General features: G+C 51.6%; 1 protein-coding gene, 1 long non-coding RNA gene and 1 pseudogene across 5 annotated transcripts; 1 reads left to right on the top strand and 2 right to left on the bottom strand.

Annotated features, from left to right (window-relative positions):
• Positions 1-5,518: 5,518 nt before the first annotated feature.
• LOC109251483 (tRNA N(3)-methylcytidine methyltransferase METTL2A-like) lies at positions 5,519-6,466 on the bottom strand (annotated as a pseudogene).
• Positions 6,467-23,103: 16,637 nt separating this feature from the next.
• Positions 23,104-33,319, bottom strand: LOC109251514 (uncharacterized). Its single transcript, XR_002073551.2, has 3 exons — positions 32,915-33,319; positions 32,632-32,781; positions 23,104-24,316 (listed from the first exon to the last, which is right to left on the bottom strand). It is a non-coding gene; the product is annotated as an uncharacterized LOC109251514 (long non-coding RNA).
• On the top strand, positions 32,742-54,407 carry GRAMD1A (GRAM domain containing 1A). Of its 4 annotated transcripts, none has more exons than XM_019422971.2 (19): positions 32,742-32,986; positions 40,085-40,295; positions 40,384-40,404; positions 40,878-40,962; positions 41,102-41,205; positions 41,283-41,378; positions 42,126-42,206; positions 45,397-45,509; positions 45,680-45,830; positions 46,368-46,566; positions 47,447-47,590; positions 49,188-49,306; positions 49,388-49,530; positions 50,237-50,340; positions 50,426-50,599; positions 50,697-50,784; positions 51,938-52,045; positions 52,129-52,249; positions 53,950-54,407. In XM_019422971.2, the coding sequence occupies exons 1-19, from the start codon at positions 32,757-32,759 to the stop codon at positions 54,040-54,042; spliced, it is 2,385 nt and encodes a 794-aa protein (XP_019278516.2). In that variant the 5' UTR covers positions 32,742-32,756; the 3' UTR covers positions 54,043-54,407. The 4 variants fall into 4 exon arrangements, with proteins under 4 accessions (XP_019278516.2, XP_053762303.1, XP_053762304.1 ...); XM_053906328.1 differs by lacking the exon at positions 32,742-32,986 and adding an exon at positions 33,531-33,664; XM_053906329.1 differs by lacking the exon at positions 32,742-32,986 and adding an exon at positions 34,149-34,254.
• Positions 54,408-55,509: the final 1,102 nt, after the last annotated feature.

Here is a 55,509-nt window from a genome sequence, read left to right as displayed (position 1 = left end):
TCCTTTAGGCGACAGTGAGTCAGGAAAGTGAATGAGCGTGTCCCTGCATGCAGCCCTTATCAAGGGCTTGGGGAGCTCTTAGGGGTCAAGAAAACCTTAGGAATCTATCAGAGCTGTCAGAGGGCACAGTGCATGAGGTTGGAGTCTGGAACTTCAAAGGTGAGTCCCTTGGATGAACGTTAAATATTAACATTACAATGAGAAATCAAGTCTCTGCCTCGTAGCTTAAAAGAGGTTGGGGGGCTTAAGAGAAAAGCTTTGTTGGGCATCATGGGGTCCAAGAGACAAAGAAAGGATATTTTTGTTTGTTTATTTGTTTGTTTTTTTAAGGGATGGATCATGTGACTGATTATCCAATCATGCGAGGGATTATCTAACCTCACTACAGAGGTGAGTTGTGTACCCTGAGGAATTATAGTAGGGCCATCTGAGGTGTTGAGGGTAGAGTATGTGACCCCACCAGAAAGGTGGCAGTGTCCCCATTGACTGAGGTGATCATCTCACCCCGTGTATTCAAGGGTGTCTGGGGAAAGACAGGAACAGATTCCTTAAAGGGAGGTCATTGGGAGTAACAATTACAGAGGGGAGGTGAACTCTGAGAGGTTACATGGCCTCAGGTAAGGTACGAAGAGACTGTTGAACGACCCGATGAGGGTTGTACTAAAAAGGCCATTTTCCTTTTCTTTTTAAAAATTTTTAATGTTTATTTTGGAGAGAGGGAGAGAGAGAGTGTGAGCAGGGTAGGACACAGAATGTGAAGCAGGCTCCAGGCTCTGAGCTGTCAGCACAGAGCCCCGATGCGGGGCTCAAATCCACAAACCGCGAGATCATGACCTGAGCTGAAGTTGGACGCTTAATCAACGGAGCCACCCAGGTGCCCCTAAAACGGCCATTTTTCAATTTCATACTAGGAGAAACTAGCAGACCACTTTTGAAAAACGTTTATTTATTTTTGAGAGAGAGGGAGAGAGACAGAAAGAAACAGGATCCCAAGCAGGCTCCATGCTATCAGTGCAGGGCCCGACGTGGGGCTTGAACTCATGAACCATAAGATCATGACCCGAGCCAAAATCAAGAGTTGGACACTTAACCAACTGAGCCACACAGGCGCCCCCGAGGACCATTTTCTAGAGGGGATTTGGGATCCTGAGGATTCAAGGTCCCCTGGAGATAAACCAATTTGGGGAGACCCCAAGAACTCCAGAGAGATGATTGTAGTTCCAAATTATCCTTAGTGAAATTCTACCTTTTTCTGGAATGTCGGACTGAGTTAGTGCTATCGAGGCAGAGCGTGTAATCAAGAACAGAGGAGGAAAGGGGGGATCCAGGGGAGCGAGAATTTCCCATGGGATTAGACACGTATTCAAATAAACAAAAGAGGTTTCCCCCAAGAGCTGGGAAGATTCTCACCCGTCCCAAAACTTGCAAGATTCCTGTTCAACGGGCAGATCGGATGCCCACTCAAGAGCCAAAGAAAAAAGTTTTCATTCAAAGAGAATCAAAGTAACTCCTTGCTTGTGCTACAACGGCACATGTCTGGAGCACTGGATTAGGGGTTGTGATTGACAGTGTGGAGCCAGATCTCCCCAATGTGGAAAGGACACAAGGGGTACGAGAGGCTGACATGAACACCTGGGTGACGGTAGAAGGACCTGAGCCAGCACTCCCTCTGAGTCACGGCACCAGAATACTGTAAAAAAAATAATAATAATAAAAATCCAAACTTGCCTAGAGAAAGGCTATCCAGAAGTCTGGACAGACCATCAGATCTGTAAGCACCTGAGGAGGCTGTGGGGAAATGGCATTTCTTTTACAGGGAGGCACAGACGAGGCTGGAAAGAGCCAGGTGTGGGGTAGGGAGGTAAGCAAGTGGTGTCGTCAAGCACCCGAACAGGAAATGTCTTTCTCTGCCGTCAGCCGATCCTCGATCCTCGGGAGGTGCCGTTGAGGTTGTCCTGCCTTCTTATGCTCGCTTCAGCTCAAGGGTGGGCTGAAGTTCAAGGGCCTGTGGAGAGGAGAGAAGCCTGACCAGTTTGGTCAGAACGAGTTAGCAGGGATTTTGTCCAGATTGGTCATTTGCATTTACGAAAATTATAAATAGACAGAATTGTACGGTAGGCACCCTGGCTTCTCAGTATAATTGAGATTTGTACCGCCTCGGTGACCCTCTGAACTACCTTCAACTTTTCATATTTTGTCCAGCTTTCCGAGTGTTCTTCTGTGGCAAGGTTGATCTGAAGTGACCCAGTCAACCACCGTGGGAAGTGCAAGTCGACTTGGTTGTTTTGATGGCAGACCCTCATTCTACTTTTAAAATATTTATGGGAACGCTCTGGGACCTATGGTGAAGGCGCCTTCCTCCAGAGGAGTCATGTGTTTGTTTAGTATTTGAGTTTAGCAGATCCTTTCTGTTTCTTTTTTTTTAAGTTTTACTTATTGATTTTTTTAGTAGTCTCTTCGCCCAGCGTGGGGCTCGAACTCATGACCCCTGAGATCAAGAGTCGCACACTCTTCCTACTGAGCCAGCCAGGAGTCAGCAGATGCTTTCAAGCTGAGAATTTGGATCATTGTTCAATCTAGAAAATAGGTTTTTGGAAAAACTTTCCTCTCCTACATACGTTCTTCTTTGTTCCTGGATCTTTAATTTTTTAAATGTATTTTATTTTTTTAAGTTTATATATTTATTTTGAGAGAGACAGAGAGAGACGGCGTGACTGGGGGAGGGGGTGAGAGAGGGAGAGAGAATCCCAAACAGGCTCCTCACTGTGAGCGCAGAGCCTGATGTGGGGCTCGAACCCGAGAACCGTGAGATCATGACCTGAGCGGAAATCAAGAGTTAGACGCTCAACCGGGTGAGCCCCCCGGGTGCCCCCTTTGTTCCTGGATCTTTAATTAGATGGAATCTCTGCCAGTCTTCCAAAAGTCATCCCTGTCCCCAACCAGAAAATAAATAAATGGATGTTCTTTGGATTTTCTTCTAATACTTGAATGCTTTATTTCTTTGAATTACATATTCATATATAATGCAAGTCCATTCTTTTTAAATTACCATAGCTTCCTAATTTATATGCTAGGAACAGTAAGCACCTCTTCATTACTTTATTATTATTGTTGTTATTATTTTATTTTAATTCCAGTGTAGTTCACGTATAGTGTTATATTAGTTTCAGGTGCCCAATATAGTGATTCGACAATTCTGGGCATTCCTTAGCGCTCATCAAGATAAGTGCTCTCCTGGGGCGCCTGGGTGGCTCAGTCGGTTGGGCGTCCGACTTCGGCTCAGGTCATGATCTCGCGGTCCGTGAGTTTGAGCCCCGCGTCGGGCTCTGTGCTGACAGCTCAGAGCCTGGAGCCTGTTTCAGATTCTGTGTGTCTCCCTCTCTCTCTGCCCCTCCCCCGTTCATGCTCTGTCTCTCTCTGTCTCAAAAATAAATAAACGTTAAAAAAAAATTAAAAAAAAAAAAGATAAGTGCTCTCCTTAATCCCCATCACCTGTTTCACCCATCCCCCCCCACCCGCCTTCCCTTTGGGAATCGTCAGTTTGTTCTCTATAGTAGAGAGTCTATTTCTTGGTTTGTCTCTTTTTTTATCTTTGTTCATTTGTTTTGTTTCTCAAATTCCACGTACGAGGAGTGGTCCTGGATGTCTCAGTCAGGTGAGCGTCCGACTCTCGGTTTCAGCTCAGGTTATGTCCTCACAGCTCATGGGATTAAGCCCTACATAGGGCTCTGCACTGACAGCCTGGAGCCTGCTTGGGATTCTCTCTCTCCCTCTCTCTCTGCCCCTCACCTGATTGCCCTCTCTCTCTCTCTCTCAAAATAAATAAACATTAAAAACGATTCCACATATGAATGAAATCATATGGTATTTCTCTTTCTCTAACTGACTTACTTTGCTTAACATTATACTCTCTAGATCCATCATGTTGCAAATGGCAAGATTTCATTCTTGTATATAAGTACCACATCTTCAGGGTGCCTGGGTGGCTCAGTCGGTTAAGAGTCTGACTTGATTTTGACTGAGGTCGTGATCTCACAGTCATGGGATCAAGCCCTGAGCTGAGCTCTGTGCGGTTAGCGGAGCCTGCTTAAGATTCTCTCTCCTTCTTCTGCCCCTCCCCTGTTTGTACATGCTCTCTTTCTTTCTCTAAAAAAAAATTTTTTTTAAATAAATACCACATTTTTTTTAGTTGAAAATCCAAAACGTAAGAAGAATTGAAAATTCTTTATTTGGGGGGCACCTGGGTGGCTCAGTCAGTTATGCGTCTGACTTTTGGTTTCAGCTCAGGTCATGATGTCACATTTCGTGGGTTTGAGCCCCACATCGGGCTCAGTGCTGGCAGTGTGGAGCCTCTTTGGGATGCTCTCTCTCTCCTTCTTTCTCTGCCCCTCCCCTGCACACCCCCCCCCCCACACTCTGTCTCAACATAAATAAATAAACTTTAAAAAAAAGAAAGAAAATTCTTTATTTGGTAAAATTAAGAATATGTTGTATAACTCATGGACCACCAAGAGGGAAACATGTGAAAGTGGTAACTGGAAAAAAAAAACAGAACATGAAGTGATACTGATGATGCTCACATTCAGTTGTGCCGTCATGTGGCTAAAATAAAGTTCTTCTGGTTCCTTTTGTGTCAAACATTTAAGGGCACACTAAAAAAAAAATAAGGCAATTTTGCTAAAAGGGAAGATCCTTTAAATTCTTTAGGAAGGGGTTACCTAGAGGGGGAAGAGTGCTTGAAATTCTATAGCACTAAGGTTAAGTGGAGGCCATGACCAAATAAATGTGTAACCAAGGCATGTTTTATGCTCTTTAAAGCAGTACTTTTGAGCCGGGAAAGTATCCAGAGAAAGATGATTCTTCCTGATGTGCTTCTCGCTGAACAACACCTTTATTCACCCTTGTATGTATCAGCTGTCTAGCGCAAGTACTCGAACTCTGAAATATCTCAATGCAACTCACAAATGATACTTTATCATACATAATACCCTCACCTGGAAATAAATTCTTCATGCCTTGTACATTCATGATTCCCAGGAACATTTCAGTTATGGTAAATTACAGGATGGCAAGAAAAGTTCTTAGAGATCTTGAAGTAAGAAAAAACTTGAGGTGGGGCGCCTGGGTGGCTTAGTCGGTTAAGCGTCCAACTTCGGCTCAGGTCGTGATCTCGTGGTTCGTGAATCTGAGCCCCGCATCAGGCTCTGTGCTGACAGCTCGGAGCCTGGAGCCTGCTTCGGATTCTGTGTCTCCTTCTCTCTCTCTGCCCCTCCCTCACTCACGCTCTGTCTCTCTCTCTCAAAAATGAATAAAACATTTTAAAAAGTTAAAAAAAAATTAAAAACTTGAGGAAAGGATATGGTAAAGGGCGTCACAAATATGAAGCACAATAAAAGGCAGTTTTTCCTAGATCCAAGGCTCAAGTCTGAATCCTTAAACTTCCCACCATCAAGACACCATTTGTGAATGTTCTTTTTGGAAAGCTCCAGTGAGCTCCCGTGTCAGAAACAGGTGCCTCTCAGCCAGCGCTGGACAGAAGAGCCTTGTGATACTTGCACCGAATCCAAACTCAGTACATTGTTGGCTCTTTCTGTCGGGTCGCTTATAATCGGCAATCCACCATGTTCTGAACCTTCTCCGGTCCAGCAGTAGTGAAAAGTGTATCCAGTTCACCTTGTGTGAAGAACTAAACTCTAGTACGATCGCCTGTCACATGGAAATTTCAGACAGACACTGATCGTTTCTTTTTAATGTTTATTTATTTATTTGTTTATTTTTAATGTTTACTTTTGAGAGAGAGAGAGACAGAGTGTGAGCAAGGGGAGGGACAGAGAGAGGGAGACAAAGAAGCCGAAGCAGGCTCCAGGCTCCGAGCTGTCAGCAGAGAGCCCGACGCGGGGCTTGAACTCACGAGCTGTGAGATCGTGACCTGAGCCGAAGTCGGTCGCTCAACCGACCGAGCCACCCGGGTGCCCCGACACTGACCTTTTTTAAACCCAGGCTAAGCCGTGTCATAGCGGCCATAATCTCGAAGAGGCATCATCCCTCCGGGCTCCAGAAGCCTGCTCAGCCTGTTGAGAGCCTCCTGCATCTTGTCTTGAGGGTGACAATCTCGAGACTAGCCGTGGGCGCTGGGTAACTCTGATCTTCATCACATGGATTGTGAACAAAGGGAAAACACCGGCAAGGATCCTGTGCTAAATTTGTCTGAACCAGTTCTACAGCCGTGGAGGAAAACTCACAGCAGTAAACAGAGTTCCGGATCCCGGTCAGTCTGTAAAATCAGAAAGACTGTGTCTCTCACGCCACAGCCGACCTCGAGTGTTCGGGAGCTGGCTGAGGAGCCAGAGAAGTCATCAGCACAGATCTGCAGGTGATTGAGTTTCTGAGTTACATTTTCTTCCACGGGAGCCGCCTGTGTTTTATGTCCAAGACTATCTGAATTGTTCTTCTATTTTAAAACCATTCTCGGGGCACCTGGGTGCCTCAGTTAGTTGGGGGACCAACTTCGGCTCGGGTCATGATCTCACGGTTTGTGAGTTCGAGCCCCGCGTCGGGCTCTGTGCTGACAGCTCAGAGCCCGGAGCCTGCTTTGGATTCTGTGTCTCCCTCTCTCTCGGCCCCTCCCTCACTCATTCTCTGTCTCAAAAGTAAACATTAAAAAAAAAATTTTTTTTTAAATATCGAGGTGTCTGAACTCAGGCACCAGTTGGATTCCTGGCTCAGCTGGTTGTTGGCTTATCTCAGCCTCTGCAGGCCTCTCCCACAAACAGCCTACAGGTGAGCTTTAAGAAGAAGATGTATATAAAGCCATCAAGTGACTAGTAATCCAGGTGTCTGTTTTAGGCGAGGAGTGTTTCTGATGTTGGTCCTTTCAAAATATGGATCCCTCCTTTACAAGTGCTCTCGACCACAACTCCCTCAAATGACAGCCGCATCAGTTCTGACTCTACACGTATGACAGGTGCCCCAGGCTTGAAAACCCCAAGGGACATACAAGCATCGTGTGGCTTCTTGCTGTCCTCTCCAGAAGCTCAGCCAAGCCATCCCACCATCACCAGGACTGCTCTTCTGGGTTCCAGCCACCGAGGATTAAATGGAGCCACCAAGCTATTCACCAATATTCTGTATCTTACTCTTCCCTCTCGTACAACTCAGCCACAGCACATGCATATCCCCGGAGTCAACTAGCTGTTTTCTTATGACCTCTGAGACGCCTTTCCCTTAACGTGACACCATGCAAAGCTGGGGATTCGATTTGTATTGCAATTCAGCCATCCAAAGGATTAGACTGTGGGTTTAGTTTTCAGAAATCTCAACTCGGGAGCTAAGGGAGATAAGGATTTCTCTTAGGATGGTCATTAATAGCTTTCTATCCCTTACCTTGACTTTGAGCTGAGAATTTAAAGCCCTGAGCTCATTTTCTTTCTGCACTTAAAAGCAACCAACCGGGGGCACCTGGGTGGCTCAGTCGGTTAAACATCTCTTTTTTTTGTTTTTTTTTAATGTGTTTATTTTTGAGATAGAGAGAGAGAAAGAGAGAGAGCACGAGTGGGGGAGGGGCAGAGAGAGAGGGAGGCACAGAATCCAAAGCAGGCTCCGGGCTCTGAGCTGTCAGCACAGAGCCTGACGCGAGGCTCCAACTCATGAATCTTGAGATCATGACCTGAGCTGAAGTTGGACGCTTAACCGACTGAACCACCCAGGCGCCCCAAGCACCCGACTCTTGATTTCAAAGGTGATATTCCCAGCTGGGAATACCTGAGGCACTCGCCAGACCCATATCACAGACGTTCCCCCCAGCAGGGCCCGTGTTGTGACTGGACTGGATCTCGTGGCTCCTGTTACGACTGCAGGATGTGCGTCAGTGAAAACCATCAGGGAACTTTGACGAACAAGAGTAATTACTCCCAAGTCCTGGCATGCCGGGGCCACCGAGTGAGGTCACAGGCAGACAGAACGCAGACCTGGGGCTCTGCCTTCATTAGCGTCTGAGGGTGGGGGGTTCCTGGGGGTTCATGAGGTCACTCTGTATTGACTAATTTGAAGCCTGAGAGTGGGATTCAGGGCACGGGAGACCGAAGGCAGGGCCACTCAAGGCGTGTCCGTTTTCATGGTCGTCCAGGGTTTTCTGACAGGACAACTTCGTGGGCGTGGGGGTGCCTACTGCCTTATCTGGTTGTGCCGATCTGGAGCAGACGGCTTTTGAAATGGATGCCTTGCCAATCAATGCTTAATTCAGGCATTACACCACGACACTTCCTTCCACCACGACAGGCGGTCGTTGTTGTCACGATTCTGCTACTGTTGCACGCCACAGACAACCAGCGTCTCCTTTACCGTCAGAAAACGGGGTCATGAATCCGGTGGAGTCTGGCCAGAGAACCCGGTCCAGATTCCTAGCCTCGAGTTTCTGTTCCCTGGAACCGCTCACAGCACCATCACTGTCTACCCGTCTGCATTCAGCCAGGGAGGCAGAACTTCTCCGGGGATTCTGGGGTAAGGGATTGCTTGTGAGAACTGGACCTTCCGTGATCTCACGGTTCACGAGATCGAGCCCCACGTTGGGCTCTGCGCTAATGGTGTGGAGCCTGCTTGGGATGCTCTCTCTCTCCCTCTCTCTCTGCCCCCACCCCCCCCCCCCCCCCCGGTCTCTCTCAAAATAAATAAATAAACATTAAAAAAAAAAGAAAAGAAAAGTAGACCTTATACAACTGCTTCACTTTCACCAACCAAATCTCATAAAAGTGCTTTCCTGGCCAACTGTAACCCAGAAGCATGCAGGGCAAGGGCTTCTGAGGAAGATGGCTTGAGTGTAATCGGAACGACATGGTAGAACCCACAACGATATCCAGGCAGTGGATTTTATTTTTTTATTTATTTATTTTTTTAACGTTTATTTATTTTTGACAGAGAGAGAGAGAGAGAGAGAGAGCGCGAGCATGAGCAGGGGAGGGGCAGAGAGAGAGGGAGACAGAATCGGAAGGAGGCTCCAGGCTCTGAGTGGTCAGCACAGAGCCCGACGCGGGGCTCGAACTCACGGACCACGAGATGGTGACCTGAGCCGAAGTCGGACGCTCAACCGACTGAGCCACCCAGGTGCCCCAATTTTATTTATTTTTGAGAGAGAGAGAGAGAGAGAGAGTGCAGGGGAGGGGCAGAGAGAGGGGGAGACACAGAATCCGAAGCAGGCTCCAGGCTCTGAGCTGTCAGCACAGAGCCTGACGCGGGGCTTGTGACCTGAGCTGAAGTCAGATGCTTAACCCACTGAGCCACCCAGGTGCCCCGCCCACAACGTATTTTAAAGGATGTTACAGAACTTGATCTTCCCACTCACCTTCAGAATTATGTCCATTTTATAGTCCAAGAGACTAAGTGATAAATTAAGAGAGTTGCCCGATGGCGCTTAGTTCATAAGGTGGAATTGGTCCGAGGTCTAGCTCACCTGCTTCCAAACGCTATGTTCTTTTCTGGGCAGTGAGCACTCCTGGCCTCCCTTCCTTATCAGTATAGATGAGTCTCTGAGGACTTTGTCTTAACTCTCTCTTTTACAATTTCAATCTCATCGCTCCCTCCCATCATTTCATAGATACGTCTTGATATTGCCTCCCTCTGTACTTACTTTTTCATTCTCTCTCCCATAAAATGTCTACTAACTTATAAGATTCCCCCTTTTCTACAGACCCCCTCACCCCTCTTTTCACACACCTTGCTGATCCCCCAACATCGTTCCCAAACCTTCTCTCTCCTACAGAACCTCTTCCATGGAAACCTGTAACTTTTGTTACAGAAAAGCCTCAAGATTTGAGTTCTAACTCTGGATTCCACTTTCACGCGGGCCATGACTCTTCCCTCCAAGCTTCAGGCTTCTCATGTTTCGGGTGTGGGTCGACTGGGATCCTATTGGTGAGACCACTTTGCAAATTCTAAAGCACTAGAGAAATGCCGTTAATTGTTATCATCTCTTATGTGATTCTCAAATTAAAAAGTCAATGCCAAATGATCCACCAAATAAAAAATATTGCTCGAGTTTATTGGCGGGAGCAACAGATTCCTCGAGTGCAATCAACCCAGAGCAGACCCAGAGGAAGTTATGCCTACAAAGGAGCATGGGCGGACAGCAGACTGGGTAGAAAGTGGGCGAGAGAAAACACCAGGGAATAATTCTCCCTGGCTGCCCGGTTTAGGCTCCCTGTGTGGGATGGCTTCTGTCCAGGCTTGGGTCCAGCCCTGGGGGTGCATGGATTGTCCAGAGTGAGTCAGGGCCAAATTTTAATCCATTATTGGCAAACACCGAAGAATAAGGGGTTTGGGGTCTCGTAGGTCTGATTCGAATCCCCATAAAAACTGTGAAATGGCCAGGTCCCCCAATTTCTCTGTGCTTCGGATTGCTAACTACAACATGGGGTGATGGGAAGGTGGAGGGTAATTTACAGCATTTGTGAAAACGTATACTTAAATCTAAAAGTTTTGACTCATGATGGGTGCTCAGTGAATGCTATCTGTGGTAAGAAGTATTTCATTATATTAGCTCATTCAGCATAAGGAACACATCTTATTCATCGACGTAACCCCAGATCTTGGCTCAAGGACAAGACACAATATGGCCACAAGAAAAATCTTCTGAATGAATAAATGAATGGATGCTATAGTAATTAAAGAAGTCACGAGGCTAACTGTGATACTGGAAGGAGACAAAAGTGCAAATGTAATCTGGGTTTGGGTGTGCAGTTGGTGAGTTGCGGTGTCCTGGCTTCTCCAAACCACAAGTTGTTGTGGAAAACATTACATGTGTGTAGAAGGCCATTGGCATTTCTCTCAAGATAAGGGAGGCTGAGTGAGTCTTCTTATGTTTAAGGGGCCTTAGATTTCCCTTTTTCTTTTCTATGAACTACCTCTTCATATTCTTTGCCCATTTTTAAACTAGATGGTTGCTTTTTTTTCTTATTGATTTTTAGGAGCTCTTTATATATATGTAACCCTTTGTTATGGGAAGAGCAAGCATTTTTAGCATTTTTTAAATGCCTATTTATTTTGAGAGACATAGGGTAGGTACATGTGCGAGTGGGACAGGGGCAGAGAGAGAGGGAGAGAGAATCCCAAGCAGGCTCTGTGCAGTCAGTGCAGAACCCAATGTGGGGCTGGATCTCACGAACCTTGAGATCGTGACCTGAGCAGAAATCAAGAGTTGGACACTTAACTGACTGAACCACCCAGAAACCCCTATTTTTAGCACTTGTGTTTTATTTATGGCTCTTTTAAATGTGGGAATGTTTCTCTTTATTTTTATTAAAAACATTTTTTTTAATGTTTATTCATTTTTGAGAGAGAGAGAGACAGAGCGTGAGCGGGGAAGGAGCAGAGAGAGAGAGGGAGACACAGAATCCGAAGCAGGCTCCAGGCTCCGAGCTGTCAGCACAGAGCCCGACGCAGGGCTCGAACCCACCAACAATGAGATCATGACCTGAGCCGAAGTCTGACGCTTGACCGACTGAGCCACCCAGGCGCCCCGACTCAAGGAATATTTATTGAGCGGATGAGCAAATTAACACTCAGGTCTGCCAACCCATCCTCTCCAGAAACCATTATTGTCTGCTGCCTGTGGTGCTTTGTGGCATCTCAGAGACCTTCCACACTGTGTGCTCCAACATGGCGGCCTGCATCATCAAAGTGTGCGAGCCAGGTACTGAAAGAGGCTGCTGGTAAGACAGAAGTCACAATCTCTTGTAACCTAATCACGGAAGTGACGTCCCTTCGTACTCGCTTATTCCATGGGTCAGAAGCAAGTCACAAGTCAGGCCCGAGTTCAGAAGAGGAAAATTACACAAGGGCACGCCTCCCATTTCCCTTATTTCTCACAGGAGAACTCAGAGCATTTCCTCGTAGAGCAACGTGCACGGACATTTGGAGACTTGTCTGCAGTCTCTCCTCAGGCTCCGATTGTGGCTGTCCACGCTACTGCTGTCTCCGTGGTGGTTACCTAACCAGCCTGGCTGAATTCCTTTTTGTAATGTGGGGCGGGAGTTAAAATATGCCTGGTTCCAGAGCATGGAACACCCCTTTTCGAGGTCTGGCACTGAAAACCACTGAAGACGTGAACCCAAAAGTCCTGGGAAAAGGCTGGTGTTCGAGAACCAGAACAGGTCTTTTTCTTCTCCGTGTGCAGTGTTTGGTTCCTGTTTATAGAATGCAAATTTAAAATGTAATGGGTGGGGGCGCCTGGGTGGCTCAGTCGGTTGAGTGTCGGCCTGCGGCTCAGGTCATGATCTCGCGGCCCCGTGCGTTCGAGCCCCGCGTCGGGCTCTGTGGCTGACAGCTCAGAGCCTGGAGCCTGCTTCGGATTCTGTGCCTCCCTCTCTCTCTGCCCCTCCCCCACTTTCTCTCGTTCTCAAAAATAGTAAACATTAAGGAAAAAAAAAAAGAAAACTTTAGAAAAATAAATAAAATGCAATGTGTGAAGACAGAAGGAAATATCAGGGGTACGAAGGCCACCTTTGTGGGGAAAACAGCTTATGTTGTTACATGATATAAGGGCGTGGATGTGGGGGCAGGGAGGGGAGGCAGAGAGGCCAGGCAGAAACACCCAAGTGGCCCCAGCTTCCACTGTTCTGCCTTAAAATATTCTTTTTCCAACAAAACTCAGCCCAGAAATCCACTTCCTCTCCTCCTGCCCTCCGGCTGCTCCAATCAATCAGTACGGGGCAAGACTTCTCAGGTTCCAACGCTAAGGAGCATAAACAGCTTCGGATCTGAGGATCCCGGGCCAGAAATGCCAGAGGAGAGGCAGGAGCTCAAATGAAAGAAAGCCCTTGACTTGGAGGAAATGATTCTTCCTGGTCACAGGAAGAGCCAGTACATCCTGAGGAAGCCACATATTTGCAGAGTCTGAGCTCAGCCTGGCCCAGGGGGAGAGAACGTGAATTTGCAGTACTCAGGGATGGAACATGTATCTGAGGCTCTGCCTTATTCAGACAGGATCCACCCAGGCTCCAGGGGAGAAGATTTACAGGGGTGAGGAAGACGGTCAGTGTTCTAAGACAGGCTCAGCAAACACAGGTACAGACACACAGGAAAGAAGCCACCTGGCCGGGGGGACCTGAAACACTTCCTTCACTTCGATGCAGGTCAGCACGCTTGGGTGAGAACCCTGGTCATGTGCCGTGAGTGTAGACACATGTTGTTAGCCTGAGAGTGATTGGGGATTCTGATAAAGAAATGACGCTCGGGCAGCCAGAGGAGGGGTGGTACGTTCGTTATCTGTCGCCGCGTAACAAATTATCCCAAGACTTAGTGGCTTAGAACAACACACATTTATTATCCCCCAGTTTCTGTGGGTCAGGAGTCCGGGCACAGTGTAGCTGGGGTCCCCTCCTCGGGGTCTCTCCTGTTGCTGCCATCGAGATGCCGGCCAGGGCTGGTGTCTCATCGCCTGGCTCAGCCAGGAAGGAGCCGCTTTCTAGTTCATTCCTTTCTCACGAGCTCTTGGACCGGGGGCCTCCGTTCCTCACTGGCTGTTGGCCAGAGGCCGCCATCGGGTGCTTTTCCCCAACGTGGAAGCTGTGATGTCAAAGCGTATGAGCCAAGAAGGCAATTGAGGGAGTTGGCTAGCAAGACAGAAGTCACAACGTCTGTCATCTAGTCATGGGAAAGACAGCCCATTACCTTTACCATATTCTATCCATTAGAAGCAAGTCACAAGGAAGGGAGTTACACAAGGGCACCAATGACAGATGGGGGAGGGGCACCGCAGGCCCCCTTAGAAGTTGGCCTCCCGCAGGTGGGGAAGAATCTGCAGAAAAATACTCTTGAGAAGTATTTAAGGAGACAAACTTTTAAGTGAATTAAATGGCAAAGAAGAAACGTTACACAAAATGCCAGGCTTTCTAACACACGCGAGGGGCTGATTTCCTAACAGTTTATAAGCCCTGAATTTCTAAGGAGATGGCCTTGTAAAAATAGTAAATAATGAAAAATAGGTAACTCACCTGTAATTAATTGAAACCAGAGTTTCCTCACCGCCACCCCCCACACCTGGCCAAATTCAGAGTCTTGTCCCTGGGAGAGCCTGAGAGGGTTCCAGTTACCTCTTGCCCCATAAAAATAAGCCAAAGTTTAGTAGCTTTAAACAACGTTTATATTGCTCACAGATCTGCAATCTGGACAGGGCTCGGTGCCTGCAGCTCGGGTCTGTTGTACTCAGCATCAGCTGGGGCGGCCTGAAGGCGGACCTGGAATCTTCTCAAGGCTCTCTCACTCACATGTCTGCAGTTGACGCTGCAGTGGATGGGGGGCTCTGGCCAGGACACCTACAGGTGGCCCTTCTATGTGGCTGCTAGGGTGTCCTCGCAGCATGGGGCCTGGGCTCCAAGGATGCGTGTCCTGAGAGAAACTGAGGCAGCGTGTACCGCCTTTTACGACTTAGCCTTGAAAGACACCTACTGTCACCCCCACCATGGTCTTGCGTCTGCTGGGCTCAAGGGGACGGAATGCAGATCCCACATCTTTTTTTTTTTTTTTTTAAGTAAGCTTCACGTCCAGCGTGGAGCGCAACATGGGGCTTGAACTCGTGACCCTCAGATCAAGACCTGAGCTGACATCGAGTCCAAAGCTTAACCCACTGAACCACCCAGGAGCCCCTCCCCCCTTTTTAATAGAACCCACATCTTGACGGAGGAGTGTCTCCACTGTAAGAAGGTCCTATTGTGAGAAGGGCACATAGGATGGGATTCATCTTTGGAAAATACAATCCGCCATCGAGAGCAGACCAGCCGCCACCCCGTCCTTGAGCTTTCACGAGTGTCAGTGACAACAGACCTCACAGGGTGAAAGGAGGTGTGTGGTCATGGGAAATAAGACAGCAGGCGTAATGCTGATAAATAAGAAATACAATCCTTTCTGCCTCTTCTCCCATTGAGTGGGAGGTTGGGAACAGATCCATCAGAGACAATCGTGCAGGGCCACTGAGCCAAGCCCGTGGGCTTGAGAGTTTCACTTGGCCTTTTATCGTAAAGCCTGTAAAACTCCCTGTGTTAGTTTTCGGTTGCAGCGTAACACAGTACCACAAATTCAGCAGCTTGAACGATACCCATTTATTACTTCACGGTTTCGTAGGTGAGGAGTCCAGGCAGGTTTGCATTCAGGTTATCGCAGCTCTGACATGAAGATGCCAGTGGCCAGTCTCTGGGGAAGAATCTGCAAACATTCTAGAAATTGAATCTATTGGAGAAGGCGTCTCGCATCATTCTCCGCTGGGTGACGCTAGGGAGATTTTTGACCACCAGAGGGCGCAAGAACCTTAATCCCTGTCGCCTGGGTTCCAGCTCCGGTCTTGGCCCACGTACCGGCAGCAACGCCCAGGAACTTGTTAGAAAAGTGGAATCTCGGGCCCCAAACCCAGAGCTGTTGAGTCAAAATCTAGGTTTTGTCAAGACCCCCAGGCAATTTGTGTGCACATGAAAGCTGGATGGGCACTGCAGCTCAGGAGTTCTCACCCTCGGCTGCATGGTTAGAATCACCTCGGGAGCTTTGAAAACTCCTGGGGCAAGGGCTCCCTTCCCCCCACAGATTCTGATTTTAACCGCCCTGAGGCCAGATTGTTAAAGGGCGCCCTGAAAATTGTAACGCGCTTCCGAGGATGAGATTCTCTGCAAGTCTGGCTCATTCCTGGCTTTAAGCACCTGGTGTAGGAACCGAGCTGGGCCAGAACCGGGGTTCACCACCTTGGGTGTAGACACAGGAGAAGGACGCAAAGCCCCATGGTCAGGGGTCTCCTGGGATGCAAGACCAAGTCGGGACAAATGTGGAAGTGTGAAACGCTGAGGAAGTGTTCTCTCATACTCAAAGTGCGTCTGAAACCCGGGTCAAACACCAATTCCTCCGACGGAACTCTAGTTCCTCTGCCCGGTGCTTGGTGAGAACACTTCTTGACGGGTGCCCTCTGATCATGATGCTGCCTCCTGGCGGCCACCTTGAGAACAGGAAATGTTTGCTCCACCAAGCACCATCCACAGCCCTACCTTGACCTGAGCAGCCACCACCCCGCCCCCCCCCCGCCTTGGCCCTCCCCCCCCCCCCCCCCCCCGCTGATGGTGGACCCGGGGAGCTGACTTCAAGAAAGACGGTACCTGGAGGGCGGAGGAGCTCAGCAGTGTTAGGAGGGACTTTTAAAAACCTCTCTCCTCACCATTTATATGGCGTTTCCCAGTCCCGGTGCACTTTTATGCACAGCGCCTCATTTTCACTGTACTCTACCTACACCCACCCAGTTAGCTTAGACCGGGTTAACGGTGCAGATGTGGGAAACGGGGTGACCGAGGGGTGAATGGGTATGCTGAAGTTCGCAGGATGAGACAGGCCGAACTAGGACAAGAAATCGCCTTACGAAATTTCCTCATTTGCTAAGTGCTATTTCCGGGATGTGGCAATATCCGACTTCTGACTGTCCTTTCCTCACCGTTTGGGGGCATTTCTGGGTATTTTATCATTGTTCTTCCTTCTCCGTTCCCCTCCCCGCAACGGAGGGTTTGTTTTTTCATTCTAGAATTCTCAATCTCCTATTAAAAATGTCCACTGACTCCTACGATTTCTCATGCTCGATAGAAGATTTCCCGGGGCGGGGGGGGCAGCGAAGTCTCAACACAGACTAACAACAACGACAACGATTTCATGATCGCTTTCTTGAATGCAAAGGACTGATTTCCTGTTGTATCCCCAGCACTTTCGCAAAATATTTGTGGAATGAATGAATCACGGATGAAGTGGAGGGATTTGCCAAGTGAAATGGGAGGGAGAGAGGAAGCCGATGGAGAAAACCAACCCAGTCGGGGGGCGTGCAAGTGCTGTGGCGCGAGGGCCAACCTCGGACCCCAGAGCCGTGAAGGATGGTGCAGTGTAGACACCGCGGGGAGCGAGCTGGGTTCATCCTCTCCAATCATGGCCGACGCTCTGCATCCTACGCCCTTTTCCTGTTCTTCTCTATGGTGCAGAAAAAGGAAGTTTAAGTCTGGATGGATTTCCTGCTCAAGCGAAATGCTATGAAGTTGTTTGAAGAGTTCAGCGAACCTCCAGATGTTGACTCCTACCATGAGGGCCCTCCAGCTCTCCTCTGTCAAGTGCCTTACTCCTCTTGGGTAGAAACCCTTCTCCTTCCCCAGGGCTCCTCTCCACCCCCTGATGTTTGAGGAGGGATGGGGAATGGTGTGCTCTGCCTTCACCCCGTGTTTTTGCTCTGAGGCCCCACCCCGGGCTCCCCCCCCCCCCGCCACACACACACCAGCTACACTCGCCCTTCTCCCACTGCTTCCCTCCCACCATCTCCCACTTTCTTCCTTGAGTCCTCCAAGGGGCTGCAGGGCCTGTCCAGTGCGGTGCTGCAGCCCCGAGGCATGGCTCCGGCTCAGCCCCACTCGGCCCCTGGCACTGAGACTCAGGGTCCAGCATCCACGGTGCAGGAGGCCTTCTGTTGACTCTTGCTCTGGGCCTCATGAGAGGCGAGCGATGGCAGGTGAAGAGGCTGGCACCGGCCACACCCAGGACCGGCGACGGGAGCCAAGGGAAGCGTGGGGGCAGCTGGTGGGAGCACACGGGGAAGGGCATCCCAGCAGGAGAGAAAAGCTTTGTGTCTCCGTTCACAGATCACAGGGAGGAAGCTTCCGTGAGTGCATGGATGAAAAGACAGAGTGTTCCGACTGGGGAAGTTGAAAAATGCATAACGATGTTTATTATGTTCATTATTAGTAGTTCTATCACTTGGATTCTTAGAATTAAAGTTCTTGGGCCTAACAAAGGCAGGCTTCTTAAATTCTCATGCTGATCAGTTATACGCACACATAGTAGGAAAGGTAAAACGATTCAACGTGCCTTTGTCTCCTCCACTCCATGCCTTCTCACCCTTGATTCCACTCTGCAGAATCAACCACTCCCTTTTCGCCAGAAGATTTCGACAATCTTCATGTTTACAAATGCCGAAGATTTTGACAATCTTCATGTTTACAAATAGCAAGTGTATACACAGTCTTGATTTTTTCATTGTATATATTACCCACGGACTTTTTACTGGATGACGATAAATTAGCTCTTATACACATATTTACCTATTACACACATCCTTTCCCACACACCTCTTTCCTTCCCTTCTGTTCCTCCTCCCAAGGTTGTTCTTTGATGATTTTTATGAAATCAACATTCAGTGATTCTATGATTATGGTTAGTAAAATGTTAGTCAGAGCTGAGCTATGTAGTGTGCTGGGATTCACAGCACAGCGTCTCCAGTCAAGGTTTTGGTTTTTCTTTACAACTGGAGTTAACATTGCCTTCTCCTCCCCCGACTTAGAATAATTTAACCTCCAACATCACTGTTCTGGTCCAGTCTGGAGATGGATGCTCTTTAACAGAGTGCAGAATTCTCTCCCTGGGACTTTCCTTTGCCATCTTGCCAGGTTGATTCCCCCATTTTCTCCCTCCTGGTTCACTTCTTTGTTTTTGGTGGAAATATCTTCTAGAAGCTTCTTGAGAAAAAGAGCTTGGGAGGCAATTTTTTGAGACATTATGTGTCTGAGAATTTCTAATCCTGTTTCTCATTGGTTGATAGTTAGAGGTCCTTCCCCCTATCATGCTTTAACTGTGATTTTTTTTTTTTTTCTTTCTGGAAACTTTTAGAACTGATGTTCTGAAGTATCATTATTGTATTTTAACAATTGTGCTCCATACTCTGTAGGCCCCTTCCAATTTTCAGTTGTGGGATTTTTTCTTGTAATATTTCTTTAATACTTTCTTCACTATTGTGTTTTCTGCTTTTTTTTTTTTTTGAATTTCTGGATTTATCCTCTAATTTTCTTATCTTTTCTCTTACTATCCATTTTGTCTTGTATTCTCCTTTCTAGGAGCTTTTCTTTGGGTTTAACACTTTTACTGTATATGCCATTTATCAGTTAAAGGAAGTGCTTTTCTATTTCAAGCTTGCTAGGAGTTTTTTTTTTTTTTAAGTTTATTTATTTTGAGAGAGACCGAGACAGTGTGAGTACGGGAGGGGCAGAGAAAGAGAGAGAGAGAGAGAGAGAGAGAGAGAGAGAGAGAATCCCAAGCAGTCTCAGCACCATCAGCACAGAACCCGATATGGGGCTAGAACTCACGAAACCGTGAGATCATGACCTGAGCCGAAAGCGAGAACCGGACGCTTAACCGACTGAGCCACCCAGGCGTCCCCAGCTTGCTAGGGGTTTTCAATTATGAATCGATGTTGAATTTTTTGGAATATTTTTTTTTGCATCTTTTGATCTCTTAATATGTTAAATTACATTTATTGATTTTCTTTGTCAAATCATCCTTACATTCCTGGCATGAACCCAACTGTAGGATTCAGTCTGCTAGAATTTTGTTTGGGATTTTTTTGCATCTATGCTTATGAGTATAATTTTCCTTTCTCATAATGAGATGGCATATGTCAATATCAAGGTAATGCTAGCCTTATGAGTTGGAAGATCTCTCTTCCCTTTTCTTTCTGGAAAATAGTTTATCTAAGATTGGAATGACTTTTTTCTTGTATGTTGGGCAGAACCCCCATTAAAAGCCATTGGCTCTGTGTTTTTGCGTGTATGTGGTCTAATGGGGGAGTTCAGGGAGCAGAATTTTTTAAGCAGTAACTGAAGTTATTTCATTTACTTGTTATAGGACCATTTATATTTTGTATTTCTTCTCGAATCCATTTTGGTGAATTATAGTTTTTTTCCTGGGAATTGGTCCATTGCATCTAAGTTTTCAAATATATTGACAAAAAGTTCATCATAATATACCCTGTCATTTTAATATCTGTATCGGTATCTAATCCCTTTAATATCTAATATCAGTATCTTTGTCCCTTTTACTCATTTTTAATTTGGGATGTTTGCTCCTTCTCACTTTGTTTTCTCCCTAATCTGTCTTTCCAAAGTTTTGTCATTTTATCTTTTTCTTTTTTTTTAATGTTTATTTATTTTGAGAGAGAGACAGAGACAGAGAGCATTGGGGGCGGGGGGGGGAGAGGGAGACACAGAAACCGAAGCAGGCTCCAGGCTGTGAGCTGTCAGCACAGAGCCTGATGTGGGGCTTGAACTCACAAACCATGAGATCATGACTTGAACCAACGTCAGACCCTCAACCGACTGAGCCACCCAGGTGCCCCATTTTTTTATCTTTTTCAAGAACCAACTTGTGACTTCCAATCTTCTCTATTGTATCCTAGTTTTCTATTTTATTTTCTGCTCTTACCTTTATTGTTTCCTTCCTCATGTATTCTTAGGATTTATTCCCCTCTCTTTCCCATCTTCCTAATTTGATTGCTCACTTCATTAAATAGCGTTTAAGGCTGTAGTTTTTCTTGTTTTTCAAGTTTTTATACATGGCATTTTCATTATTGTTAGTTCTGTATATTTTCTAATTTCTCTTATGGTTTCTTTTTAAAAAAAAATTTTTTTTAACGTTTATTTATTTTTGAGACAGAGAGAGACAGAGCATGAACAGGGGAGGGGCAGAGAGAGAGGGAGACACAGAATCTGAAACAGGCTCCAGGCTCTGAGCTGTCAGCACAGAGCCCGACGCGGGGCTCGAACTCACAGACCGTGAGATCATGACCTGAGCCGAAGTCGGACGCTCAACCGACCAAGCCACCCAGGCGCCCCTCTCTTATGGTTTCTTATTTGACTTGTGAATTATTGAGAAGTGTCTTTAATTTCCAAACAGGTGAGTTTCCTAGTAATATTTTAGTTATTAATTTCTGACAATTTTATTTTGATCAGAGAATGAATTTGTTTGCCATTAAAAACTGTAACAGTGCATTGGCACTTTTTTTTTTATGTCAGACTGTGATGAAATTTTGTAAATATTCCATGTGTGCTTTAAAGAATGTATATCCTATGGAAACCAACTTGACAATAAATTTCATATATTGGAAAAAAAAATAAAGAATGTATATCCTAGGGGCGCCTGGGTGGCTCAGTCGGTTATGCATCCGACTTTGGCTCAGGTCATGACCTCGCGGTTCGTGAGTTCAAGCCCCTACGTCGGGCTCTGTGCTGATAGCTCGGAGCCTGGAGCCTGCTTGGGATTCTGTGTCTCCCTCTCTCTCCGCCCCCTCCCCTGCTCGTGCTCTGTCTGTCTCTCTCTCAAAAAATAAATAGACATTAAAAAAAAGAATGTATATTCTTGTCGAATCACTATGTTGTACACCCGAAACTGATTTAATGTGTGTCAAAAATACTTCAAGTTTTAAAAATGTTTATTCTTTCCTTACTGAATACAATTTGTTGGTGCACCCAAGCTTAGAACTGTTATATTTTCCTGGTGAGTCGAACTTTTATACTGTTAGGTTGTAGCTGTCTTTACCTTTAAAAGTGTTTTTTTCGGGGCGCCTGGGTGGCTCAGTCGGTTAAACATCCGACTTCAGCTCAGGTCACGATCTCACAGTCCGTGAGTTCGAGCCCCGCGTCAGGCTCTGGGCTGATGGCTCGGAGCCTGGAGCCTGCTTCCGATTCTGTGTCTCCCCCTCTCTCTGCCCCTCCCCCGTTCATGCTCTGTTTCTCTCTGTCCCAAAAATAAATAAACGTTAAAAAAAAATTTTTTTTAAAGTGTTTTTTTCTATACATCTTTGTTGTCTGATATTACAGCTACACTACCTTTCCTCCAGTTAGTATTTTCCTGATACTGCAAAAAAAAACATATTCCAAAAAATTCAAATCTTTGTCTATCCCTTTACTTCCAACCTTTCTTTATCCTCATTTGTCAGTTATTTGTCTTGTAAAGAGCATGTAACTACGTGTTTTTCTTGGTCTCATCTGGCAGTGTTTGTGCTTTGACAGGAGTAGTCTTTTAACTTGTATTATCATAATTGATATGCTTGTTAGATTTCAGCCATAATATCGCGTGCACTTTCTCTTTATTCCACTTTTCCCATGCTTCTTTCACGTTTTGGAGTGAAGGTTTTTCCTTTCTGTTTTCTTCCTTCTACTAGTTTAGATGGTAGACATTCTCTTATTTTAGATGCATGCTTACTGTTTCGAAGTTTCTTATCAGTACCTTTATTCCCCTTGAACAACGCAAGGCCACCGGGAGAGGCAAGGAGGGATCCTGCCCTGGAGCCTCCGGAACCCCTCGACTTCAGGCTTCCAAACTTCAGAACTTGGAGACCATGAGTTTCTGTGGTTAGAAGCCCCCAAGTTCACGGGAAGTTGTTCTGGCGGCCCCAGGAAACGCATACAGGTGTCGTTTAAAATTCAGCTTTATTGACACCTATTTAAACTTGCTTGTAATGTGTGCAACATTCCAACTGAAATTTTTAGAAATGTTTTGCGTGCAGACTTTCCCAAGTCAGACCGATTTTTTTCTCCCATTTCTGAGAACAGGTAGTGTTTTGCTCAGTGTTCGAAAGAGCTGAGAGTGGCCCTGACAGGCTTGTGGAGTGGATCTGCGAACCTCCTCGGTCTCAGCGGGGCCACTCTGAGAGCCATCCCCACAGTGGCCTGGGCCTCCCTCGTGCAGACAGTTCCCTCTTCCTATCCTTCCTTTCTGCAGGCTTCCAGGGGCAAAGCGAGTTGTTTCCCATTTAATTAGCTAGACTTGGGGCACCTGGGTGGCTCAGTTGGTTAAGCATCCAACTTTGGCTCAGGTCATGATCTCACAGTTCGTGGATTTGAGCCCCGCATCTGACTCTGTGCTGACAGCTCAGAGCCTGGAGCCTGCTTCACATTCTGTGTCTCCCTCTTTCTCTCTGCCCCTCCCCTGCTTGCGGTCTCTCTCTCTCTCTCAAAAATAAATAAACATTAAAAAAATTTAAATTAGCTATACCTAACTTTTAAAAAATATTTTTATTTTTAAATCTTTATTTATTATCTTTTTTGTTAGAGAGAGAAAGAGAGAGAGAGACAGAACATGTGAGTGGGGGAGAGGGCCAGAGGGGGAAAGAGAGAGAGAGAGACTGACCCTTAAGCAGGCTCCATGCTCAGCACGGAGCCCAAAGTGGGGGCTCGATCCCGTGACCCTGGGGTCATGACCTGAGCCAAAATGAAGAGTCAGACACTCTACTGACTGAGCTACCCAGGTGCCCCTAAAAAACATTTTTAAATAAAACCAAAAAAGGTTTTATACATAATTTTATATTTACATATTATACATAATTCCAATACATAAAACAGAAAAAAAAAAAAAAATGAACCATACCAAAGCTGCCATATTTGGAGGGCTCTCCGCCTCACAGGCCTGACTGTGGAGCGGAATGAAATCTTTCTAGTTCCTCCCTCGGCCTCTGCAAGGGAATGTCAGTTTCTCGTTTTAAAAGTTTGCCTAATAAGTGATGTGGAAAAACACCCTGAGCTAAGCCAAACCGACATGGGGACATGACCAGCATTCTAGAATTCTTGCATTCCTCCTCGCCCTATTTCCCCCAGCACCTGCTTTCCAGCATCTTGGTAGTGTGGTTGTCGAAATCCTGAGCCACAGATGCTCTTTCAAACACCGCCCCCCACCCCCGGACATATAATAGCAACTAAAACACTGATCTGGCATTCGCTGTGTGCTCGAGCCCAGCCTAAGCATTTTACTTGTATTATCTCATCAGAATCTCTCAGAACCCCTTGAGGTGGGCATCAGCATTTCCCACACTTCCCAGAGGAAGGCTGGAAACTCACTGACTACAGGGGTTGTGTCTCTGTCCGTAGCTTAATCCCCATTTTCCAGGAGAGCAGCCAACAGTGTGTACATCAGCGGGTGGGGGGCAGCCTGGAAATCATTGCAGTTTATCAAAAGACTTCCCATCATCCCTGCTGAAAGGAAGCCCCCAATCTGGATGTTTCCTTGAAGAGTTCCCAGTCCAGGTGAGACAGAGATGGAAGGGCCACCGGGCATAACAGATCCCTCCCGAAGCAGGTATTTTCTACAGGAAATGTTGTATTTGGTCCCAACAAGTCCTTGCGGAAATGAATCCAAATGGTCAGAAAAATGTGATTTTTCAGGCTTTGAGAAGGAGAACAGGCCACTTTTTCTTAGACCGTGTTTTGGGCCCTTCCTTTTGGTTTTTTTGGGTGGGAGTAAAATATACAAAATCAGAAGGCAAAATGGAAAACTAGGTGCTGGGAAGGAAGCTGGGAGAAGGAAGAAACCCTTGGGAGTTTCTGGATGGCAAAAATCCACCTTCATCACTCGTCCCTAGTCTTGTCAAGGTGCCCATCCTCGGACAACTCGAGGTACACCAAGCTTTCTCCTCAGAGAGCCCCAGGTTTCAGGGCAGGAAATGGTCTTGGCCTGGGTGTCTTTGCCTGAGGGGAGCAGCACGACACTTCCATCCAAGATGCTGGAAAGACAAAGCAGAAGTTCATGAGAAACAGAGGCCCCAACAGCACTGACTGGGAGGTCAAGGCAGAGGGCGGCGGGCAGGGAACTGTCCAACTTGCCCCCCCCCACCCCCACCCCGCAGTGGCGGGTCACCACCTGGTGCACATCTGTGTTGTAGAAATGGAACTCAGTCTGGCCCAAAGGGACAAGTCTCAGGATGCAAACAAGGCATTGAAAGGGAGGACATCAGAGAATTTGGGACTTTCCAGGGTGGAGAGTGTGGGAAGGAATTTGCTAAAATCAGACACACTAGGGAAGAAACCTTACGTATACAGAGAGTGTGGGAGAGATTTGGTAAGGAGTCAAATTTTACCAGGCCCATGTGGGCACAGTCAGAGAGGAAACCAGAAGTCACAGTTCACTGGAAACAGCTAGATACAGTCAGGAAATCTTGAAGTATCTGGGGAGTGCAAACATCACATTATTGCTTATTATTCGTCAGAGATACATAAGCCCACACTCTCTGGAGCACCCACGTAGGGGTAGAAAATGGAACAGTGAGCATAGATTTTATCTGTACACCAAATCTCCATGTGGAAAAATACTACAGAAACAGCACAGAGTCTGGACTCCTCAGCCCAGACTCCTCATTCCAGTTGGGAAGAGACTCCCGTGGGCGGTGCTCCCCTGGATGAGGGGAAGGCAGAAATAATGGACAAGAAGCAGGCGGTTTTCGGCCACAGAGCTTCTAGGATGGAGAGCACATGGGGTGTTCTTCTGTAGCCTTGCTCTGTTTGAGATTTCATTTCCACATACCAGCCCTTCCCATGTTTCCAAGGACATTAGGTTCTAATGAGTTTCCTTCTCTCCACCAGCCATGAACTCGACTGAGAAATCTGTCTGCAAAGGCAGAGGTCAGGAAAGGTAAAAACAACACTGACCACAAGCCCAATTCCCCCCTGTAACCTCAACCCCTAAGAAAGAATCTTATGCCAACCTTGATGTTTCTTGAAGACAATAATCCTGTGCAGGGAGAGAAGGGTGGGTTCTGGAAAGAGATGTGCCAGGTGAGGTGAGGGACATTTGATAGCTAGATTTCTTGGGGTGAGTGACCTCCGCCAACACGCTGGGGAACGCCCAGACCAGCGCTGATCTTTATTTGTCCAGCTGCCGACTGAACCTGTCCATCTAGGGGTTCTGTAGGCACATCTCCAACAAGTTTTCCATAGGACTCTTGATGTGTTTCAGCAAAACATTTTCTTATTTCAATCTTCCACTGCGCTTTCAGTTTCACACTACAGGCTGAGCCTCACACCGGGCCCCACTCCTATACGTGAACTGATAGGCGAGGATCATGCACAGCTGAGGTAAGCATCGAACATGAAAAGCCAAGAGACTCTTAAAGAAGAGCAAGGTGGGAGGATATCGAGACTAATTATAAAACTATACATATAATTAGGATAATTAGGCATATATAATTAAGAAAGTGTGAGTTTTGCACAAGGATAGACAAATAGACCAAGGAAGCTCTGAAACACCCAGAGATGGCTGGATGAATGGATGAGAGGATGGATGGATGAACGGATGGACGGACAGGTGAGTAGATGAATGGGTGGATGGATAAATGGAAGGATAAATGGGTGGATGGATGGACGGATAGATACCTGATGCCTGACAAAGAGGAATGCAACGAGACATGTAAAAGAATGTTCACAGCAGCACTATTTTTAATAGCCCAAACTGGGAAGCCCTCAACTGTCCATCAGTATAATTGATAAGCAAGTAATGGTATTTATCCACAACTTATTTCATTGATACTATATCAATACTATACAATATTAAAAACGAACACATTACAGCTATTCACAATAAGGTGAATAATTTAGAAGCATAATGTTAAATAACAAAAGCCAAATACCAAAGAATTCAAAGGGTGTTATTCTATTTGTACAAAGTTCAGAAACTAAACTAGGGTTTTGGGGAATATGTGCTTAAGTGGTAAAACTAAAGAAAAGCAAAGGAAGGAATTTTCAAAGAAGTCAATGTGTATATAATTAAGATAGTGTGGGTTTTGCACAGGGATAGACAAATAGACCAAGGAAGCTCTGAAATACCCAGAGATGGATGGATGGATGGATGGATGGATGGGCGGATGGCTCAATGGGTGGGTGGATGGGTGGACAGATGGATGATGGACGGATGGATGGATGGATGACTGGGTGGAGGGAGAGGGGTTTGGCTGGGAAGGCATTTGTGGCTTCTGGGGATGCTGGCATATTTTTTCTTGGCCTGGGTAGTGGGTCATGTGTTCTTCCTTCATAATTATATATTAAGCCGTACATTTATATTTTATGCCCTTTTGTGTGTGTATTATCTGTCACAAAAGAACTTCTGTAAACATGAAATACCAAAGGAAAAAAATCTAACAAAAGATACGAAAGTGGGAGGAAGGAGAATTGGAGGAAAGGGTCAAAAGGCACAAAATCCCAGTTATAAGGTACTGACCTCCTAGAGATGGAATGTACAACATGACGACCATAGTCAACGCCACTGTGTGACAGACAGGAAGGTTCTCAAGAGAGTAGATCCTAAGCGTTCCCACCGCCAGGAGAAAATTATTTTTCTTTTTTCTTTTCTTCCTGCTTTTCTTTTTATTGTATTTATTTGAGAAGATGGATGTTAGCTGAACTCTACTGTGATCGTTTCACAATATATGTGTCAAACCATCATGCTGTATGTACCTCCTAAGCCATACAGTGAGGCATATCAACTATTTCTCAATAAAACTGGGGGAAAAAAGGTATGGAAGAACTTTAAAAGAACAATTATTTTTCAAAAGTACCTAAACACATGGTGATTATGGCTGCATAATATTGAGTATTGTTGTCACTATGGAACTCTACACTTAGAAATGGTTAAGATGGGGGGTGCCTGGGTGGCTCAGTCAGTGGAGTGTCTGGGTCATGATCTTTTACCCTGCGTCGGGCTTGGAGCCTACTTTAAAAAAAAAGTTAAGATGGGGACTTTTATGTGTATTTTGCCACAATTAAGAAAAATTCTTAAACGCCCAGAGAGTGACCTAAGTACTAGGAGAGTGACCCCATGTGGACATTTTGGAGAAGTCAGTAAAGATATCAATTGTTGGTTATAGCATAACCATGGAATTCTTACTGATTTTTCCCCCTTGGAACTTGACAAGCTGACTCTGGGAGAAGAGGAGCAAGATAGGAAGATTTGCTCACCAGACATCAAGACTTACTTTAACACTAAAGTAATAAAGTCAGTGTCTTAAAATAATAAGTAAAGTAATAAAATAAAGTAAAAAATTAAGTAATAAAGGCGGGATAGAAGATCCACAGAAACACCCTGAGCACTCAGACACGAGCACGCACAGGGGAGGCACGCGGGTGGCCGGACGATCACTGGGATGCTGGTTTACCAGGGAGTTACGCAAGGAACTCATGAGGAGAATGTCAGGACGGCGTCATTCATCAGAGCAGAAAACCAGAAACAACCTGCCGTCCGTGAGCAGGTAAGATAAAGAAAGTGTGGTATATTCTGACAATGGAAGGTAGCATAGTAGCAAAAACAGAATAAGTGGGGCTACCCCTATGGCTGAATCTTAGAACTCACGTTGAGCGAGGAAAGCAAGTCACAGATGACACAAGGTATGGTTCAAGAGCTCAGACGCAAGAAAAACTAAAAAAATATATTGTTTAGGGTTATATAGCAATGTGACTAAAAAAAAACTATTAAAAAAAAACTATTAAAGGGGTGCCTGGGTGGCTCAGTCAATTAAGCGTCTGACTCTTGATCTCAGTTCAGGTCTTGATCATGAGGGTCATGAGTTCAAGCCCCACACTGAGCTCTGAGCTGGGCATGAAGGCTACTCAAAATAAATAAATAAATAAAACGAAAATAAAAAAAAAATAATTTTAAACTATTAAAAATGTGAAGGGTTGATGACCGTCCAGGAGGGGTGATGGAGAATTCTGGAAGGGAAGCTGGGTGGGCTGGGGGAGGAGCCTAAGGCAATCACCAGTGATGTGCTGGTTCTCGAATTGGGGGGGGGGGGCTAAAGGGCCCATTTACTGTTATAATTTATAACTCACGTCTATGATGCGGACACTCGTTAGTATGTGTCAATTATTATGCAATAATAATGGAAAAGCAAGAGAAAAGCGCCTAGACCTGAGCCGTGGGGAATACTAGCTTCTCCAGATAGGGTAGCGGAGAGGGGTGTGCACAAAAGTGTGAGGGGGTGCTGTCAGTGAGGTAGGAGGAGAGCCAGAAACTGCGGCATCTCAGAGGCAAAGAGAAGCTCCCAGAAGGAAGAGGGCGGTCCCAGGTTGTGGCTTCTAAAAGCAGGGCGGGAAGATGAGGACTGGAAAGTGTCCCAGATTTGGTCACCCAGAGGTGACCCCTGGGCTTGGAGGAGCAGTTCTGGGGGAATAATGGGGGACAGGCAGGAGCCACACTGTGGAGAGAAGGACCAGCAGAGGCCTAGGGAAGACAGCCCTTTCCTCAGTGGGGCAGTCACAAGGGCAAGACAAGGCGGCTAACTTCACCCTCCTCTGTACGGGCGCCCCCACCCCCACTCTGTCCCTTCTCCCAGGAACAGCTGGTCAGAGGGGAACACGACTCCAGCTGGACATGCTATTCTGGCCGCAAGGTTGTGACTCTTCGGTCCAGCCAGGACTCCTGGGGGGAGGGAAGGGCCTGGTCTCCTGTCTTTATCCTGGAAGTCCGAACCCCGTGGGGACAGAAGGAGGAGGAAACCAGAAGGTAAGGGTATTGGGGTGCCTGGGAAGGACCCTGGGGTCCGGGCCTGGCCTGTAAGGGTCAGGGTCTCTTCCCCAAGCCAGGGGCCACCCTCTCTGGGTCCCACAGGTCTCCCTTCCCTACTCCCTGGGCAGCTGGACACCAAGCAGCCCTTGCTGTGTTCTGCCATGTGGACAGACACTGATTTGATCTCCGCAGACCCAGGTGGCCTGTAATGTCACAGCTGCGGTGCAAGAACTGGCCTGGCTTCCTCCCAGCTGAGGAGGCCACAGCCGGCCACCCTCCCTTTGTTTGTCTTGGGAGGGGCAATTGCTGAGCAAACAGGGAAGGGAAATCCTGGATTCTGTCTCCTCAGCTTGATCAGCCGTTACCTAGGCCCGGAGGCCTCTGGGGCCCCCTCAGGCCCGGCTCCTTCCTGGCCTGGTGTGTGTGGAAAGGAGCTAGGGTGACTGGTGTATAGAAAACCCAGGGCTTGGCCTTGGTGAATGTTCAGACAAAATAAACCCCAACTCAGGAGCACAAACAGAAGTTCACTGAGCACTTACTGTGTGCCAGGCCCTGGGCTGGGCACCCCACATGTCAGAGCTCTCTGATGCAACCCAGCCACCATAGGAGGTGGGCATCAGGATCTCCAGTTTCCAGAAGAGGAAACTGAGGCTCGGGGTCAGGAAGAGAGGACACTGACAGAGGTGGGATTCCCACTCAGACCTCTCTGACCCCTACACTGTGCTCTGAACCTCAGTTCGGCTCTGGAGCAGTGCGGGGTGGTGAGAGGCAAGGCTTCAACAGGGGCCCTTCCCTTCACCTCTCTTTTTTCTCCCCCAGAGACTGTGCAGTTATCCAAGGCTCCAGAGCCGGCAGGTGGAGCCCTTCCCATGGCTGAGCTCCTGCCCCAGCTGCCTTGGCCCCCATCGGTGGAGGGTGGTGTCCAGGACTCAGACTCATCAGTGCCTGCAGCCGAGTGGCAGAACCAGCAGCCACGAGATGGCAGGGCAGAGGGCCCATCCCCTGAGACCTGGAGGCTCCCGGAGGTGCCTTCCATTCACATAACACCATCCAGTGATGGAGAGTCACCCCCTTGCACCCCGACCCCCCAGCGCCTACGGCTGCCGAGGACCCCAGACCTGGAGAGTCTACCCCAGGACAGGTCAGACCCCGGTGTTGGGACAAAAGAGAGGTGCTCTCTCTCTAGGGACTCGTGCTCGAGGGTGGCTGACACTGTCCAGGTGCAGGAGCTGAAGGTCAGTTGGACTGAAGTTGTGAAATAGGTACACAAATAAAACCAGGCAACTGGGACTATGTGTTGAGACAACTGATTCTGAGCTCTCTGCTCTCAGCAGAGCACCGCCTATTAAGGGGACACCCCTTTCGACACACCCAGTGTTTCTCCTTCCTTTTTTTTTTTTTTTAATTTTTAAAAATGTTTATTTCTTTTTGAGAGACAGAGAGAGAGAGAGAGGCAGAAAGAGAAGGAGACACAGAATCCCAAGCAGGCTTCCTGCTGACGGTGTGGAGCCGGACATGGGGCTCGAACTCACAAACTGAGATCGTGACCTGAGCCAAAATCAGGAGTCGGAAGCTTAACCAACTAAGCCACCCAGGTGCCCCTCTGGTGTTTTTCAAACTGTGGATCATGACCATTTAAGGGCCGTGAAACCAAGGTAGTGTGTTGCGAACAGAACTTTTTCCAAGCAGAAATAGGGTAGAATTTAAAATACAATGTATGAGGCATAGTGAATAAGTGGGGTTTCCTGCAACTTTTGTGACATTACATATATTTATATATATATTATATACATATTACAGGTACTTCTTGTACTGGAGACCAGTGTAAAAGGTATGTCTTGCTGTAGCTCATGGGAAAAAAAGAAAAAAGAAACTTAAAACTTCTGTGAATAAACGTTGCCTCTGGCACAGGGAGACAGGAACTGAAAGTTCAAGGCTGCAAGGGGAAAAGAAGAAAGAACTATATTGGCTCTGAGTAGAAATATCCACTGTGGTTTCTTCTAACAATGGATGCTAGATAAGAGTTAAGGTTTATGAAATAGAGCTCTGTGTATCAGTGTGGAGAAAACTCAGAAACAACGATGATGGAGAAAACAAGTTGCAAAATGATACAGTAGGAGACTAATCGTGTGTATCTTTCAAAAGACACTGAACAATAGGCTATATTGTTGATAGATGCATCCTGATGTCAAAAAAAGGATGAGAAAGGGCACAGGAGGAACACAGCTTCAGGGAGGTGGGTACCTTGGGGGTAAGACCAGAGAACGGAGGGATGGGCAACTGGGCCTTTGGCTGTGCCTGTAACAGTTTATTTCTTTTAAAAAAGAAAATAAGATCTGAAATGAAAATGGCAAAATATCCACATCTATCGTCTATGGATGGTGGGGATGATTGCTTTATTTTTTTTCCAGTTTGAAATAAATATTCCCTAATCAAAAATTTAAAAGTATTTCAAAAGAAGAAACAGGTAAAGAGAAGTACAGTTGACCTTTGAACGATGGGGGGGTTAGGAGGCACTGGCCCACCATTCAGTCAAAAATCCAAGTGTAACTTTTGACTCCTCAAAAATTTAGCCACTAATAACCTCCTGTTGGCCAGAAGCCTTCCCTATAACATAACAATAAATTAACACGTATTTTGTACGTTACCTGTATTATATACTGTGTTCTTACAATAAAGTAAGCTAGGGGAAAGAAAATGTTCTAAGAAAATCATAAAGCAGACAAAATACAGGTGCAGTACTATACTGTAAAAATATCCATGTGTAAATGGATTCACATAATTCAAACCCATGTTGTTCAAGGATCACCTGTATAGAGAATGACAGCAATGAAACAGAGGGGGATGGTGGAAGGAGCGCCTAAGATCCGAGAGAAGAACGCAGAGGAAACAGCAAGTGCAAAGGCCCGGGGAAGGGGTGGGGGTGGGGGGGGGGAAGTGTCTGGTGAGCTAGAGGAAAAATGGGTGGTGGGAGGGAATGCAAAAAAAGGAGGAGGCGGAGGTGAAGTCAGAATGGTGACAAGGGCCACCAGGTCCTTAGATTCTGGAGAGATTCTGTGGGTGGAGTGGACAGGGATTGCTGAGAGATTGCATGTAGGTGTGAGGGAGACAGAGGGGTCAGGGAAGATGGAAGTTTTGGGCCGGCCACCCACCAAAATGGAGAAGTGGAGTGGCTTTTGGGGCGGGGAGGGGGGGGGTGCGGGGAGATGCTGCAAAGGTGCGGAGAGAGATGGGAATGGAATTTTTTCAAGACTAGGAACAGAATGTCATAGGGAAGGGTGGGGAGTGCTGAGGTGCCTCCGGCCAGGAGCTGTGAGGTGGGACTCACGTTTCCGTGTCTTCCTGCAAGGAGCCCGGGACACCAACAGACAGCCCCACGGGGATGGACGCAGGTTACCGCGTCACAGCAGGGCTGTGGCCAACTCTGCAGCCTAACCGCTGCGTGACCTGGGCCAAGCCACTTCCCGTCTTTGAGGAGGGGCTTCCCCATCTGTGAAAGGGCTGCTGTCCCCCACCCCAGCGCTGCCCCGTGGGAAAGCCCCTTACCACACAGTTCGTGGGATCTCCAGGACTGGGGTGACTTGCCCAAGGTCACGACACAGCTAAGAGCCAGGCAGGCTGGATTCTAACTTAGTCTGCTGACGGGGACTGGGATGGAGAGGGGTCCCCAGATGTCGAGGACCTCCTGGGCCAACACTGGGGGGCGGGGGGGGTGCGGAAACGGATGGGAAGAGGGAGGCGGCCTACGGGCCCCACCCCGTTCCCGCCAGAGGCCGTTCCTCGGTGCTCGCAGCCCCCACCCCTCCGCTTCCCAGAAACTTCGTCCCACCTCTCAGGTTCCGCCCCGGGCGGCCGGCAGCTCCCGGCCGGGGGCAGAATTGGAGCCGAAGACCCTTTCCGGGTACCAGAGGAGAGGGTCGCAGCCGGTGCCAAGGCACTGCCATGGCGGGGTTTCCTTTGAATCAACTGTTCCTCTTTCTATCCTCCTCTCTCCTCTGTTCGTTTCTCTGCCTCCTCCGATTCTCAGTCTCTATCTTTTCTCTTCCTCTCTCCTGTTTCGGTATCTCCGGCGTCCCAGCTGCTCCTCTCGGTTCCCCGCGTCGCCCTCCCTCCCCCGGTGCACCCCCCTCCCCTCCGCGTCCCAGCATCTCCAACTCTGGCCGCGGGCCTCCCGCTCCGGGCCTGGCGGCGCCCGCCGGGCCTCCCGGGCCTAGGCCAGCCCCCGCCGCCGGGTGCCGGCCCGCGCCCCTCCCCCCGCCCCTCCCCCGCCCGGGTCCGAGGGCCCTCCCTCTGGGCCGCACCGCCCCCCTTCCCGCGCAGGCGGGGGCGGCGCGGTGACGCGACGGGGCGGGGGCGGGGGAGGGAGGGGTGAGCTGACGCTGCGGCGGCTCCCGCTGCTCCGGGGCTCCGGCCTTTGTGCGGGCCGCGGGCGGCGGGCGGCGGGCGGCGCGGTCGGGTGGGGGCGGCGGCCGCGGAAGGCGAGGCAGGTGCCCCGCGGGGACGCCCAGCTCAGCCCATCCCCGCTCGGCCGGCCGTGCCCTGCGGCCGGGCGCGCCCGCCGCGCCGCATCCATGTTTGAGTAAGGACCGGGGCGCGGCGGGCGGGCGGGCGGGAGGACCGGGCCGGCCGGCCGGCCGGCGGCACCGCGCGCTCGGCTTGCGGGTAGCGCGGTCGGAGGCGAGGCTGGGGGTTGGGGCTCGCGGGGTCGGCGAGGTGGGGGGTGGCGGGCGACCGGGTGGGGGCGGGGAGGGGGCCGGGGCCGCCTTGGGGGCAGGGCGCTGAAGGCGGGGAGGCTCCAGGGCTGGCTCGTCACCGACGGGGCGCGACGCGCCGGGGTGGCGGGGCTTTGGTGGGGGTCCTGGGCTCATCCCGCGGGGAGCGTGGCCTGCGGGGAGGGTCCCGGCCTAACTGGCCGCGGCGCGGGAGGTGAGGGGTGAGCTCAAGGCCGACCCCGGGCTTTGGGCCTGGGGTGGAGGCTGGGCGGACTCTAGCCCCCGCTGGCCCCCTCACAGGCCACCGAGCCCCCGGGCGGGCCCGTGAGCAGCCCCCTCCCACCGCCCTTGTCTGTCGCGGGGCTCCGTGAGCCTCGGACTGTCGATGGTGGGGGCCTCGTGCCTGAAATTCTCTGGGATTGCGGGCCCAGAATTGACCTCCTACTCCCTGGGCCCGGTATGTTTTCCAGTATGAATCGTAGGTGTCTTGGAAATGTGTGTGCGCGTGCCTGTATCCCTACTGTGCATCCTCTTTGACTGTGTGTGTAATTTACGTCAAACTCCATCTGTGGCTCCATGTGTTACTGTAAGTTCCCTGAGGATGTCTGATAGTGACTCTAGTGTGTGTCGGGGGGCTCTGCGTGTGTGCCTGTGACCTTCCGTGGTCGTGTGGGTGTGAAGTATTATCACATCCCGTCGGACCTGTGCATATCTGGTTGTGACTTTGGAGTGTGTGTACGTGTGTCTGGGTCTCCTCGTGTGCAGACAGCTGTGCTCCTCCCTGGTTGAGTGTGTGTGTCTGTGAAATTCTCCTCTCATTTCATCTGTGGCTCCAGGTGTCACTGTAAGTTGCCTGTGTGTCCAGTTGGGACTCTGTGGTGTGTGTGCGTACGTGTCTGGGACGGTGCTTCCAGCTGTCACTTTCTGTCTGTGTGCCTGTAATTCATCTCTGAATGCATTAGCTCTTTGTACAAATGTAAGTTACCTGTGTGTGTCCAGATGTGACATTGTGTGTCTGGGGCCTGGCATGTGTGGCTGGCTTCCCCTGGGGTTGGGGGGTTGTGCCTGTAACTTACCTCTAATTCCATCTTTGTGTGAAGGTTCCAGAGTGTATTCATATGTGACAGTTTTGCGTGTGCCTAGGCTTTGTGTGTCCAGCTGAGACACTCTGGGGCTTTATGTGTGTGAAGAGCAAGAGGAAGAAATCCCTTGTGGCTTTTAGTGGGCCTGGGACCCTCTTTCCTGAGACCTGGGGTGTACCCTTGACCCTCTGGAGCAGTGAGACCTGGCATTGTTCCCCTGTTGCAGTTGAGAAAGCACATCCCACACGTTATTTCAATACCTGCCCACTGTGCTATTAAGATGTGGCCATGACCTCCTGGGTCCTTCATGGCTTTGTGAGTGTCTGGGTTCTCTGGCGGTGACATAGCTGGCACTTCCATCCCTTGCCACGTTACAGCAGGCCTTCCCTTTGTCTTCCCCACCAGTTGGTGAACATCAGGAGAGTCGAGCTGAGCCTGTGACTTAAATTTACTGACGTTGTTCCTCTGCGGCTGTTGCTTTCACCTCTTTGAGACTTTCTCGTGGCTGTATGTGTGCCTGTAATTTATCTGGGACTTTCTATGGTTTCTGTGACCCTCTGCAGCTGCATGTATGCATCACGCACATGCATGTGTGTGTGTGTGACGTCTGGGACTTTGTGACCGTAGCGCGCTTGTCATGCTGCAGCTGCGTGTGTCAGTGCTGGCACACTGTGGTCCTGCGTGAGGGTAACACACCCTGATACCGCTGCCGTGTGTGGGCTCCAGGTGTCACTGTAAGTTGCCTGTGTGTCCGGTTGTGACTCCGTGGTGTGTGTGCATACGTGTCTGGGATGGTGTGGGGTGGGGGAGACTTCTTGCACCGTGGGGAAGTACGGTTGCCTGTGATGCTGGCTGTGTGGGACCCACACCAGGTTTCCCTTTTATGCACACCTGCGTGTGCGTCTGTTCCTCTGTGACGAGAGCTCAGGGCTGTTTAGGTCCAGGAAGTCCGTATCTGCAGGGGCAAAACCCGGTTCTCTTCCGAGTCCCTGCCCCCTCCCCCCGCCAACGGTCCTTCAGCCACGACGGGCTCTTCCCTTCCCTCTGCTGCAGCCTGTCTGGTTGGACAGCCTCAGGGCTGTGCCTGCCCTCAAGCACTTCCTCTTCCTCCTACGAAGAGCCACATCTGGGGGTGAGAGACCTGCCCCGTCTGTGTGTTATTGGACCTGTTACTGGCCTAGTCCTAAGGACCAGCCCCCTAGACCTGGGGCTGTGGGAGGGTAGGACAAGGGGAGAGGGTCTGCATTTTAGGGTAGAGAGGTGAGAAAATGAGGCAGGGGAGGAATGCGGTCACCCCCTCCTTCAGAACCCTTGCATAGCTCACCAGTGCCCTCAGGGTGAAGCCCGAGCTCCTGACCAAGGTTCGCGTCCTGCAGGTGGGCCTGTACCCTCCTGTCCTCCTTCCCGAGCCCCGCTGGCCACCTCAGTCCTCCTCAGACCTGCCAGGCTCTGTCCTGTCCCTGAACTCCATGCTTCTGTCCCTAAAACAGTCTTCCCCTGCCAGAGCTGCCCTTTGTCCTCAGGCTCAGCTCAAGTGTGCCCCGCACTCCGCCCACTTAGCCCTCATTTATTTCTGTGGTCCTCAAACTTGAACATGCACCAGTCTCCTGGGCCCCACCTGGAGGTGGGTCCTGGGTCCCCGAATCTGCATTTCTCACAATTTCCTGCTCTGCCGGTGCTGCGAGCTGTGCTGCTTTATAGCACAGACCAGCGTCTGAGATCAGCGTCTTCGTTTACACGTTTTCTTGTCGGTCATCTCTGTTCCCCAACCGAATGTCAGGTCCCTGCAGGCAGGGAAGGTATCCGTTTTGCTCACTTCTGTGTCCCCAGTGCCTGGCACAGGGCACGTGCTCAGTGCATGCTTAGTGAATGGTGGAGCTTGGGGATCAGTTTGGGCCCTGAGCCCCAGGCTGACGTGTTTATATGGTGCCTGTCGGGGTCAGCGTTTGCATCTTGGACACAGGTGTGCTGGGGCGATGGCCGGTCCTTGTCCTCCATTTTAGTCCTAGTCCCTACTGATCAGAGCGGAGTGCCTTCCACGCGCTGGGCTTCATGTGCGCTTGACCCTTGAACAACACAGAAGTGAGGGAGGGCTGATCTGCCGCGCGGTGGAAAATTGGTGTGTAACTTTTGACTCCCCCAAAACGTAGCTACTTAGTTTCCTGTTGATCTGAAGCCTTACTGATAACATAAACCGTCGATTAACACGTTATTCTGTTTACTGTGTATATTATATACTGTATTATATTATTACGATATTGTATTATTACAATAAAGTAACCTAGAAAAAATGGTATTAAGAAAATCATAAAATGGGGCGCTTGGGTGGCTCAGTCTTAACCGACTCTTGGTCTCAGCTCAGGTCTTGATCTCGGGGTTGTGAGTTCAAGCCCCACCTTGGGCTCCAGGCTGGGCGTGGAGCCTACTTAAAAAGGAAAAAAAAAAACAAAACATAAAGAAAATACATGTACAAGAGTGTACTGTATCTGTTGAATGAACTTCCCATAGAAGTGACCCCGTGCAGTTCAATCCCATGCTGTTCAAGGGTCAACTGTATATTACCTCACTTTCTCCCCCAGACAACCCTGTGAGGTGGACGCTATTATTTATATTATTCCCATTGTATTCAGGAAGGAGCTGAAGTACAGGAAGGTGCAGACACTTGCCCAAAGTCACACAGGGAGCAAGTGGCCCGGGGTCACTGAGGGGTTAGGCAAGTCTCACACTGGCTTGAATCTGGGTTCCCTGAGGGGCGGGAGAGGGTCAGTCATTCATTCAGTCCACAGGGAGCAGATGCTTTCGGAGCACCTACTGTGCCTAGTTGTAGGCAGTAGGGATGCAGCTGGAAACAAACCCCCTTCCCCTGTGGAGCATGGAGAGAGAGATTCCAGAAGTTCAAGTGGGGGAAGGGCTGGGGAGAAAGAGGAAGAGGGAGGAGGAGGATGGAGAGGCGGGGAGTGTGATTTCAATAGAGAGTTGAGACTTGGAGAAGCATCCACTGAGCAGACACCTGAGGAGGCTCAGGAGCCCTCCAGACATCTGGGAGGAAGGGCATTTGGGCAGAGGGAACAGCCAAGGCAGGAGCTGGGGAAGAGTGAGCAACGGGTTGATGACAAGGTCCAGCCCTGGGCTTTTAGCTGGAGTCAGGTACGGCGGGGGGTCGGGGGGTCCCCACCTGACTCAGGTGTTCACAGGCCCCCCCCTCTGGCTGCAGGTGGGGAGCAGAGCACGGGAAGGGGGTAGGGGTCAGGGAGGTCTGGGAGAAGCCAGCTCCAGTAGTCCAGGGGGAACGGCAGTCACTTGGGTCACCACCTATCTCATTTATTTACTTACAATTTTCTTCCACAAATTCACAAGTGTGACATGAATGCCTACCCTGGGCCCTGGTCCAAGCAATCCTGGGGACAGAGCAGTGACCGGGACAACAGGCTGGCCACCAGGGAGCTCACGGACCTGTGGGGGAAATGGAGCTGTCACCAGGCAGTGACAGTCCAGGAGTAGTCAGGGCTGGGATGGGGGAAGCAGAGGCAGAGTGGCGGTGGGGCGGTGGTTTGGGAAAGGATGGGAGCTGCCAGGGATCTGTGGGAATGGGGACGCACAGCAGGGAGGCTCTGTCCAGGAGGGAGGGGTGGTGAGCAAGAATCCTGGAAGATGCACTTGAATTCACTAGGCGAAGAAGGCAAAGGGCAGTCTCCACTGAGAGAACAGCGTGTGCCGAGGCTTGGAGGCAAGAGAGGGAAGTCTGAGGAGCCCCGAGTGGTCCAGGGACTCGGGATGGAGTAGATAGAAGGCCCCCAAGGTAGAACCCTGCCCTGACTTAAAGCAACTGTGCAAGGGGCCCCTGGGTGGTTCAGCCGGTTAAGTGTCCGACTCTTGATTTCAGCTCAGGTCATGATCTCCTAGTTCGTGGGGTCGAGCCCCGTACTGGGCTCTGCACAGACAGTGTGGAGCCTGCTTGGGATTCTCTCTCTCCCTGCCCGCCCCCCCCCGCCACTCCCCCCACCCCCGCCAATTTTTTTTTTAAAGAAGCAGCCGTGTTTCCTTGGACAAGTGGTTTGCTGCTTTATGCCTCAGCTTCTTCCTCTGTAAAGCAGGGATGGTGATAGTGTCACGTGCACAGGGTTGCCGGAGGAATAAGTAATGATACAGAGAGCTTGCCGGAGTCTTGGTACAGAGCCAAGTGTCCCTCTGCTGCTCCCGCTCCAGCCGGTGCACAGATCGTTCGGGTAGTCACCATTGTTTGTTGGGAGTTCACTGCGTGCTGGGTACAGTTTTGGGTGCCAGGGACACAGCGGCAACCAAGACCTCCTTAATCCACACAGTTGGAGGCAACAATAGGCAAACGGAATAAGCCAACAGGAAGAGTTGAGGTAGTGTGAGGTGGGCTTCGGGGGGCTGGGCCCCCAGGGGAGGAGGAGCATTTGAGCCAAATAAGACAGAGTCTGTTAGGCTGGGCTGTGGAATGATGTTCTGGGCAGAGGGAACGGAAGTGCAGGGGCCTTGATGTGGGAATGCTGTCGGTGATGCTTAGGGAAAAAAGGCGGCTGGGGTGGCTGGAGTGGAGGGTGTGACAGGCCACAGCAGGGCCTTGGGTGCCAAGGGGGTGGGGGGCTCGGCCTTTACAAGGAGGTCCCTGACCTGACTCGGGTTCACCCTCTGCAGGGGGGTGGGGATGGGGACAGGGGGCTGCTGTGGTGTCTGGGAGGGGGAGGGTGGAGGCTGGGCTAGGGGGCTAGAGCAGGGGAAATGGGCATAATAGAAATAACGGAAGTAGATTTTGGAGGTAGAGCAGGTGGGACTTGCTAATAGATGAGAAATGAAGAGTGAACAGGAAAAATAAGACGCTTAGGCTTTTTAGCTGAAGCAACAGACTGGAAAGTGGCTACTCCATAAATGTTCCTACAAATGAATTGATAAGTTAATTTTAAAAATAGACCTCTCTATATGCCAGACTCTACTAAAAGCACTTTATACGTGTTGATTGACTTGACTGTCCAAACAAGCAGATGAGGACAAGTATTATCTCCCCTGGATCACGGATGAAGTCACCGAGGTGCAGAGTTAGGAAACTGCTCGGTCACCCTGCGAGAAGGGGAGAGAAATTTGTGGGTGGGGATCAGCGGGCTCGTGTGTGGCCTCCTAAAATAAGCCTGTGCCCGCACCTAGCCTGTTTTTCCCCCTGATGCCCCTCTTTTCCTCCCTCAGCACCACCCCCCACTCCGGCCGGAGCACGCCGAGCAGCTCCCCGTCTCTCCGTAAGCGGCTGCAGCTCTTGCCCTCAAGCCGGCCCCCACCCGAGCCTGAAGCAGGCACCATGGTGGAGAAGGGGTCAGACAGCTCCTCAGAGAAGGGTGGCGTGCCTGGGACCCCCAGCACCCAGAGCCTGGGCAGCAGGAACTTCATCCGCAATAGCAAGGTTGGTGCAAGCCCAGGTCGGGTGGGGAGAGAAGTGGAAGGGTGGGGGAGTTAGGGGCTCATTCTGACTCTGCTCCTTTCTCTTACAGAAGATGCAGAGCTGGTACAGTGTAAGTGCTGGGCAGGGGGCTTGCTGGAGGGGAGCGAGGGAGGGGGGCAGGTGCTGGGCCGGGAGCCCCAGGCTGTAGCAGTCAAGGAGTGGGTGCGGGGGCCAGCTGACCTAGGGTCACATTCTGTGCTGCTCCTTACTTCCTGCGTGACCTTGAGTGAGCTGTTTAACTTCTCCGGGCCTGTTTCCTGAGAAACTGTCCCAACCTTTCAAGGCTGGAGGGAACACTCCCTAAGAGTCCGTGGTGCTGGTGGGTACTTGGCGCAGGGCCTGGCTTATGTGGAAATCCACGAATGACAGCTCTCGTCATGGTTAGTTTTGGGTTCTGGGCAGTGGAGGCCAGACGTGAGCTAGACTTGAAACCGCAGAGAGCTTGTCTGGGGGTGAGGAGACTCAGGGGCTTCTGGGGGCTTTGTGGGGCAGAAGTAGGGGTGTGAACCCACATCCGGGTACTCACCTTCCAAACTCCCCCAGATGCTGAGCCCCACATACAAACAGCGGAACGAGGACTTCCGGAAACTGTTTAGCAAACTCCCTGAGGCTGAACGCCTCATTGTGGGTGAGTCCTGACGCCCAGACCCAGTGCTGGGCCGGGCCCTGGGTTCCCAGCTCTGCCCTCCCCGCCTCTCCCCGCCCTCGCTGGCCAGCACAGCGTGTGTGACTCCGGTGTCTGCCGTCTCTCCCCCCGGCCGCCTCAGATTACTCCTGTGCCTTGCAGCGCGAGATCCTCCTCCAGGGCCGCCTCTACCTCTCTGAGAACTGGATCTGCTTCTACAGCAACATCTTCCGCTGGGAAACAACAGTGAGCCGACTCAGGGTCAAGGAGGGGCTCCGGGCGGTCTGGGCCCTGGCCTCTTCTGACTGGCCTTTCGTCTTCAGATTTCCATCCAGCTGAAGGAAGTGACGTGTCTGAAGAAGGAAAAGACAGCTAAGCTGATCCCCAATGCCATCCAGATCTGCACTGAGAGCGAGAAGGTGAGCCTGACCACCTGCTCGGGGGGCTGTGGTCACTGGTCTTAGCCAGCCCCTCCCGCCCCAAGCCCTGCTTATTCTGCACCCTGAACCCTCAGATCCCTTGCTTTCTCTTTACCCCCTTGCCATTCCACCGGCCTGGCCTGGGCTCCTATCACCACCGACCTGGAACCCCCACACCAGCCCCTCGTCTCAGTCCCTATAGTCAGTCTGTCCTTTCACACAGCTGCTCGGAGATAATATTATTAGTAAAATTCTTCCCTCGTGAGTTCCCATATCTGTCAACTCAGATGCCCCCTCTCCTTGGAAGCCTCCCCTGACACTCCATTCTGTCCTGATGATTGTTGCCTCATGGTCCCAAGATGGCTGCCTCCCACTAATGACTCAGAAAGGGAGAAGGGAACGGTGGGAAGACTTCACAGCCGACTCCCCTTTGTGTTTTGTCGGTCAAACATGGATTGGGTGACCACCCCCACTAGCCGAAGGAGACTGGGAAGGTGCCCTGGGCTTCACCCCATCACAGCCCAACCACTTTGGGCCATACCTGTCTCTCGCCCTGGACTGTGAGTTCCGGGGGCAGGGCCGGGGGCCGTGTCCTCAACACAGTGACTCCAGCATCGTCCACAGCCAAGCTGGGCATAGGATAAACATTCTGTGGAGTGAATGAAGGGGTGAATGAACGGATGCATCAGGATGGAGATCCAGGCCATGTCTGTCCCCCACCCCATCACACCCCTCTCTCTCCTGCAGCATTTCTTCACCTCCTTTGGGGCCCGGGACCGCTGCTTCCTCCTTATCTTCCGCCTCTGGCAGAATGCGCTGCTTGAAAAGGTGGGTCTGGACGGGACCTGGATGGGGGATTAGGGGAAATCATGGAGCCGGGAGGGCCAGAACTTGGGGAATGGGCACAGGCCTGCCGTACCTGCAGCATCTATGGACTCCACCAGGGGGCCACCACGGGCCCTAGTGCCAGGCCTGCCCACGTGTACGCATATCCATGGCCTTTTATTCTGTCCACAAATCAAAACTGCTCTCAGCTGAGGGAGGTATCTTTGCATGTGTGGCTGCAAAACCTCACTTGAGCTAGCATGGTTATTTGTAGTCTGTATCAGCACTGATAGAAGTTTCTGCTAAGATGAAAGTATTCTCCATCCATGCTGTCAAAATATGGTAGCCACTGGCCACATGTGCCTCTTGAACTCTTGAAAAGTGGATAGTGTAGCTGAATGTCTGCATTTTAAGTTGTAATTCATTTATACTTAAATGGCCGCATGTGCTTCTTGTATAGCTCAGGCCTCCATTTATCTCAGTGTGACTGTTCATGTGTTTCAGGACAAAAAATATTAATGTGGATGACTGGGGTACACCTTAGGTATAATTGGAATTCAATATAAAGTTATAATGTCTATCCAATATAGAATATACCAGTGATTCTCAAACTGTAGGGCTTCAGGAACCTTTTATACTCTTTTAAAATAATTGTGGACGCCAAAGAGCTTTTGTTTAGGTGGGCTATGTCTACCAATATTTACTGTATTAGAAATTGAAACTGGGGAATTCTCAAACACAAGAATACAGGAGCACATATTGCATTGGCCCCTGGAAAAAGGCAGCATCCCATGTCATGTAGCCTCTGGAAAACTCCACCGTGTACCAGTATGAGAATAACAGTGACAAAAGCGAGTAACATCTCATTGCTAGTAACACTTAACATACTTACGAAAATAATTTTGGTGTCATGGATCTCCTGGAAGGGTTTGGGGACCCCCAGAAATCCTTGGACCACACTTTGAGAACCTTTGGTATATACCGCACTGAATACTAAGCATAATACAGTTATTGTTATTGGTACCGTATTGCTATATACAGTGTAGGCACCGTATTAGCTTTTTTAAACCCCCAAACTGCTTAATTTTGAATTACATTTTGCCCCACAGGTTTTGAGTAAGGGCTTTTAGACTTACCCCATCCCTCTTTTTTTTTTTAAAGTTTATTTTTGAGAGAGAGAGTGAGCACATAAGAGCGGTGTAGGGGCAGAGAGAGAGGGAGAGAGAGAATCCCAATCTGAGCTGTCAGCGCAGAGCCCGATGCGGGGCTCGAATCCACGAACCGTGAGATCATGACCTGAGCCAAAATCAGGAGTCAGACGCCTCACCGACCGAGCCTCCCAGGTGCCCCTGGACTTCCCGCCTTCTGGTGGTCTGCTGTGCGCCAGCCTGAGCAGACCCTCCCACAGTGCCTACCGTGGTTGCATGAGTTTACGTAGGATACAGTCGACTGCAAGTAACTGAAAACTCAACCAAACATGCTTTAAGCAAACAGATACTGAGTTCATAAAGTAATAATAACAGCTAATACTTACGGTGCTACTGGGTGCCAGGCGCTGATCTGAGCATTACATGAATTAATTCACCTTATCTTCACAACCACCCTACGAGGCAGCGTGGTAATTACCTGTTTCACCAGCGAAGCATGGAGCGATAGACTTGCCCATGGCCACAAGGGTTTTTGTGTGGCAGAGCTGGGGTTCTGACCTGTTGCGGTTAGGTTCTATATCCAGCTGACGCTCATGTAACTAGAGGTCTGGAGGCAGGCAGTCCAGGGTGGATTTGAGGGCTCCCCCATGTCATCAGGGACCCAAGCTCTTGTCTGTTCCTCCGTACTATCACCCTCTGCATATTGATGTTTTGTCCACATGCTTTTTGCCTCGTGGTTGCAAGATGGCTGCTACAGCTATAGGCATCATGCCCTCACGTGAGTGTCCCAGATGTGGAGGAGAAACAGGTGGATAGAAAGGGGACTTTCCTTTATCAGGGAGGGAAAACCCCCTTTAAAGGGGGGCTCTGCACTTCTTTGGCTAGAACTGGGTGACATGACCACCCTCAGTTGCAAAGGAAAGATGGAAAACTTGATGTAAGCCAGTTATAATTTATCCCTAGGGGTGGGGAAGATTCTCACTCCAAACACATTGGGGTTCTGCCGGCAGGGAGGGAGGGTGGATAGGTGTCGGGTAGACTGCTCCTGCTGGCCTGCGGCACCCCAGAAGGCCAAGCCTGCTTCTCTGGCTGCACTCCTGTCCTGTCCCCTTGGGGCGGCTCCAGCCACACCCGTCCTCAGGGGCCAGGGTGCTGGAGTAGGAGCCTGGGGAGGGACAGTGCAGCGGCAGGGTCTCCAGGGAGGGTGGGGGCAGAGGAGGCTTCAAAGCTCAGGGCCTGGAGCCAGCCTGCCAGCGCTGGGATTCCAGCCCCATCCCTGAGGAGCTGAGTGACCAGCAGGTCGCTGAATCCCTTCAGATAGGGACAGTCCCTACTTCAGAGCTCCAGGGCTGAGCCCAGAATCCGTGCTCAGTCGGGTCAGCTCTTGTGGGGCAGACCCGTCCAATGGTTAGCTCCAGGGTGCCAGACCGGCCCCTCCCCGGGACCCATCTCAGCCCCGCCACTTGAGCACCTCTGCGCCTCAGCGTCATTGCCTTAAACTGACGGCGTTAGCGCTTCACAGAATTGTTTTTAAAGATTCAGTGAGTGCGCGGGAGGGGGTTGGAAGAGTGCCTGGCGCCTGGTAACAACTCAGTGGATGGCCGCCCCTGCTGCTGCTGCTCTTAACTTTTTACTACCATTTCATCGTCGGCCTTGCCGCTCTGGCCAGGAGCACTAAGGAAGATAGGGGCAGGATGGCCTGGCGGAGGGTGCGTTGGCTCTGGGGTCCGGCTGGGTTTGAATCCCTGGGTCGCCCCCAGTCAGTTGTGTGACCTCAGCGCGTGGTTTCCCCTCCCTGGGCCCCCATATTCTCCTCTGTAAGTCTGGGGATGCTAACCTGTAGACGCGGGAGTATCGTGAGGACCCAGGGGGAAAGTCCAGATGGCCCTGGCTCCTGGTGCCAGACCTTTTGGAGCCAGATTGGGTGAGGGCTGCCCCCTTGTGGACGCCGGGGGAGCGCCGCGTCGGAGGGCTGGTGGGGACTGGGGTAACAAGGGTTCTGGGCCCAGGGAAACTCAGGCCAACCCCATGTCCTGCCTGCCCAGACGCTGAGTCCCCGCGAGCTCTGGCACCTGGTGCATCAGTGCTACGGCTCAGAGCTGGGCCTCACCAGCGAGGATGAGGACTACGTCTGCCCCTTGCAGCTGAACGGTCTGGGGTGAGTCAGAGGCTGGTGGCTGGCTCCTGGGGTGGGGGGAGACAGAAGGGGCTGTGTGCAGAGCTCCTGGGAGTCCTGGCTGGACTGAGGTGGGTGTACGGTCCGGGCGACCAGGAGGGTGTGGGGGGTCTCAGAGATATAGACATCTCACACCCTCCTTTACCCCACAGGAACCCCAAGGAAGTGGGAGATGTGATCGCCCTGAGTGACATCACCCCCTCTGGGGCAGCTGACAATAGCCAGGAGCCGAGCCCGGTGGGTTCACGCCGTGGCCGCGTCACCCCCAACCTTTCCCGGGCCAGCAGCGATGCAGACCACGGGGTGAGCGGAGGATGGGGGACAGAGAGGATGCTGATGGCGAGAGAGGGGAAGGGGGTGGTGGTGTCAGGGAGAGGGACGGACTGAGGGGGGCAGTGGGGAGGGGATGGATGGAGGGATGGGATGGACCTGAAAAGATGGCAAAGAAAACGGGGAGTGAGAGCGATCAGCTCAAGGGCAGACAGACAGGGAAAAGCTAAGAGACAGAAGAAGCAAGGGACGGATGGACAGATGGACTTACAGATGGACAGATGAAGTAGGAGACAAGGCATGGACAGGATGGACCAGTGGGCAGGAGGGGCATCAGAAGGCTTATGGCCCAGGCACCCAAGATGGGCCTGGTAGGGACTGAGAGGGGCCCTTATCCGGGCAGCCCCAGGGCCCCTTGTGACATGCTCAGCTGGAAGCTTTACGTGCCCACGTGACCCTCCAGTGTTGGTTTCCCTACAGCGCTGAGTCCTTATGGCCAGTGTGGGTACACGGGGGCCCTCGGGCTGGAATGGCGGTGGGACAAAGCTGGATTAAGCCCTTTCTCTGCAGGCAGAGGAGGACAAGGAGGAGCAGACAGACAGCCAGCCCGACGCCTCCTCTAGCCAGACAGTGACGCCGGTGGCTGAACCCCCGAGCACAGAGCCTACCCCGCCTGATGGGCCCACCTCCCTGGGCCCCTTGGACCTGCTGCCCAGTGAGGAACTGTTGACAGACACGAGTAACTCCTCCTCGTCCACAGGGGAGGAAGGTGAGACAGGTGGCCCGAGTCCTTCTCTTCGGTTATGTGTGATAAACCTTACACAGGCTGGCATTAGCAAGGGATTTGCTGGCTCATGGGACTGAAATCCAGGGGGTGGGCAGGCAGGTAAGGCATACAGATGGCAGTGTTAGAAATCTGTGTGTCTTTAGTGGTGCTTTGAAGGCAGCAGAGCAGAGCAGATAAGGACACAGACTCTGAAGCCAGATTGCCGAGGTCCAATTTCTGGCCACACGGCTTCCTAGCTGTGTAACTTGGGCGAATTGTTTAATCTCTTTCAAGACTTATTTTACTTACCTGAAAAATGGGGTTGGCAGTAATAATACCTACTTCATAGGGTTGGTGTTAAGGACGCTAAAATGAGTTAACATCCGTAAAGAGCTCAGGCCCGTTAGTGTTGGCTGCTGCTGTTGTTATTATTATGACTATTTCCATTTTCTCTGTGCCAGCTTCGTTCACAGGTAGCTTCTGTGTTTGTGGGGGCACAGAGAGCCCCAGCCCCGCCCCAGACAAGCCTAGTTGAGAAAAAGTACGCTTTTCCCAGGGGCTGCACCAGAACCTCTAGGGTTGGTCTGTTTGGTCCAACTTGGGCAACAAGCCCAGCCCGGAGCCAATCACTGTGGCCGAGAGCCCAGGCCCACCCCTGAACCAATCCTGGTGGCTCTGACTGGCTGACCCTGGGGCACATGCCCACCCTAAAGCCAGCCTGTGGCTGAAAGGGGCCGAGCAGTGGGCGCTCCACTTGCGTTCAGCCCTGGAGGGTGGGTCTGCCCGTCCACCGTACGAGGCCTGGGAGTGGAAGGGGGCAGCCACCCAGAGCCGCTCCGAGGTGGGAGGAATGCATCATCCACTGCCCTTCTCCGTCACCCAGCTGACCTGGCCGCCCTGCTTCCTGACCTCTCTGGCCGTCTGCTCATCAACTCAGTCTTCCACGTGGGTGCTGAGCGGCTCCAGCAGATGCTCTTCTCGGACTCGCCCTTCCTGCAGGGCTTCCTGCAGCAGTGCAAGTTCACAGGTCAGGGGGCTGAGGTTGTGCAGGCACGGGGCGGGGGTGGGGAGGAGGAAGCAGGAGACAGCGGGTGGCTGCTGTGCAGATGTGGTGCCCTTGCGGGCTTAGAAGCAGATTCTGTGAGACCGGACTTGGCTCTGCCTCTTAACTAGCTGAGTGGCCTTGCGCCGGGTTTCGAGCCTCTCTGCCTCAGTTTCTTCTTGTGTACGTTGGGGGTGTGATAATAGTACCTGTCGTATCCAGGTCTCCTAAGAACTACGTGAGTTAATGCTAGAAAAGTGCCTTAGAACGGTAGTATATAGTAAGCGCTTAATAAATACAAGTTCACGATCACACCTTTAGTGCCCGGTCTGTCAGGTTTGTGCAGAGGCCAGGCCAGATGAACTCGAGAATCTCGTGAGAACGAAGGTAAATAGGTACACAAATACGTCACAGATGTGCCGAGACCGTGAGTGTCAGAGGGGTAGCTGTGACCTGAGGGGTATCCACAAAAGCAGCTGGAAGGATGTGAAATTGAGACCAAGGCCTGAAGGAGGAACTCTTCTGGGGAAGGGGGAGCAGATGGAGGAGAAACCCAGGAGGCCAGCAAGGCATCTGCAGAGGTCCTGAGACCAGAGGCAGGCGCTGGGAGAGTCCCTTGAGGCCGGGCCTCTGTGGCCAGGTGTGGCGAGGCGGAGCCCCAGCGCCAGGTGACGTGGAAGGGTTGCCTGTGGGACCAGTTGAAAGATTCAGGCCGGGGAGGGGCTAGTCAGAAGGTAGTTTCTCTCTGTTTCTTTTTCCTCTGTCCATGGAAATGAACCATGTAAATCCCCTGCAGAATGAGTAAGACTGTGCCTTGAGTTGGGGCCCCACGGTCTTCAAAACTATGCTTATGTCCCGGAGAGACTGACATCAGACTGACGAACTCCGATTCTGTCCAGAGGCCCTGGAGAGCCAGGGAGTATTCTAGGCAGGTTAGGGGCAGGGCACACGCTTGGCTTTAAGAAGCTACCCCCTGGACCTCAGAGGTGGAGACAGAGGCCAGAAATTCCCGGGGGCTGCAGTGGGACCCTGGGTGGGCAGGGGTGGGCCGAAGCAGGAGCAATGCTCAGGAGGTCAAGTGGATACCCAGGGGAGGGAGTGTCCAGGGCAGGCCCAGGCCTCCGGGGGGAACCTGGGGGATGATGGGGCTGCCCCTGCGATGGCACCCCGAGAGGAGGGGAGGCTGAGGGGGGTGCGGAAGCCAGCGTGGGACCTGGTGGGTGTGAGGTATCTGGAGAACTTCCAAGAGAAGGTGTTCAGGAGGTCACAGGACCCTAGGTCTGAGGCTCAGGGGAGAAGCCCGGACTGGTACAGAGAGGGAAGCTGAGGCTGCAAGAGTGGACAAGAAGGCCCCAGCATGGGTGAGAAGTGTAGGGAGAAGTCCCAGCTCTGAATTACCGACACCTGAAGTTTTAGGTGTCTAGAAGGAAGGTGGGGCAGACACCAAGGTGGGGGGCCTGGAGGTGGGGTGGGTTTGGGGGCAAGTCCCGAGAGAACCGGAACTACCCGAAAAGGCTTTCTCCTATGGCCTGTGGGCAGAAACTGGAGAATGGTCTCCTCATCCTGTTCCTCCCTCCCCCAGATGTGACCTTGAGTCCCTGGAGCGGGGACAGCAAGTGCCACCAGCGCCGAGTGCTGACCTACACCATTCCCATCAGCAACCCGCTGGGCCCCAAGAGCGCCTCCGTGGTGGAGACACAGGTGGGCCAGGCAGAGCGGCGGGCTGGGTGGCGTGGCCGGGTGGCGTGCCCCTGACCGCTTCCTCCTTCCTCGTCCCCGCAGACGCTGTTCCGGCGCGGCCCGCAGGCAGGCGCATGTGTGGTGGACTCCGAGGTGCTGACGCAGGGCATCCCTTACCAGGACTACTTCTACACTGCCCACCGCTACTGCATCCTGGGCCTTGCCCGGAACAAGGCCCGACTCCGGTAAGCGGCGGCCTGGCCCCTCGCCGGCCACCCTGCTGCTCCCGGGGTCCCCACCCTTCCGTCCCCACCCCGAGCCCGCAGCACGACGTGGGTTACCACCGCAGAGGAGCAGACGTTCTGGGTCCCTGAGTTCTCTGAACCCTGAACAGCGGAGGGTAGACGAGGGCAGCCCCGGGGACCTCTCCCCCATCCGTGGAAGGGGTTTGAGCCGGAGGCGAGTGAGTGGCTGAGTGCATGATGATCGGTTTAGTTGTTTGTTGGCTGCGGGTTATGTGCTCTGTGCCCGGCACTGTTCCAGGCGGTGGGGGTGCAGCAAACCAGACAATCCCTTCTCTCGGGGAGACGTGTCAGGAGCACCTGGGGGTGTCCAGCGTGAGCCAATAGAAAGATGAAGCTGCCATTGACTGCGATGGGGAAGGTGGGGAGGAATAGGTTTCGGGGGAAGATCAGGAGTGGGATGTGCTGAGCTGTCTCAGACTCCGTGTAGAGCTGGGGCACAGCGGCAGGATGGAAGAGTCGGGAAGGAGGTGCGGGGTCAGCTGCCGGCGTGGGTGGGCGCTGCGAAGGTCGGGAGACTTGTCAAGGTGTGTGTCTATGGGTGACGACGGGCCCTCTCTGAATTGGTGGAAGGAGAGCTCCCCCTGGGGAGTGGGGCTGCGAGGTTGGAGTCAGACCCCGGCCCCCTCGCCCTGTTCCCCAACCCCAGAGTGTCCTCTGAGATCCGCTACCGGAAACAGCCCTGGAGCCTTGTGAAGTCACTGATCGAGAAGAACTCGTGGAGTGGCATCGAAGATTACTTCCACCACCTGGGTAGGGGCCGGAGGTTGGCCAGGGCAGGGACGGGCTCGGAGCCTGGCGAGGGGCAGCCGTGCAGAGGCCTCTCCTGTGTCCACAGAGCGAGAGCTTGCCAAAGCCGAGAAGCTGTCCCTGGAGGAAGGCGGGAAGGATGCCCGGGGATTGCTGTCAGGCCTGCGGAGGCGGAAGCGGCCCCTGAGCTGGAGGGGTCACGGCGATGGGCCCCAGCACCCGGACCCTGACCCCTGTGCCCGGGCTGGCATGCACACCTCGGGTGTGTCCCCTCAGGCCTGGGCAGGGCGGGCGGAGGAGCGGGGCTCGGGGGGGTCATGCCGAGATGGGTCTGTCTGACTCCGTGGTGCTCTCCTCAGGCTCCCTCAGCTCGCGCTTCTCGGAACCATCCGTGGACCAGGGCCCCGGGGCAGGCATCCCCAGCGCCCTTGTTCTCATCAGCGTCGTGTGAGTAAGGGGCTCAGGCTTTGGGGTCACCCAGGCCTGGATCTGTATTCTGGCTGTGTGACATCGGGCCGGTGCCTGGCCTCTCTGGGCCTCTCCTGAAGCGGGAGCATGGGCACACCTCCTAGCCCGGCAAAGACGAAAGGAGAGGATGTTTGGAAGGTGCCCAGAGCTCCTTACACAGTGTGCTGCTCAGTGGGTCATGGAGAAGCATGTCCTGCTGGAAGAGGGAAGCCCTGGGGGCTCTGGGAGGTCGGAAGGGCCTGCCCTCGCCCAGGGGGCAGGGAGGGCATTCTGGGGGAGCAGGCACCCAAAGGAGGTGGAATGAGGTGCTCCAGGAGAGATACGGAAAAGGAGCACTGTCACTGACACATCTCATTCCTACTTTCTGTACCCAACCCTAACCTGGGTGACACTGGGGACATGGTAGTGACTAACGGACCTAACACCAGGCCAGAGTGCTGGGGGACAGGGCCGGGACGGGAAAGCTGTGGGAGGCAGGGGAAGGCTTCCTGGGACAGTAGAGGATTCCTGAGCTGAGACCCCAGAGAGCCGAGGCGGGGACGCTAATGTGCACAAAGCCCTGGGGGGCGTTAGGGGACGTGGGGGGCAGGGCACTCCGAGGACCTGGAAGTGAGGTCTGAGCTCCCAGCAGGCCCTGGGGAGTGACAGTCAGCTTGGTCACACACTCTGGGCCTCAGTTTCCCAGCACGGGCAGTCCAGAGCGGGGCAGTGCAGCATGCTTCCGGAGGGGCGGGGCGGCTCTCAGGGCTGGGCGGCTCTCACCTCTTTGTCTCCCCCTTGCTGCCGCCTCAGGATCTGTGTGAGGTAGGGCCCCGCATCCCGCATCCCTGGCACCCCTCGCCTCAGTCCCAGCCGCAGCCCCTTCTCCCCACTCAGTGCCCCCAGCTCTCCCAGTGAGGCAGCCTGCTGTGCAAGTTAGGGGGTGTGGGTGTCAGGCCCGGATTTGAACCCTGACTTTGCTGCTTGTGGACTGTGTGACCCTAGGCGTGTCTCTCACCCTCTCTGAACCTTCACTTTCTCCTCTGAGAAGGGGGTAATTGTGGTGCTCTTCGAGGTGGGGTTGTGTGGGTGCTGACTTATGGGAGTGTCTGCGTGCTGGTTCTGACCTCTGACCTCTGACCCCTGCCCTCAGCCTCATCGTCCTCATCGCCCTCAATGTCCTCCTCTTTTACCGCCTCTGGTCTCTGGAAAGGACGGCCCATACCTTCGAGTCCTGGCACAGTCTGGCCCTGGCCAAGGGGTGAGTGGGTGGCCTGAGGGGGTTGGGAACTTGGGTAGGTTGGGAAAGGCGACCGCCCCACTCAAGCCCTGCGTCCCCTACAGCAAATTCCCCCAGACGGCCACGGAGTGGGCGGAGATCCTAGCCCTGCAGAAGCAGTTCCACAGCGTCGAGGTGCACAAGTGGAGGCAGATCCTGAGGGCTTCCGTGGAGCTCCTAGACGAGGTGCGGCTTTGGGGCCGAAGGGCCCTGTGGTCAGATCCCACCATGTGGCAGACACATCTGGGCCTCAGTTTCTTCCTCCGTAAAATGAGGAAGCCATTCATAGTCCCCAGCTCCCAGGGTTGCTGGACAAATCGAAGAATTGGCCCTCGTCCTAGGAAAAATATCCACGGGTGTCTGACCTCAGGCATGGCTGGATCCAGCCACCCTCATTCCATCTCTTGACTCTGTTCACCCCCAGGGCTGGCTTTGTTTTGGGCATCCTCCCCTCCCACTCTTGACCAGGGTGGTACCTGCAGCTCTAGGCTGACATGTAAAGGAAAGCGTTCATTCTCACTGGCTGCTAGGGTCACAGGCCCGTCCCTGAGCCAGTCACAGAGGCCGGGGGTAGGCGAGGCTTGGTCCTTGAACCCCACGGCCGCTGTGGGGTGACTAGGGTCACGTGAAGGTGGGAAAGAGTTTCTCCAGAGGATGCTGGGGTCAGATCTCCAGAAGGGGTTGCTCCAGACGCTGTCTGTAGTACGGTGGCAGCATCTATTCAGATGTTGAGGTTCAGATTCTGGTGTGTGACCTTGGGTGAGTGACTTCACCGTTGCCAGCCTTGGCTTCCTCCTCTGCGAGCGGGACGATGGTTGCTGTTCCCTCAAAGACTGTTGTGAAAATCAAGTGAGTTCACGTATGAACAACGTCAAGCTCAGAGTGAACGCCGTACACGTGTTTGCTGTCATTAGTGTGAGCCCAGTGCCTGCGCACAGTAGGTGCCCAATTCATGTGGTGGTGGGTCAGCATAAATGTCAGGTCCTGGATTAGTGCCTTAGGTGGGAGGGGTTGTGTGGGAAGCTGAGAGCTGGCTGGTATTGGCTGGACGCCCAAGGGTATCAGAGCCCAAGTTGGCGGGTAATGGTGAAATCACGTGTGGTCACCGTAGACCGTGATATGGAGTCGCGTCTAGGGGCCTCGTTGCACCCTGAGGTCATACTTGCAGGGAGACGCTCGTGCTAGGAAGGGCCGTGCAGAACAGGGTGGAAAGGCATTGAGGCTGGGGTCACATCGCTCACAGAGAGGGATGGCAGGGCCTCCCCATCCTGAGTTAAATTCCCATTATTTTCCTCCCTTAACTGCCGAGGGCACAGGGTCAACTTCATAGACTTGTTAGCAGCAGCCACAGATTGATTTGGGCTGTTCCATGTGCTGCTGTGACCCACTGATTTGCTCTTTGTGGCCAGCCTATGAGAGGGATGCTCTTGTTATTCCCCATCTATTAGATGGGGGTGCTAAAGTCTGAGAAGTTCGGACTTGCTCAAGGTCACACAGCGGAGAATAAGAGTAGCCGATGTGTATCAGGCGCTTCCTGTATGCCAAGTGCCAGGTGTTTGCCCATCGGATCCCTGAAATAATCCTGTGAAGCAGGTTTGTGACTGACCCGTCTTTCAGCGGAGGGACCTTGGGACCGTTAAGGGGCTTGCCCGAGGCTACCCGGTACGTAGCAGAGCTGCAACTTGAACCTGGGCCACCTGGGCCCCTTCCATCTCCAGCACCTTGGAAGTTAAACTGGGTGCAGTGTGGCTCCACTATTGTCACAGGGTGACCTTGGCAGGGGATGTGGCCTCTCTGGACCCTGCCCAGTCCCTCAACTGCGGGAAGGGGAGGAACGTCACCCCTGCCAGTACTCACCCCCTACCCTGCCCACTTCCTCCTCCCAGATGAAGTTCTCTCTGGAGAAGCTGCATCAAGGCATCACGGTCTCAGACCCGCCCTTCGACTCCCAGCCACGGCCCGACGACAGCTTCTCCTGAGGACACCCAGCCATGTGGCCGACCCCCCTAACGGACAGATGGACACAGAGCCTCGGCGGCCACTGCTGGCACGGTGTGAGCGCCGGGAGCCTCCCGCCCGCCCCTCCCAGTGGCCCAGCCGGGGGCCACACAGACATGGGGACCACAGAACCGAGATGCACTTTAGATCAGCGTGTGCGAGTCCAGCTGCCATCGCCTGCCTAGCCAGAGAGCTGGCCTGGCCTTCGGCAGGCCCCCCGCTAACTTATTTTGCCCAGCTGGGGTTGTGGGGGGTGCCTCTGGGGTGCACGATGCCCTCAGCTCTGGGTTTAATGTATTATATTTATTTGGGGCTGACAGAGCCCCAATAAAGGGTTGGAAATGGCTGTGGCTGTGCCTGTGAGGTCCCTGGGAGCGGGTGGGAGCCTCCCATTGCACTAGAAGGGCGGGGGGCGGGGGTTGGTCCATTTTCTGGGGCCTAAGTCACCGACACGATCTGGGATTCTCTAGCATCTTCCACAAGCCTTGTGTCATCAGAGTCCAGTGCCAGGCTGTGAGGACAGAGTCAGGCGCCTGGAGGCCCGAGTTCAAGTTCTACTCCTAATTTTTAGCAGTCATGTAACATGGAGCGGGGTCAAGCCCTCTGAGCTTTGGTCTCCCCTTTTGTGCAACGGGCATAAGAGTGGCACCTGTCTCCCAGCGTTCTTGGAAGTGACTAGTTCTCCAACTTGAGCTGCACCAGAATCTCCTGGAGGCTTATTGAAAGAGTGCCAGAGCCCACGCGCAGTTTCTGAGCCCGCAGATCTGGGGTGAGCTGAGGGTCTGCACTGCCAGCAAGTTCCCAGGGATGCTCATGGTGCTTGTTCAGGGACTTTGCTTTGTGAGCCACAACTACTACAATAGTCGAGTTCATAAACGTGGCCGCTTACAACAGGGCCTGGCTCAGGAAGTTTCCAATAATGTTACTCATCGTGGAAGAATTGGGGGGAGAAAAAAGTAAGTCCTGTAGGAAGCACCAAGTGTGCACCAGGCTCCATGCCAGTGTCTGGTGTTCCTTTAAGTCTCCCGGCGACTCCATATGAGACACAGACGGATAGTTACATGACTGAGGCCACTCTGCAGAAGACGAGGGCTGCAGGCCCAGTCCATGGTGTCTCCACATTTAGATGCAAGGTCCTACCCCTGCAGGACCCCACAACAGCCTGTCCAGGTTGAGGCTATCTGGACCTCTAACCTACCAATGAAGAAATGGGCTTAGAGGCAAAGTCTCTGGTCCAGGTAGAACCCAGGTCTGTCTCACACAGCCCTGTTCTGGTTCCATAGTGAGGGGTAAGGAGAGACCTTTGACATGTCACACACAGCCTGTAAGAAAGTTCTTGATGGAGGGCTTGAGGGAGAGGACTGGAGGAAGGGTTGGATGGAGGCAGGAGGGGCCGTAAGTGGCAAAGGGCAGAGCCAGGCTCTCCTCTAACTATGTGATCGTGGCAG

This window comes from Panthera pardus, unplaced genomic scaffold, assembly GCF_024362965.1.
Source record: "Panthera pardus isolate Hobbes unplaced genomic scaffold, ASM2436296v1 HiC_scaffold_18, whole genome shotgun sequence".
NCBI lineage: Eukaryota > Metazoa > Chordata > Mammalia > Carnivora > Felidae > Panthera > Panthera pardus.
This window is presented reverse-complemented; position numbering and strand designations above follow the sequence as displayed.

Excerpts from the sequence above, each read along its gene's own strand:
- GRAMD1A (XM_019422971.2), top strand. The coding sequence starts at position 32,757 with ATGTCGAGGACCTCCTGGGCCAACACTGGGGGGCGGGGGGGGTGCGGA. Across the intron at positions 32,987-40,084 it reads GAGCCGAAGACCCTTTCCGG|CACCACCCCCCACTCCGGCC; the intron begins GTACCAGAGGAG and ends TTCCTCCCTCAG. Across the intron at positions 49,531-50,236 it reads CGGAACAAGGCCCGACTCCG|AGTGTCCTCTGAGATCCGCT; the intron begins GTAAGCGGCGGC and ends CCCCAACCCCAG.